Source organism: Vicia villosa, unplaced genomic scaffold (genome assembly GCF_029867415.1).
Source record: "Vicia villosa cultivar HV-30 ecotype Madison, WI unplaced genomic scaffold, Vvil1.0 ctg.000910F_1_1, whole genome shotgun sequence".
NCBI classification, from domain to species: domain Eukaryota; kingdom Viridiplantae; phylum Streptophyta; class Magnoliopsida; order Fabales; family Fabaceae; genus Vicia; species Vicia villosa.
Window position 1 is genome coordinate 645,415 of NW_026705408.1, and position 64,651 is coordinate 710,065.

Sequence of the window (64,651 nt, forward strand, 5' to 3'; positions counted from 1 at the left end):
TTTCATACTTCTAGCATACCAAACTTTATTTCACTTCAAAACCAATACAGTTAAGCATTTTTAAACCAGACAACAACATACTTAACCATCAAGTCAACAAACGGTTTGAGTTGTATTATCTTCCTTCCTCAAACAAAGATCATGATTATGGTAGTGTTTGCTTACCTTACCATCAAGTCAATGTATGGGGTGACAATGATGCATCAGCTGAGACAAGGTCTGGAAAATAGTAAGAATGACTCTGTGATAGCACTAAATTTATTGGTTCTAAAGGTATGTGATACCTTCTTTAAACAAATGACTAATAAAAAATGAATTAAACATGATAGGATAAACATTTCAAAATCTTAATTTGATTTAGATTGAACTAACTAAATTATGAAGAAGAAACTCTAACTAACATGCAGCAAAGTTACAGTAAAGTCCAGTAAAAACATACAGAGTGGTTTATTAAACGTGCTATATTTCCCGTGTGTGTTGCATCGATGACTACGTCCTCATTGATCTTGAACAACTACATAATTTATGTTCGTTAGTGATACACTATGAATAGCTGATATATAAAGACATATATACCAGTTAAAATGCTTGATGTTAAGACATACATACTAATAAAAATGCACATTAGGGAACTTAAGAGAGGCAAAATGAGAAACACAGGAAGCACCTGAATCAAAGCTCATGCATTTAATCCGCCAGACTCATTATCAGCAGCAGGCTGTCTATGAGCCATCCCCGACCCTCTAAAACTAAACCCACCGAAATTAGCAGCAGGGGCCATTCCTCAAGACCTGTATCGACTCATGAAGCTATCCTACAGAGGAAACCACAAATATAAGTATCTTGTAACGTTAAACGGCAGACTAAAACCATGACTGAACAGATATTGCAAGCATAACTTTGTTGTATACAAAGAAAGACATGCCATATGCACAGTTCAATTAAGCTTATAGACATTATAAATATAATGAAAATATTTTAGAAGTTCATTAAGTGGCTTACTTGAATCGAAAAGCCATCCCAGGTTTAATAATGCGGTAGCATTCACAAAACCGCTTCCTATGTCAAATGGTTCCTGCCATTGGATCTTTTACTTTATTCATGGTTGGATTCAGCTGCAACATCAACAGAAAAAAGTTACTACTTCATCACATTTGAAACAAATAAAAAAGATAATATCAAAGGAAAAAATGTGTATACAAAGGGTTATAATATATGAGCACCCATAAGCAATAATTATTTATAGTTAAAAATCCTATAAAAATGCTTGATAGTATGTCGATCCTTATGGATAAGGAAGTCGACCCGTATGTAGATCCTTCATAATAACGGAAAAGAAATAGTGAAACTGCAACAACAAATACTCATGAGATATCAGAGTGAGCATTAAAGTACAATAATTCACCAACATGACAATAACAATATTTAAACTCAAAAGGAACTATGAATAGAAATCATAGGTTTTTTAAGGATTATCCTCAGTTTTTTGTCTGTTCTGTTATGTTTAAACTCAGAATAGAAACCATCAAGTTAACATTCCTGGTCCTTAAATATGGCTTCATGCTTGAGTATTGTTTGTTTCACAAGCTCCTGATTTCTTCTGAATCAAATGTTAATAGTTAAGATGTGAGTTTTGATTCAAAAACACTGTAAATCTTTGGGTCAATCTATAGAAACAAATGAAGTGTTTGTTTGATTTGAAAGACGAAAGACGAAAGGTGGATTTAAGTTAAAAATAGAAGAAACCTAAAACCTGCAATCGGAAATTCCTAGATGCGTCGGCGGAGATCGGAGCTGAGAGTTGGTGTCGGAGGTGTCACTCGGAGTAGGTGATTTTACGAATCCAATTTGGTGAACCTGGGAAGATGAACGGTGAACCGAATATACACGGTGATGGAGATATGGTGATAGCGGCGGCGATTTAGGGTTTTGAAAGAAAGAGAGAACAAAGATAGGGGAAAGGGTTATACGATAAAGAGGAGAAAGAGAGAGACTGAATCAATGTTCCGGGTAATAGGTTGTTCCAAATAAAAAGTGAACAGGTGTAACATTCTTTGAGGAGAGTTAAAAAGGCAGTGCTTAATTTGTTAATTACTTTTATATCCAAGTTGTAGTACAAATTTATTTTCATGAAAGGGTATTTTTGTCTCTTTGGTCAATTGTTTAGTATATGGTAGATAGTAGAGTAGATAGTAGATAGATTTTACTACCTGATTTATTCAAAACCTTAAGTAGTTGATGATAGAGTGAAGTAAAACTAAGATGCGGTGGAGCGTGCTTCTAATATGACATAACGAAGGGAATATGTGATGTTAGTACTTAATGCCCAAGTCGATGTGAGAAGTAATAAGAGTGTAATAATAAGCAGAATACATAGTTTTGGTGCGTGAAGAACTTTATATAGTGAGGGCATTTAGAACCGCTCCCACTTGATCTGGTGTCTTGTGTAAGTCACTGTCTAAGTAGATCTGGCGATGAGAAATTAATACGAGGTCGTGTGGATCTATATGCTAACATGTATGAAGTTTACAATAATTTATTTAGTTTTGATGTTGACGACACTCCTAAGAGAAGTCTTCATCAATCTTGTTGTCCAAGGCTTGTTGGTTCACATGTAGTACTACAAATAATACATTTTGTGACAACAATTTCATCTCATTTAACAAAAAACCGAGGTATAATACCTGTACGCACCATATTTTTTATTCTTTCTAAAAAAATAATCTATTCTGCTGATTTTATTATAAAACCAAGAGGTAAACTAATTCAGGTTACATGCTTTGAATCCCAACAACTACAATTTTTGTTTTTATTTCTTTAAATGCGACGTTTTTCTTTTTATTTTTCGTTTCTATTTAATTATTAAATAGTTGATCTCATCGGTATCTCTAATCACCGAGGGGTATGCCACCCAAATTTAATTATAAAAGGATTTCTTCACTAATTTTTCCTTAAACCTAACTATACAGCTGATCCATACTCATAAACATCATTATTTGGAATGAATTGCAAGACAAAAATATTATTTGGTTATGTTTTGTTCTTCAAGCACCCACCATTAACAAATCATTTTCTATTATTGCAATCTACCACACATAATGGTATTGTTTTTGTTGTTGTTGTTGGTGGTGTTTCCACCTCTTCCCAATGTTGAATGGTAAAAGAAACTATTGTTATATTTTAGAATAACTCTACAATGCTATCAATCAAAGAAAATATTTTGTAATTTTTTTTTTCGGTTAACAACATTGAAAAATTTATTCCTAATCATACTACAATTTATTTTGAATATAGTTCGTTGTTAGGTTATTGTAACACACAAGAAAATTGGTGAATGGTAAAAAACCTATAAAAAAGGAAATAATACATGTTTCTTTCATTTTTTTCATTCATCATTTTTTTTGTAATAGATGTAATCTTACTACATTGGTGGATTTAGAAACCGACGGGAAAAGTCCATATTTTAGTTGATTTTTTATTTAAAAAGAAATAATATTTGCCCCCGGAGTCGTCATTGATGAGTAAGGATCCACTCTATTTCCTAAAAAGAAATGGAGGGTCAATTACTATAGTTTTTTGTGCATAAAGTTAAAAAAATAGTAAATATATGTTACATGTCTTCGAAATACGTGTAATATATACAAAAACTATAGTAATGGAAAAGAAATGGAGTTTAAGAAATGGAGTGGATCCTTACTCGTCACTGATCCCCCTTTTGAACCAATGACTCGTCACTGGACCAAAGTGCGTACAACTATCACCGACACACATGATGTATGATATACAACAACATACATTGGTTCCTCTTCAAACCATAAACTTCGTCCTTTAAGACTACCACGATAGTTTTTATCTAACTACACTTTTCAACATATGCATATAATTACAACTAACAATATATATGTAACTACAACCCAACATCATATATGCTTAAGAATACTCGTCAATAGAGTAATACATATTATTACTCATGTAAGTCCACAAACAAGATAAGGAAATTATTATACATGCTAAATATTACTCATTAACAAGGCAAACATGTTATTACTCAACAAATATACTCACCAACATGATAACAATATTATTCTACAACTCATATTTTACTCATGTAAGCCCATCAACAAGGTAACCATAATATTCTACAACTCTCACATTCAACAAGGTCAAGTCATAACCAATTTTGATTTGTTGATTTTAATGAACTTGATTGGTTTCTCTTTCTATGTTGATTTAAAATAAATATTAAGGATCATAAAAAGAGAAACTAATTCAATTCATTAAAATCAACAAATCAAAATTTGATGGTCGTGATTTATTGTTCTCATTTCTCGTAATAACCAAGTGTTCTCACTTGAGTCATCCCTTAATATCTTAGTATCTTAGTGTACCATAAAAAAATTATTTAAATAAAAACCCTTTTATTTGTGTAAAAAAAACACTAACTTTTTTATCACGGTTGTTGAAAACCATTTCATTTAATTAAATAAATAATCATTAAAAAAAAGATAACTCTTGCTCATAAAAAATGAAGGGGATAGATAGGGTGTGGATATTATCTTCAAACATTACATACATTTTCTGTTCATACGATAAACCAAAGAGCAGAGGAGAAAACGGAAACAAAATGCTGAGCCTCTCCGTTACTTCACCATCTTCTTCAACACTTTCCTTTCTTCCCAAACCCTTACAATTCAAAACCTCCTTCAATGGCACTCGACTACTCCAACCTAGCACTTGCACAATTCCAGCGACGAAACGCACCGCTTTGGTCCCAGTGAGGATGGCAAAGAGAGAGGAGCAATTGAAGGAAATTAGAACTAAAACTATTGAAGAAATCAACGAAGAGGTTGTTACCCTTCAAGGCGAGTTAGTCATGCTTACTCTCGAGAAAGCTGTTCGCAATGAGTTTAAATCCAGTGATTTTCGGAAAATGCGCAAGACGGTATATTTTCTCTCTTTAGATTGTTGATTTAGAGTGAATTGTGTTATGGTTGTTTTATATTTGCTTTATTTTTAGGATTAAGTTGCGCTTTGTTTTTTAATTTTAAGTTCTGTACAGTTTTTTTTTATTACGAATGAGTTTAAACACAAATTAGGTCAATTTAAGTACAGCTTTAGGGAATGAGAGTCTGTGAAAATGACTAAACGAAGTTCTAAAAGTAAACAAACATAACAAAATCACGCATATGCGTCTGCCTCATCTCCACTTCTAAATTCCATCACATTAATATCATCATGCTCATCACTTGATTCAATCTTTGCTTCTTCTTCCACCTTTGAGTCCTCGTCTCCATTAGGCACTAATGTAGCAAGTCTAGGTGATGTTTAGTAACTCTTGCTATTGGAAGTTTGTGTCACACTTGCGGAAGATGATGTCGTGGTTGCTAATAAAAGGGAAACAGGCAACACGGCAAAACAGAGGAGAAATCAGTTGTGAATGGATGAGAAAGGTGAAGAAATAAATAAATAGGTGAAGAACGGTGATGATTTTGGAAGAACAATAGATGACTTGCTGATTTGTGAAGAAGAATGTCGAAGAAGTTGTGTGAGGAAGTTTTGCGAAGAAGATGGCTTTCTGAAACGCAAACACTTGAGTGTAGAAACGGCGATTGCGCCACCATGACGCCACAAATAGCAGCCGCTATTCCCGCTATCGCGTGTAGCGCTTAGCAAACCAAAAGTGTAGCGGTGAGGTTTGGTTCCGCTATGCTACGCCACTATAGCGCACTATTGACAATCTAGGTATGTACTTATCATAGTTGGCAATCACGTATTGCAGCGCGGAGCTGCTGATCCCAAAAACACCATGCCTGACCATTATAAGATTGGGGACCCTTGGAAGAGAAATCTTGAAATCCTTCTCGGCTTCTCCTTAGTGGTGTTCAATTTCATTCAACCAATACAAATCACCATTTATTTTACTCTGATCCTTTTTAAAAAAATCTCATCTTTTTTAGCCATTACCTTTTCCTTCTTTTTCATGCTCTAGCATATGTTTATTCTCTTAAAATCTTTTCGTCTTTTATGGATTAATATCTCCCATTCCATGCATTATGTATGATGGCTTGAAAAACTGATTGGTTGTCTTAATTGTTTTACTGCTGTATATAACTTATACCATAAAGAATTAGGATTAATATTTATAAGATGGCTTGAGGATTCTTGTTTCCTAGGTTCAAACCGATTAAATCTATTTCAAGATTTTAGGTCTTTGAGGAGAGAGCTTACTTCAAAACCAATTGTTGCTAAGGGCTCATAGCTAACGTAGCTTGGGCTTTGGGAGATATCTAATCCAATGTAAAACTGCAGTAACCGAAAATAAATAATCCAAAAACAGAAGAAAGTAAAAACCCTGGAAAAAAAATCTCAAAAAACTCGTTTTTAATGAATCAGACCGGATTTTGGTTCCCATTGTGCAAACCGATCCAATCCAAACTGAAAATTATGTACTTATACAATTGCCGCTGTCCATTGCTGACTACTTGACTGTTTGTCCTTATTTCCTTCCTTAGTCAGACCTCATTAATGTGGATAGCTCCTGTTTTAGTCAAAGATTGTAATATATAAAAAACAATATAAAGCAAAAGATTGTAGACAATCAAATCAACAATAATCCAAACCAAAAAATCAATCCATTTGAAATAAAAATAAATTGGATGGGATTTATTTTTAAATCAAACTGATTGGATGATCAACCAACATGGGACTAGTGGCCCACTCACTTCAAAAATATTATTCTAGCACCTAGGCTATGAACAGTACTATAGTGGGAAATTGATATACATGCATACTGAGAAATTTAGCTTTTAGGAATTACTTGAACTAGTTTTCTCATTTGTATGATCAGTTGATCCTTTTGTAACTACTGCAAGGTTTAAACTTTAGCTAGATGCACTGCAGTTTAGCATTCTTAATTTTTCTTTGTAAATTAGCTGCAACATCTTTTCAGTTTTGTTGCCTGGACATAATGTCAGGTCACTCTGCTCCCAGGTTTGTCTTTGCAAGTTGCAGCATCTTCTTATAATCGGTTGTGTTATAATTAAGCTGCAGCATATTAATATGTCTACCTTTTCTTTTGTTTTAGCCCTTGTAATGATATTGCTTTTCTAACTATTAAAATCACTATTAACATTCACCTGTTGTGGTTTTTTGAGCTATCATCTTTTAAGTCATTAACCTTATCAATTCATGCAACTGAGATTTTGTGATAAGACCTGAAATAAAAACTGTCAGGAACTAGGTTTGACTTTAGAGATCATAAGAAAAATTCAAAGAAAATGTAACCAGAATTGTAGGGATAATATACACAGAAACTGTTAAGAAATAAGGAAAACATATCTGCCCTGTGGTAGTAGCAACCCCACAATTCCTCAAGTGATCTCCTATCCCTCCATATATTCATTCTTTCCCACATATTAACATTCAGCTCCATCGATTCCCGCATCTCCCATTGCCCTCCCATACTACCTTGTATTCCTTTTGTTAGCATCCAGCATAATAGAATCCTCTTCACTAGTAGTAACTGACTTCCGCTCATGGCTTCTACCTCGTTTTCTTTGCCACCCTTGCTCCTTTTCCCCCTTCTGCAACACACCCTCATGGGAGGCTCGTGACTCGCCTTTCATCATTTTATCAGTTCATGTCCCCAATAAACAATTGAATTAGGAAGAGTGGGCACTAGGATTCAGTTGGCAAAGAAGCAGCACAGTAGATAGGATTTAGAATGTTTAGATTCTATGGTAAAAACAAGATATGCACACAATAGAAAGAGGGGAATGAATCACAATATGGCCAAACCGGTCTGTTCTCATTTTGTTTATTTAATAATAAATTATAACTTCAGATGATCTTAGTGTGCTTTAGTAACGCGTAATACCCTTCTTTGGAGTCTGAATAAATGCTACACATTACCTGTCTGTTATTATTTGGATGAATGATTACTGTTAATATCAATGCAGATTGCTCGCTTGCTTACTGTAAAGCGGGAAAGAGAGATTGAGGAGGGCATCGGTAGGAGGTTGTCCAGAAAGCTAGATAAAAAGTGGAAGAAAAGCATTGTTGTAAAACCACCTCCATCTTTATTGAGGTATCGGGAGGAGGAAGCAGCTGCAGAAGCCGCGGAAGCTGAGTAGGCTGCATGAACAGATTAAATATGCAAGTTATAGAGTTAATTGGTTAAAAGCGTTGTTAATCTTTTGTTTTTATGGTTTTGCTGGAGGTTGTCATCTCATTGTGTAGTGTAATAGTATCTTATTTGCAGTAACCTACATTTCTTCCTGCCCTAATGTTTTATGCTTGTATTTTGTAAGAAAAGAGACAAGATTATGAAAATCATGGTTCACTGATCGCATCATATTCCTGCACTCATTGAAACAATTTATATGCAACAGAGTTCTAGACTTAAATGAATGTCTTTCCTAACAGCTTCTGTTCTCATTGTGTTAAATCAACACCTTTACATTCAATAAGTATTGTAATGAAGAATGTAGTAGTTCTGACTCAGAATAACTAGCTTCTTGCAAGTGACTCAAACACTTAAAACTGTTCCACCCCAAACTATATACCAGGATTCTACGTGGATAGTGGAGACCAGCACGTGGTCTTCATCTTGGGTCAATGATAAGATTAGGTTCTGCTGCTACTTCCCTATTAGGGTTTCACCATTGATCACACATGAAACTAACGCTAAAACTAAGAAAAAGAAGATAAAATTCTGATTTCATATCTTTCACCAAAGTCACGTACAGCTTAAATACTAGGTCTAAACCAAAGCTAGACTAATGGGCCTAAGCCACTTTAAGGAAAAGGAAACTAATGGGCCTAAGCCACTTGAAAATAAAACATGAATAAAACTCATAAAATATAATAATTTAAGCTGCATAGTCTTTCAGCCAAAAGGACTTCTTCAAAGTCCGTTTGGGCCTTCTAACACTACTTTCCGGCCCAGCAAAAACCTTGTCCACAAGGTTGTGTTCATTGAAAGGTCCATTAGACACCAACCGAGCAGGGTTTGATGGGAAATGGGAATTGGCAACTTGAGTGGTGGGGCCAGGCGGTATTGGAAAACCGTGGGCTGGTAATATAGATGGGTTACAGCTAGCGGATGATGTGTCATTTGGAGGAGGTTTCAAAAGTATCCGTTGAGGATCCAACGGTATGGAGGGATTAGCTTTCTGCATGTACTTGTCTTGAGCCGTGTGCGACAGCTTTTCCAAAGTACACTCTTTCTCACTTAACAAGGCAGAAGTGGGATTAGGTTTCATAAGTGCTTCACTTGGAGTCACACTTCCATTTTGCTGAGAACTCTTTTCCTCTCTCCTTCTAAATGCTTCCACCGTTCCTTTTTTCTCTTGCTGAAAAATGTCTTTGTTCATACTCCCACCAGCAACAGCTAGGTTGGTTCGGTGAGTGTCATTTTCGTTTGAAATTGATGAAACATTTTGTGCCTGTTCGATACTGGTGTTGAATGCAGTATAGGGCAAGCAACAAACAAGATTTGGAAATATTGATCCAGGAATTATCGTCCACAGAGATGGAGAGATGCCATTCAACAGTTTCTACGGTTTCGAGCTTGGGTTTGAATGAGCAAAAAGTAAACAAAGATATAGACAGGAAAGAATAACAAACACATTCTTAGAAGAGAAAGAACTTATCAGGAATGTAAATATATTCACTCTTCACAAACATACACTTACCAACCCATTATATTCAACCTACGATACTCGTCTATGTCATCACGTATCTCTCACATAAGCGTCCATCTCTGGAGCACAAACGAGATCATCTCACAACTAAGGTTATCTCTAACGCGAAGTCGCGAGAACATCCGTATTCTCGCGTCGGCGATCTCTCGCGCGCCGCTCAAACACGAAAGCATTACGTACAGATACAAACGGTGAATGATAGCTCTAAATCTATCTCTAGAGTTCAGAACCAACAGATTATCATCCTAGATAAGGATTCAAGAAGTTTATCTCTAAAGCACCCCAAATCCCCAGCATAGAGCAAAAATCCAGGATAACATCAACACAGATTTGTAAAGCAAGTTAAATATAACATTATAATCGGTAAATATACATAAGATTCAAGTAAATATACAAACAAAACCAACCAAAGAGAAATACACAAAGAATAAGAGAAATGAACCGAAGATCTCCCGGTTTGTCAGCTCCGTTCGACGCTCAATCCATCCCCGATCATCCTTATGCAACCTCCGAAGTTGTTTTCTAAGCTAATTTTGATCTAAGAATGAAGTTGATGGTGTTGGGACTCAAAAATACCCAACCCATGACCTAAAAATGTGATTTTGGCCCCTTTTAACGAGCTGCTATCTTAGCAGGTCCGCTTAGCGGACTCAAAATTGCTTCCAGACGCTGATTTGCTCCGCTGGAGCTCCGCTCAGCGGACCCCCTCCGCTTAGCGGAGTCTGCTAAAAATCAGATTTTGTTTTCGCCATAACTCGAGAACCGTAACTCCGAATTACGCCCGGTTCGAAGCGTTGGAAAGCTTATTCAATGCTCTATCCACTAATGAATGAATGGAAACCAAAATGATGATTTTGGTCATCCTTATTTTGAGTCTTTGGAAGTCCGCTTAACGGTGGCTAAGCGGGCTTTCACCAAAATTGCGAAATCGAAGCCGTGCCTTTGACACTTTATTCCTCAAGGCTCCAATAAGCATGAATACCTATAAAAACAAAGGGAAAACTATTAAATGATACATAAAATGAATCAAAACTCAATTATGCTAATATTTACATAAAAGTGGGGAATTTATTACAAAAATGGAATGAATAGAATCGATAAGTGCCACAATTATATACTCAAAATGTCGACATTTTGGCACTTATCAAACTCTCCCCAACTTGAAACTTTGTTTGTCCTCAAACAATGTCAAATAAATCAAAGAATCAAAAGTAATAAACCAAAGAATTGTGAATCAACAAGTTTTGAAAACCAAAAACAAATGTATGGCTCAATACAAAAATGTATAAACAAAGTAAATACTTACCACTATCCTACAACAACAACATGTAAATGAAACGAATCCTAAGTACAAAAATCATACAAAACATTCTAACACAATACATGTTATCTCATGAATCACACCTAGCAAAATTTCATCAATGGATGAAGAACACACAAAGGTGAGGGACTTTTAACACTCATCCAACAATCTTGCAAACAAAAGATTAAATTATGCATTCATCCAAAAATCACATTGAAGATACAAAAGCAAGAATCACAAGGACTTTTCAAGGTTGTAATGTGGCTTGGTTAACAAACAAGGGATATGTCCTAAGGCTAATCGAAACAAAAACTTGCCTAAACCTAAGGGAGTGATCAATCCACCAAAGATTCAAACAACAAAACCTCGATTAAACTTCTTCCACAACCACAAGTTTCTCAAACCAATCACAATACTTATTAGCACAATTATTCACTTCTCTTTTCTTTTTCTTTTTTCAAAACTTTTTCACTTTTTTTTCTTTCTTTTTCTTTTCTTTTCTTTTCACATTTTTTTTTCTTTTCTCTTTCTTTCTTTTCAACCTCATAGCAACAACCAAACAAGTAGAAACCATTTTCTCCCCAACTTGAATTCAACCACATCATCAAGTGAATACTCCCTACTTTCTAAGGCAAGGTAAAAATTCATACCAAAAATCATGGTTGAGGGTTCAAGAAAACAAAGAATCAATCATCCATGCAAAAATGAGAACTAAACACTCAAAGATAAGCATTTAGCAAAAACAACATGGATATTGACAAAAAGCTCAAAAGGGTTAACAAATAATCACACACTCACAAGGTGAATTAACTATTTGGTTATGGTGGTTGTGCTCAAAATGAAACAAAATGCCTTGATCCTTTTCATGCTTTCATAAAATCAACATAAAAAAAAAGATTAAGCATAATAAAATCTAGTTAAAACAAAGATTATGGCCTCCAGCATATATGAACAATGGAAAGCTTCCTCACATTTATGGTTTGGGAACTAAAGTGATTCAATCAATAAGCAAGTAATGCAAAAGAATGAATTGTATGGTGATTGTACAAATGAAAAGTTTCCTAAACATGTTATGCTATAGAAAGCGATAAATGAGTACCTTGAATGATACAACTTCAAAAACAATATCCTACCATACATCCGCAAGTTGAAACACTCAAGCTTTGGAAAATCACCTCAAAAATCTTCGAATCACCGAACAAAATTTGAGTACAAACAACCAATAAAAGAATTAGAAAAATAAAACTAGTATCTACTACTAAATAGCCTTGGTGAAAGTGGGAAAAAAAGAGTGAAACAAGTGGGATGGGAACCCCACTGGTACAGAGCAGAAAAACAAAATTCTGCTATGCTCGCTTAGCGAGCTCTGCTCCGCTTAGCGAGCTCTGCTCCGCTTAGCGAGCTCTGCTCCGCTTAGCGGACATAGCAGAAACTAGAAAAATCAGAACAGCATCTGTTGTTCCAATCACTCACCACTTCACCTAAATTCCTCTTAAACATAAAAATAAACAAAACTTTACAACCGTTGGGGTGCCTCCCAACAAGCGCTTGTTTTACGTCGTTAGCTCGACGCCTTTATTGTTTCGTTGTTTGGAAAGTAGCTTCCTCTCGTCACGTCATGGTGACGTCTCACCGTACAAGCCTAAAGAAAGTGTCCTAACCAACCACTAAACAAACGTTACGGGTACAAATATATACAATGATTAAACGAACATAAAGGAAAACACAAGTATACAAATATGTACATGAACAAACACATATATACAAACATGAAACACATTTAACTATTAACATACACAAAGAGAAAAGTTAGTGAATGTTGGATTCACAAGTTGAAAAGTGAAGATTTGCTATTAAAGAGCTCATCCGAGATCAACATGTTTCACCAACATTCACCAATAAAAGTATACTTATATGTAACATATACAAGAAACTATATGGTGAACATAAACAAGTAAACATGTACAAGTAAATATATACACTTGAAACTATACAATATATACGTTATATACAAAGCTCAAAACCACGAAAACTATTGCGATGCAATTCACAACCATCCCCGGCAACGGCGCCATTTTGTTGAATGCAGTATAGGGCAAGCAACAAACAAGATTTGGAAATATTGATCCAGGAATTATCGTCCACAGAGATGGAGAGATGCCATTCAACAGTTTCTACGGTTTCGAGCTTGGGTTTGAATGAGCAAAAAGTAAACAAAGATATAGACAGGAAAGAATAACAAACACATTCTTAGAAGAGAAAGAACTTATCAGGAATGTAAATATATTCACTCTTCACAAACATACACTTACCAACCCATTATATTCAACCTACGATACTCGTCTATGTCATCACGTATCTCTCACATAAGCGTCCATCTCTGGAGCACAAACGAGATCATCTCACAACTAAGGTTATCTCTAACGCGAAGTCGCGAGAACATCCGTATTCTCGCGTCGGCGATCTCTCGCGCGCCGCTCAAACACGAAAGCATTACGTACAGATACAAACGGTGAATGATAGCTCTAAATCTATCTCTAGAGTTCAGAACCAACAGATTATCATCCTAGATAAGGATTCAAGAAGTTTATCTCTAAAGCACCCCAAATCCCCAGCATAGAGCGAAAATCCAGGATAACATCAATACAGATTTGTAAAGCAAGTTAAATATAACATTATAATCGGTAAATATACATAAGATTCAAGTAAATATACAAACAAAACCAACCAAAGAGAAATACACAAAGAATAAGAGAAATGAACCGAAGATCTCCCGGTTTGTCAGCTCCGTTCGACGCTCAATCCACCCCCGATCATCCTTATGCAACCTCCGAAGTTGTTTTCTAAGCTAATTTTGATCTAAGAATGAAGTTGATGGTGTTGGGACTCAAAAATACCCAACCCATGACCTAAAAATGTGATTTTGGCCCCTTTTAACGAGCTGCTATCTTAGCAGGTCCGCTTAGCAGACTCAAAATTGCTTCTAGACGCTGATTTGCTCCGCTGGAGCTCCGCTCAGCGGACCCCCTCCGCTTAGCGGAGTCTGCTAAAAATCAGATTTTGTTTTCGCCATAACTCGAGAACCGTAACTCCGAATTGCGCCCGGTTCGAAGCGTTGGAAAGCTTATTCAATGCTCTATCCAATAATGAATGAAGGGAAACCAAAATGATGATTTTGGTCATCCTTATTTTGAGTCTTTGGAAGTCCGCTTGACGGTGGCTAAGCGGGCTTTCACCAAAATTGCGAAATCGAAGCCGTGCCTTTGACACTTTATTCCTTAAGGCTCCAATAAGCATGAATACCTATAAAAACAAAGGTAAAACTATTAAATGATACATAAAATGAATCAAAACTCAATTATGCTAATATTTACATAAAAGTGGGGAATTTATTACAAAAATGGAATGAATAGAATCGATAAGTGCCACAATTATATACTCAAAATATCGACATTTTGGCACTTATCAACTGGAAGCTTGATCTGTTTTATTTGTTTCATCTGTTTCAGGATCCGATTCCGGTGGTGTCATACCCCAATTTTTGACCTAAGATACCACTTCATATCATAACATATGCATCATTTGCATCTCTAACAAATTGCATAGCTTGTGTTTGTTACTTGTGGCTCAGCAGGATTTAATCAGGAAATCACTCATCAGTACAAGTAACAATCAATTAGGGTTTTGTTCTCCCTTCATCTCAAAAGAACTATCTTCATCAACAATCAACATTTGGTCCTCAGAGATTCATTTCAACAAGCTCAACAGCTTTGAATCGACTGAATTAGGGTTTTGACTGAAGATAGCATACTCCTGACTTTTGCTCAGAATTTGACCTAATGACTTGGGACATGACCTCAAGACCCCAAGTGCATCATTTTGACCTAATCCATTGGCTCAGAACATCTCCTATACAAAGATTGATCAGACAAATCCTCAGATCAGGGTTTTTGAACTATCAGGGACTAAAATCAGGGATCACATTTGGGAAACCCTAAAAATCCCCAGGAAGTCAATAAAAGGTTTCAATCATCCTCAAATAATCCCTATGACAATATACAATGGAAATTGTATCTCAATTCAAGACCTACAGTCATCAATTTCATCTGGTCGACAATTAGGGTTTTTGACCTAATTCATTGAATAACTGGCTTTTTAATCAGGACATGGTGTCATAACTCAAACTATGATTCAATATCCTCTAATACCTCAATATGATCCATTCATACTATTCATTTGATGAGGATAGCCTGTTTCATTTGAAATCTCCAGAAACGCGATTCGTCTGAAAAAGTCAACTGTACAAGATCATCATTGACTTTTGGGGAATTTTGGTCAACCATGACTTTTGAAGTTTTGAATCATCAATATATGATATGAGAAGTCATTTGATCAAGAAAAATCAAGAAAATCAATCAAGAATCAAAAGTCAAAAGTTTGACTTTTCATACTTAGAAAAATTTCTAAGTGTTTTTCAATGGTTTTTTCCAAACTTTGGAAGGGAATTTCTCAAAATTTCACCTACAAACTGAAAAAAACTTCCAACATGAAAGTTGTAGATTTTGATTCAATAAACAACTTTGACACATATAAATTTTTTCCATAAGATCAACCATTTAAGAGATATGGAGCTTTAAAGTTGGTATCTTTTGAAAATTTCACTTAAAACTTCATTTTCTTCAAAGTTCATGGATCTTTTTCACCCATTTCCTTAAAGGTCTTGAAGAAACTTTCAACTAGGGTTTTGATGTGTGTAACATGAGCTTTCCAAAATGTCCAAGAGCATGAAAAAATATGGAGTGTAGCCATGGTTTTGAATTTTGACATTAGTGAACTTTTCACTTGAATTTTCACCATTTTTCACTAAGTTTCAAGACTACATGACCTATAATCCAAGCAATGATGCATAGAAGCAATAATTGAGAGATATTTTCTGGTTTAAGATCAGATAGGAAAGAGATAAGAAGTTTGGCCAAAATAACCATGGTTTAGTTACTTTAACCATTTGCATTTAATGTGAAAGATTCCACTTTATCCCTTAAGCCAAATCATCACTTCTTGAAGCAAGTTGCAAAGCTCTTCATTCAGACTCTTTGGCCTATAAATAGAGGTCATTTCCACTCTTCAAATCACACCAAAATCTCACAAATTATAGGTTTTCTCTTTCTTTCTTAGAATGCAAGTTTCTTAAGTTTCAAGGAGGTAGAAATTCCAACCTCCAAATCCTTGAAGTTCTGGCCAAAGTGATGATTCCAACAACTTCTAAACATCAATTAGGAAGTGTTTGAACCACTCACACACCTCAAATTACCCCAAAACTCAGAATTGCATTTCAACCTCCATATGAACACATAATGAGCCTTATCATGCCAATTTTCATTCTAGCTCATTTCTGTCCAAGTTAAACATCCAAACACATTCCATATACCATATATGAACTATCCCAACCATCACCAACAATCTGAAACACCTCCATCATCAAATTCGATCCTCACTTGAACCATACTGCAGATCGAGTACCATGGATTGATCAAAAGGTTTTCAAATTGTTCCAGGCATCCAAACATGTTCCATAAGGTCCACTGAAGGTGTTCAGATCAAGAAACAACATCTGGAATCCCTCATTTGCAGAATTCGATTTCCAGTTTTGCCATTTTTAAGGTAAGCTCTCTTGAACTTCAAACTCATACATACATGCATCATAAATGAAAAATTGAGTTGCTATCTTGTTTCTGCACTATCACTGATCAAAAGCCCTCAATCAATTTCACAATTCATCAATTATACACGATTTCAGAATGAATCATAGAATTAGGGTTCTTCGTGTTCATCAGAAAATCAATGGCCTTAGAGTGAAAATAAATGAAATTAAAGACCACCATCATGTTCGTCGTGAAAAACCAAGTGGAATAGACCCTTTACCTGATCAAAACAACACAAATTTGAAGAAATTCAAAATTCAGTTAGGGTTGTGTTCTTGGCGCGTTTTTTGGTTTGGAAATTTCAAATATTTGTTTGAAAATATAATTGAATGGAAGCGTATCATAAACAAGCTGCACGCGCAGCTCAGTTGGTTGTTGTTTTGAGTAGTGAACCTCAGGGCGTGGGTTCAAGCCCTTGTGTAGACAAAACCCAATTTTTTATCACTATTTTTCTCTATTTTCTTTACAACTTTAACCCATTAATTAACCAATCAAATCAACTTATTTTTTCTTCATTTTTTACACACCTCTTATTTAATATACATATTTTGACAATATCAAAAAAAATCACAAAAAAAGATTTATTTAATATGCTTTTAATTAGGTTTAAAATGATACATTTTTAAGTGTTTTTAAATACTTTAAATATTTGTTTTTCATTTAATTTTCAAACCTAATCACTTGTAAATATTTTTTTGATCAAACCCTAAATCATTTAGGTCTTAATTGAGTATTAAAACTTGTTTTTAACTTAATTAAGTTGACTTTTGTCAAATTCAAATCGTTTTAAAACAAGCGATCGCATTTCTTTTCAAAGACGATAAACCATTTCTTTTTGAAACTATTGATTAAATCTCTTTGATTGATCAATTGATTTTCAAAACGAAGTGGGGCCTCTCGAATATTAGAGAGTGTAAGTCCCATTTCTTTTCCTTTTGTACAGTTTTTTAAACAATAAAACTTCTTCAAAATAACAAACTTTCAAACAGTTTTTTTTTTAAAACGACGCGTCTGTAAATAAACAATCAACCATGTTTTGTAAATAAAACACGGGCCTCCACGTAGGTATAAGTCCCAAGCCCCTTTTGTACATACCCATTCCTGTACATGAAATTAGGTATTTCATTGTACACACACCGTTTTGTACATATCTCGATCAATTTGATTTTTAACTTTGAATAACAAACCAAAAATGAAGGTTTTCTTTAAATCTTCCCAAAAATATACCATGGGCCTCCATGTAGGTATAAGTCCCAAGCCCTTTTGTGAATACCTGTTTACATAGCTTTGAATAAACTCAAGCGGACCTCTCCCCGAGTGTGAGTCCCGAGCCCCCGTGTATACAAATGGATCATGCTTACAGGTATATTTCCTTCATAAACTCCATTATATACACACACTTTGTCATATATATAATTGTTCATACCTGTTCATGTTTGTTCATACTTGTTCATGTTTGTTCATATGTGTGATATGTGTGCTTGTTCAACTTAGTACAATACTAGGTTCCCCATAGCCTCCTATTGGGCTTCGTGCAAAGAATCTCCACTAGTTTAGGTTAGGACATAGAGTATGGTTTCCCGGTGAAATCGCTCTAAGAGCTCAGACCAACTATACCATGCCTCCCCTTGGGCTTTGTACAAACGAGTGACCCTCCCATAGCCTCCTCTTGGGCTTACAATGCAAGGACCCTGGATTGTCCCTCCCATAGCCTCCTCTTGGGCTTACAATGCAAGGACCCTCGGATAGCTTCCTCTTGGGCTTCGTACAAGGACCCACGGGCTTCTTATAAGCATCCCCAATATCCAAATCAAATACCCTAGGAGATTAGACATTTATCATCTCTATGATAGGAGTATCTCTTCTATATCATCACAAACAATCAATCAATCAAACTTTTTTGCCACGAGGCTGGCTAATCAATCAAACTTTTTTTGCCACAAGGCTGGCTAATCAATCAAACCGTTTTGCCACCATACTGGCTGATTAATCAAAGTTTTTGTCACAAGGCTGACTTCATTGAAACTTTTGCCACGAGGCTGGCTGATTAATCAAAACTTTTTGTCACAAGGCTGACTTCATTGAAAGTTTTTGCCACAAGGCTGGTTAAACAACAAAAACATCTTTATCATTCTAAGCACCCTAAGTGGCATGGCCCCGGGCTTATAATGAAAAGATTTTCAAACAAAAACAAACAGATGTATGTGATGATATAGATTAGATACATCGAACATTTAGATGACATTTGTCTCTTATCCTTTGCTTCCACTAGCATAAGTGGGAACTACGATTGCTCTGACTTTCTCAACATCCCTTTGAGAATACGTAGGCACAAGGTCGATCCTTGGCGAGCAAAATAAAACTTCTCCCTCAAACCATTCAAACCTTAGCACCCGTAGACCCCGAGCTACAGATGCTCTGATTCCCTCTAGGGGATATGTATGCAGAGGATCGCGATGATCTTTGCGAGCATAATCAAACAAACACCTTAGGTCCCACCTCTTTTTCACAAGAACCTCTCAATAACATGGAATGAAAAACAAAGCAAAGAAACCTATAGAGTACTATAGATACGTTGGGTGCTAACACCTTCCCTTCGTATAACCAACCCTCTTACCCAAAGATCTCTCCCCCACTTTTAAGGTTATTGCAACTTTTTCCCTTTTCCTCTTTTGGAAACAATAAAAAGTTTGGTCCGTACGAAAGAAAAATCATTTTTTTGAGCACTCGAGCCCAAAGAAGGCATCAGGTGTCTCATCCCGAAAAAAGACAACGATTTTTCCGCGCGACAGAAAAATGGCGACTTCACTGGGGACCATCTTTTTATTGTTTCCAAAGAAAGGGTTATTTCTATTTGTTTTGTTTTTATTTTGTTCTTGTTTGGTTCTTTGGTTCTGTTACTTGTGTGGTTCTGTTACAAGTGATACATTATGGACAAATCCTAACCCGGATTAAGTACACATAAGAATTAGGTGGAGGGTATAGTCATGTGCAGGCGCACGTGAGAATCCTTCCGCTCAGTGGAGGTTCCTTGTTTGTAATATATGTTTAGCGAGTTAATTGCGAAGACATTATTGCTTTCATTGAACTGTAGAAGCTGAGTTGGCTGTAGAACCCCAACCCATCCTGGCCTTATTAGGTTGTGGTGCAGAAACTATTCAGGTGAAGACTTGGATTAGTTGTCATGCGGAGAACCACACTCAGACGAGTTTTTCTTGAGAATATTGCTGGCTCATGAGTTTAATTGTGGAAAGCCGGTAATATCCGAAAGAAAAATGTAGACTCTGACGTATCAGTAGAACATGTTTTGCAGGTGATTAACTAGAACTATCCCATATTTGGTTCTCTGACCTCATGCTCGTGACGCTGGACCTTTGAACCTGTGTGTACCATATTTGTGTTGCCATGTCTGTGTTACCATGTATGTGTTACCATGTTTGAACTACCATGTTTGCCTTACCATGTTTGAATATGTGGCATCCATGCATCCATGCATTCATACATCCATAAAAAAAAGCAAAAAAAAAAATCTTTTTCCATAAAAACATGATTTTTTCAAACAATTAGAGAATTTTCTTTGCAAACATTATAGGATTAGGTTATGGAGTGGGTAAAAAGGCATACCAAGAGGTACGGTTTCAAAGAACCTAATGTGGAAAGACTGAAAGAGTTAGCGTCTTTTGTACAAGATCCTTCTGATTTTAGGAAAAGCCATGGAAAGCTTTTGCCTATCCGGAACACTCATGTTGATGAAGGACTTCTCAAAACTCTGGTTCAGTTTTATGATCCCGTCTACCGGTGTTTCACCTTTCCAGACTATCAGTTGGTACCAACCTTGGAAGAATATGCCAATCTTTTGGGTATTCCTGTGTCTGACAAAATACCTTTCAATGGTTTGGAAGCCATTCCTAAGTCACCGGTCATTGCAACAGGTACCCACCTGAAGAAATCTGAAGTAGAGAGTAATTGGACTACCAAAGGAAACCTTCCAGGTTTGCCTTCACAGTTTCTAATAAAGAAAGCCTTTGACTTCATCGAAACTGGTAGCATGATAGCTTTTGAAGCTGTACTAGCCTTGCTCATCTATGGGTTGGTTCTGTTTCCCAATATCGACGACTTTGTTGATATCAATGCCATAAAGGTCTTTTTGAATGGAAATCCCGTTCCGACTCTGCTTGGTGACATGTATTTCTCTGTCCATCATAGGAATCACCAAGGTGGTGGAATTATTGTATGTTGTGCACCTTTGTTGTTTAAATGGATTGTTTCACACTTACCTAAGTCTCCCATTTTCACGGAAAACCGGGAAGGTTTACGTTGGTCTCAAAGACTTATGTCTCTTACTAATAATGATATTCAGTGGTATACCTTGGCTCGCTGCGGTACAGAAACCATTGAAAGTTGTGGAGAATTCGCCAACGTACCCCTCATTGGTACACAAGGAGGAGTTAACTACACTCCGGTCCTAGCCCGATGACAACTTGGGTATGCAAATTCAACTAAACCCATTGGCCCTACAGTGGAAAGTTACTTCTATCAGGAAGGAAATGATCCTCAAGGGTTGAAAACAAAAATGGTGAAAGCCTGGTACGACATCCGATGGAAAGAAAAAGGTGAGACAAAGAACTGTATCGCTACGAACGCCTACATCTGTTGGGTAAAGAAAAGAGCAAGGGAGTTTCAAATGCCTTATGATTATGAAAAACCCATGTTCCCTGTGGTGCCTCAACGACCCAACATTCCCGCTATGGAGGAATACCAAGACACTTTGACCAAGATGAGGATAGAAAAAGACGCTTGGAAAGAAAAGTTTCAAAGAACTGATGTGGAAAATAGAAAGTTGAAGAAACAAGTGAAAGAACATGAAGAAACTCTCTATTATCAGGATGGATGGCTCATGAACAAAGATGAGAAGATCCGTCGGAAAGATGCCGCAATCAAGAGGTATATCAAAGAAAGCAAGAAAAATCTTGAAGGCTCGACAAGCAACGCTCCGACTTCTGATGATTGGAAGAATATTGTTGACAAGCTGAGAGCTGAAAAGGCCGAATTGAAAGCTCACTATGGGAAAGAAATCATGAAGCTCAAGCTGCACAATGCATTTGGTTCTTCGTCTGATGAAGATGCTTAGGATTTGTTTAGCTTTTTTATTTATCATTTGCTTTTGTAAGGAGCTACGCTCCAATGTTGTAACATTTCCCATTATTGTAATAAAAAAAATGATGAATAAAAGATTTGTTTGTGTTCAAATGTTTGCAAAGAAAATAATCTTTAAAATGTTTGGAAAAATCATAAATTTCTTTTTGCATACATCATTCTGCATATCGAGTCCGTTGTATAGAGTCTCATCTTTTGGATCTTTCTCCAATAGATCGTCAAGCTGTCGCGTCTCAAAGTTTCTCGACCGCGCTCGCAATCAGATCACAGATACAATACTCGTTCGAATAGAAGAAGAGTAATGGAACACTCTGAACAAGAGAATATTGAGCTCCGTGGTACAGTGACCACCCTTCAGGAAAAGTTGGAAAGTCTCACTACTCTGGTTGACTCCTTAATGGCCGCACAGAATCAGCCGCCGCCACCCAACAGCCAAGCGACGGTAACATCTGAAGTCACTACTCCAGTTTCTACAGTTGCGTTCGGTATTCCATCTTTCTCCATGCCAGAAGGTTGGGGCACGCCTTTCAGCTTTGGTACAGGATTTCGCCATAATTTCTCTGGGGTTCAAACAGCTACAACTGAAGCGCCTGCTACGCAAGGTTCAGCATTTATTCCACATTCAGGGGTAACCTTTTCCTAAATCACTATGGCACTTTCTCAACCCACTATGACAGTTCCGACTCCTATGGTTCACACTATTCCTTACGGAGACAATGAGATTTATCATGATCAGGGTGATAGCACAAATCAGCGTAATCTTGTAGGAGATCTCCAAGAACAGTTCAACAAGATTCAGCTGGAAGTCAAAGCTATTCGGGGAAAAGATTTGTTTGGAAAGAACGCCCAGGAGCTATGTTTGGTTCCTAGTGTACAAATACCAGCTAAATTCAAGGTCCCAGACTTTGAGAAATACAAAGGAAGTTCTTGTCCACAAAGCCATCTTGTGATGTATGCCAGAAAGATGTCTACTTATGCAGATAATCATCAGTTGCTTATTGTAGCAACCTGCCTAAAAATTATAACTTAGAGTGTCGCCACCTATTCTGAAGGGCGAATAGGAAACCCTACGCAGTATAGAGATCGGGGTAAGATACTATATTCAGGTCGAGGGAAGGTGTTAGGCACCCTCAACCCTTTCCTAAAGGCTAACATTCAAAGATAAAGGTTTATGGCAAGGTTTATAAAGAAAGGTGACAGACAGCTAATAGAGTTAAAAGGCTAATTATATTGAACATGATTAGAGTTTGGAAGAGGGGGACTCGCCTTGTTGCCAAGTGCCTACGTACCTCCTTATGGAGGATCAGAGTCAACGTAGTTCGGGGAAGGGTTGCACGCCTTAGGATTAGAATTGAAGGTGTTTGAAATTGTTTGTGCTTTGAAAAGCGTTTTTGAATTGTCTAATTGATGAGGATGAAGATCCATAGTTGAATATTGTGGTTTTGAAAGGTTTGAGAAGTGTTTTAGGACGTGGGCGTACAACCCTGATTTGATTTAGCACTATTAACCGCAACGATCAATAGATTCAATCGCCATAGTTAACAGATTTGAAGTTGTATCGTTACCAATTTTAATCAATTGATTTGATTATCACTAATAACGAATTATGGTATTTTTTATAATTTTATGAATTGATTTGCATTATTACCCCTCGTAATCGATTGATTCGATTAAAAAGAATAACAAATTTGAAGTTAGAAAAAAAGAAAGGATTAATCATCACAACTAATAAGATAGTTGCAACCATTTAATGAAATAGAAATTAATTGCATTTTAATAACATTAAAATTATTATTGCCCATAGCGATTAATCGATTTAATCGGCACGAACAATAAATTGAAATTTTAACATTTTATAATATATATTAACCTATTTATAAAAATAAATTATTATTGTTATATAAACAAATGTTTTTAAAATGATTTAAATAGATCAAATAAATTAATTAAAATTAATTTAGTTATTAGGGTTAGGATTTGGTGTGGTTGTTATTAGGGTACATGGTATAGGTGCTAATTCTGAGGCGTTAGATCTAAAGGGTTTGAAGATCCAGTGGCTAGATCTGAAGGATTATGATGGACCTTAGGGTTAGAGGCACATGGGATCACTAACAGAATTTGTTGTAAAAATAACATGGGAGCGAGGGATCGAACCCTCGTCCCTTCGCTTACTCAAATTCGCCCAAACCAGTTCAACCAAGCACGCGTTTTGTTTACTACACGCGTCCAAATTATTAATTAAAATCATTAAAAATAAATAAAAATCACGCGCGCGAAATTCAAACTGGCAAACCAGACGCTGCCAGCTCATCGTCTTCTCCACTAGCCCTGTAAAACTTCTGCAGATTAGCTACGAATCTGCTAGGGATTCTTTCGTAGCAAAAAAACACCTGGATAATAGCGATTTGCACATACACGTATATAAATTTGGCGCACCTATCCCATTCTCCTCTTTTTGATCACGCGAATCTGGTCATGCTATTGATTTAACCTAATTTTACCTTCAACAAAAACCCCCAATTCAAACCCTAAAAACCCAACTCGGCTATCAATGGTGAAACACGTTTAAGGCATGCAAATTTCAATCAAATCATTCAGGAACGATCACAACACATATACAAAACACAATATGCAACCAAATTGCAGTGAAGATGCGTAAATTATTGGAATCGAGTTCACTTTATCAACGACTTACTTGGGCTTATATGGAGGAATTATGGGAGTGTTGATGCTATGCTAATATCCCCTCACCTTCAGAATGCCACGAGCGAGCTATTGCAATATTTGAATCTTGTTAAAACACCCTAATTACTTAAAACCGAATTCAAGTTTTGTGAAGTTTTTTTTTGTTCTTGCACTCTTGCCTCTGGTCCGAATTTTTCCTCCCCTAGTCCACTGTTCTGACTTGTATACTTATAGGAGAATCAAATTAGGTTAAAAAGATAGCCCAAACCTCAATGAATCCAATTTTGCCATATTTGAGAAATTTGATTCTTTCTTGAATCCCAAGCTACTATTTTGGTCCAAATATTGTGTCAATCTTTTTCATACATCTTTGTCACGAAAATAGATTATATTTAGGTATTAATGCTGATTGGAAATCAACCAAATATAATTTTTGACAAAATATTTGATTTTTAATCTTTATTAAATCATTAAAATGAAATAAAAATCATATTAATTCAAATATAAATGCTAATTTCCGTGGCAAATGACTTTGGGCATGCTAATGGCTTGTGGACCAAGCTTGCATAAGAAAACCATAGGCCCATTTGCAAAATTTCTCACTTTGAACCTTCTCTTTTCACATTTAGTCCTCCAAAATCACCCAACTTTGATCAATCATATCTCACTCAATTTTTAAGCTATGAGGGAGTTCTAAGACTTTTTGGAAACCTCAAGAGGTCCTCTGCAAGCCACTTTGGAATATATTTTTCATTTGGAGCTTTTATCTTGATCATATCCTCTTTGGGAAAAAACTGCTTTTGGAGGATGCCTGAAAATGACCTGTAATCTTTTGCGTTGTATCTCTCAAATGAATCATTTCTAGCCCTGGCTTGTGAGAGACAAAGTTGTAGGGAACACAATTTCCTTCAAAATAGGCTTTGAGTGGGGCATTTTTGATGTTCCATGTGAAAGTTATGCCCAGTCAAAGTTGGGTTGACTTTCTCCTAAGAAACCCTAATTTGAACCTTTTTGTATTCGTTCATCTCTGAGTTTCTATTAATGGAATCATGATCAATCTTTGATCAAATGATGGTTATGCTTCATATACTTGATGTTGACCAAAATTGGGAGGCTTTGACTATGCTCTGATTATGATTGACTTTTAGGTCAAACCAGTTGACTATGGACCATCTGGACTTTTGAGTAAGTGATCCTTGGAACTGAACCTTGAACTTTGCATCATTGTAAATGGAAATATGAAAGGCAAATTTTGGGGTATGACAGCTGCCCCTGTTCAATCTTCTTGAACCTGAAGAGGTAGAAGATGATTGGACACTGAAATGCCCTAAAATTTGCTTGCGTATAGAAGGGGCTCTGTGGGAGATGGGCTTATAGATGCCACCCATTTGATTGTATCTGAAGATATATAAAGTAATGTCTTACATAATATTACCTGAAGAGGTTTCTGGAATGGATACGGAAATTTGTCTTGAGGAAGACTACCTGAGGAGGCTGTAAATGTTTTGCAAAGACTACCTAAAGAGGTTCTTGGAGAGGACAACGAATGTCTTAGAAAAGATCACCCAGAAAGGTTCGTAGAATGTCTTAAAGAAGACTAAAAAGGATGCCAAATTGTTTTTTTTTTACAGAGACTACCTGAAAAGGTACTTAGGACAAGAATGTCTCGAAGAAAATTACCTGAAAAGGTGCTTAGAAGAAGAATGTCTTGCAGAAGACTACCTGAAGAGGGTTTTTTTAGAGAGGATTCGAAAACGTTTCGAACAAGATTACCTATACAGGTTACAACATGTCTTAAACAAGATTGCCTAGAAAGGTACGATACATCTTAAACAAGACTGACCTATAAAAGTATTTGGAAAGGGTGTGATACGTCTTAGACAAGACTGACCTGGAGAGGCTCTTAGACAGGATATGATACGTTTTAAACAAAACTCACCTAAACAGATTCCTATAAAGGACATGAAACGTTTTAAACAAAACTACCTATAGAGGTTCCTACAAAGGATATGATACGTTTTAAACAAAACTCACCTAAACAGATTCCTATAAAGGATACGACACGTTTTAAACAAAACTCACCTAAACAGATTCCTATAAAGGACATGAAACGTTTTAAATAAAACTACCTATAAAGGTTCATACAAAGAGAATGATATGTTTTAAACAAAACTACCTATAAAGGTTCCTATAAAGGACATGATATATATTAAACAAAGCTATCTAAAAAGATTCCTATAAAGGATATGAAACGTTTTAAACAAAACTATCTAAAAAGATTCCTATAGAGGGCATGAAACGTTTTAAACAAAACTACCTACAAAGATTCCTATAAAGGTCGTGAGACGTTTTAAACAAAACTACCTAGAAAGGTTCCTATAAAGGTATGAACGTCTTAGACAAGATTACCTAGATAGGCTTCTAAAAAGATATGAAACATCTTAAACAAGATTGACCTGGAAAGGCTCTTAGACGGGAGATGATATGTCTTAAACAAGACAGCTTGGAAAGATTGAGATAATTGTCTTGGACAAGACTACCTGGAGAGGTAAGAAATTCTTTGGTTGCTTCTGTATTATCTTTGAAGAAAGACTTGGAATGAGGTATTAGAATTGTATCTGTTAAGACTGAATCGTTGATACGATCGTATTTGCACTGTAATTGGATGATAACATCTTTTTGACTATGAAGAGACCTGAAAAGGCAGCGTTAGTTGTATGCAATGTCATGATGCATGTGTCATGTAATGAGATTCTCAATGAGAATTATGCATGTACGCCTATCCCACACTACGGGATGTGAATAGTACAGGCGTGAGAAGATCAAATATGCAACAATGCTCTTTGTATGATGCTAGTGTGATTTCCTGAATTATCAGAAATTTTGAGAGACGTGCCCCTTAATCTGAAGGAGGGACCTTTCGAGGGAACTCGAATTTCACCATGTTTTGCCTGATATGCATTGCCCCAGTGTTTGAATTCTTGGAAAAGAATGCCCCTAGTCAATAGGATTCTTGATTGTAAGTGTTGGATGTGAAGCAGAAGCTTTTCAGAGTGAGTCACGCGTTTCGGTAGCGCCTGACGGATAGTGATTTGCTGAGTACTCAGAATGAGATGATGTCCTTTATAAGATTTCCTGAAGAGGTCCTTGGAAAGAATGGGAAATTGTCTTAAACAAGACTGCGCTTTAAACAAAGCTCGAAGGGATATGTTTGTGCAGATGGTCAAAAATGATTCCTATAGAGGATAAAGACTGTTTGTGGGGTTTTAAACAAAACTTAGGAAAAGACATCTTGAAGAAGATCATCCCCAGAAAGGATGGTGAATTGTCTTAGAAAAGACTCTATACTTTAAACAAAGTTTGATAAGTTTTTGGAAATCATAAGAAAAGTTTGAATATGTCTTAAAAGACTAATTGAAAGAAGTTAAGAGATGTCTTACAGAAGACTACCTAGAAAAGGTTCGTAGAAAAGAATATGTCTTAGAGAAGACTGTCTGAAAGGGTTTGAAAATAGACAGGATAAGAAGATGGGTCCTTAAAAGACTGTCTGAAAAAGGGCTCCTAAAAAGGGTAAAAAGTATTTGAACACGTCTTAAAGAAGACTATATGAACAGATTGAGAAATATCCTATAAAGGTTCCTGGAAAGGGTGTGAGAGTGGTGTTGATACCATCTGATAATGATTGACCTTCGCAACGTGCCCCCAGGTAATGGGCTTGCCCCATGGGCTACTCAGCGTCCTTGAGAGATTCCAATGGATCTTGATGAGATTGCCCCATGTAAATGGGGAAATGACGGGTTATGCCCTGTGTGCACCTCAGCTATCTCAGTCATGTGTAAGAGATGCGTCTTCTTTCGACAAGCTTTTAAAAGCTACTTCGTCAGCCAATAGGATTTTTAGACATTAGCCATGCCCCATGCAACTTCTCCCTGATGTTTAAACATCTGAATCCACATAGACAAGTGTACTTTGTAATGAAATTCATAAGATGCGAATGCATATGTTTGTCTTGAAAGTTTAAAAACATGTTTTGAATAAAACGAAGTTTTTTTTTGTAAGAAAGTGACATCAACTCAAGAATTATAGTGGACCTTAAGGAGTCGGGATACCTTTGGCAACGGTATGCTTTCGAACTAACCATGCTTCAGTTAGGACTTTTAAGGGTTATAACGTGGCCTGGTTCACGGTTTAAAGAAACAAAAGATAGAGGCTCAAAGTTTATTTGTACCCATCCCCATCTTCGCGATGTTCTCCAGTCCTATGCTCAGTTGACTATGTGTTTAATCTCCAAAAGAATTTGGGAATTATGACGTTGACATTTATGATGGTTCAAAAAACAGAAGTTTATTTTGCAAAGGCATTCATCCTCCTTTCTTTTCTTTTGTGAGGGTATTTAATGACCTCTTTTTGACTTTGTTGTCCCTAATTTTTGCCTGAACTGTTTGTTTTAAAACTACAGTCAGCGGGATGTCCCAATTTTGCCTAAGTCTCCTTAATAGGTTTTGACTTAGCAGGTCTTTGCATTGTTTTCTTTTCCTTTGCGGATATTGACTGCCGGATTTAATGATGATGGGGAACCATCGATGATTATGTTCAAAAGAACGATTTGGAATAATTAAGTTAACTGAGCAGCTACCCTACCCCAGGTTATATATTAAGGGTTTTATTTTATGTGAAGGAAAACTCCTACTTCTTTAGGCTCAAAGGGGTTAACAAGGGATTAACATCCTTATATCTCCATTATTTGGGAATCGAAACAATGCCTGTACATCGTCAACACGGTCTGTTCGAAAGCATAATGTATGAAATTGTGGTATCGTTTTCGTCATTCTCCCTCAAAAGGTGTACGACTTTAATCAAGAGTTGAATATCACAAGGTGAGAAAACCGAGTAAAAACACAGTTTTAAATATAGTGAGAACACTAGGAATGAATCAAGACAAACGTAAGCAATGCATTAATGATTTTTGAAAAAGTACATAGCATATGTCATAAGACTAATGTTTAAACAAACAAAAAGAAATTGCAAATGGAAACAAAACTAATGAGCTAAGAAATCCTCCTTCTAGCCACCTATGGTGTTAGACTTGCTAGGATATTCGAACTCAATGAGCCCTTCTTCAATCAAATCTTGGATCTTGTGCTTCAATGGACCACAATCCTCTGTATCATGACCAGGACTATCTGAATGATAAGCGCACCTAGCATGATGCTTGTACCCGGGAGCGGGGTTAGCTGGAGCTGAGTATGGAGGCAGCAGTGTTACCAGGTTCTGACTGAGCAGATGTTGCAAAGCTTGAGACAGCGGCATGTGCAATGGGGTAAACAATCGTTTTGGCTTGGACCTCCAGGGGCGTTGGCCACCCTGTTGTTTTTGCTGATCCTTCTGTTGTAGTGTTGGTGTCTGATTAACCAGGATCGCTCCAATAGTATTGGGTTCCTTTTTTCCGTCATATGACTTCTTTGGATGATAGGAACCTGAGGGTGCCCCTTGTATCTTTCCATTTTTGATCCCATCTTCAATTCTCTCACCAATGACTACCAAGTCCGAGAACCCTGAAGATATGCTTCCGACCATCTTGTCGTAGTACGGTCCTTGCAAAGTGCTCATAAATATGTCCACCAGCTCTTTGTCCATTAGGGGAGGTTGGACTCGAGAAGCCATTTCCCTCCACCTTTGGGCATACTCCTTGAATGATTCATCCTTCTTCTGTGACATGTTTTGTAATTGCATCCGATTGGGTGCCATGTCCAAGTTGTATTTGTAATGCTTTAAGAAGGTGTTGGCTAGATCATTCCAGCTTCTGATATAGGATTTCTCCAGTTGCATGTACCAGTCAACCGATGCTCCACTCAGGCTATCTTGGAAAAAATGCATCATCAACTTTTGATCTTGAGCATAAGCAGCCATCTTTCGCACATACATGCGTAAGTGATTCCTCGGACAAGAGAGTCCCTTGTACTTTTCAAAGTCGGGTATCTTGAATTTATGAGGAATAGTCAAATCCGGCACCAAGCTCATTTCATAGGTATCCACATCGAAGACATCATATCCTTCCATTGCTTTCATCCTTTCTTCCAGCGCCTTGATTTGTCCATTCTCCTTGGAATTCTCCCCAGAATCAGCAGAGGTCATCTTTGGTTGAGGGACTTGATCTGTGTCATTAGTGTCCCCATACTGTAGATCCAAGTAGTCCTCATCCCTAAGCGGATTGTTGATTGGAATGCGAACTGTGCGAGACGTCCCTTCTTTCTGAGTAGTAGGGATAAATCCTTCTTGAGAGGCCTCCCCCTCTTCATGAGTTGTAATAACCCTTTTTGAGGAGTGAGCTTTTGCCTTGTGAGGGTCATGACCCTTAACATATCCTAACAATGGGTTGCCATCCTTAGGTATCTCTTCATACTGATCATGAACTTCCTTAGCTTTGTCTTGCTTATCTTTGAGGTCTTTCATGAAGCTCAGCACTTGGGCCATTCCTCCCTGGAGGTCTTCAACAATACCCTTTAGTTGGGTCATTTCCTCACGAAGGGCGGCCTGATTCTGTTCCAACTGATCCATTGATTTCTCCTGCTGAAATCTTGTTTGATAGTATGGTCGGGATGTTAGGTTATCCTTCCCAATGGTCCCTTGCTCTGGAGATAGAAGAGGAATCTTCTCTTAATGTCATGAAAATGATGTGTATGCCATGCATGATATGTATGATATCCTTTTTTCTTTTTTTTTTTGAATAGAATATGATGCAAGAATGCACATGATGTATGATGAATGGAAAAAGAAATAATAGAAAAACTAATGATCAACACATATATATATACATATAGCACCTAATCACATAAGTTCATAGGTTCGACGTAGCGGCTCTTGGGAGCCAACCTTTTTATAGGGGGGTTCTAGAAGGTCTCATGGGGTCGTTCGTAGCCTCCGAGACTTTTTGTCTCTTTGGATTTTAGAACAACTCATTTTATCCATGAGGTTCGAATTTTTGGGGTAGGTTCCCGGAGAGATCAGCCAAATATCCAGTCCTGCCCTCAACAAAGTCAAGCCTCGTTTTGGACATTTCCAAATACTCAACCCACTCCGAGTGGAGTTATCAATGAGACTCGTAGGCGATTCATACTCCCCTATTGATCTCAAAGTTAACTCCCACACTTAGGGTTTAACACAACATAGAAAATACCAGCAATGCATATAAAAATATGACAATTAGGAAATTAAATATAAATATATTAACATAAACAATTAAATATAAACATATTATAAACAATTAAATATTTTTTAGATAAAAAACAAATAATTTTTTTAAAAAAAAATAATAAAAAAATAATAATTGCAAACCCTAAAAAAGGCGAATTAGCCAAACCCTAAAAAGTTGTCAAACCTAAACCCTGCCAAAACCTAAAACCTATAGGAGCATAGTATTCACCATTTAAGTTATCCCCAGCAGAGTCGCCAGCTGTAGCAACCTGCCTAAAAGTTATAACTTAGAGAGTCGCCACCTATTCTGAAGGGCGAATAGGAAACCCTACGCAGTATAGAGATCGGGGTAAGATACTATATTCAGGTCGAGGGAAGGTGTTAGGCACCCTCAACCCTTTCCTAAAGGCTAACATTCAAAGATAAAGGTTTATGGCAAGGTTTATAAAGAAAGGTGACAGACAGCTAATAGAGTTAAAAGGCTAATTATATTGAACATGATTAGAGTTTGGAAGAGGGGGACTCGCCTTGTTGCCAAGTGCCTACGTACCTCCTTATGGAGGATCAGAGTCAACGTAGTTCGGGGAAGGGTTGCACGCCTTAGGATTAGAATTGAAGGTGTTTGAAATTGTTTGTGCTTTGAAAAGCGTTTTTGAATTGTCTAATTGATGAGGATGAAGATCCATAGTTGAATATTGCGGTTTTGAAAGGTTTGAGAAGTGTTTTAGGACGTGGGCGTACAACCCTGATTTGATTTAGCACTATTAACCGCAACGATCAATAGATTCAATCGCCATAGTTAACAGATTTGAAGTTGTATCGTTACCAATTTTAATCAATTGATTTGATTATCACTAATAACGAATTATGGTATTTTTTATAATTTTATGAATTGATTTGCATTATTACCCCTCGTAATCGATTGATTCGATTAAAAAGAATAACAAATTTGAAGTTAGAAAAAAAGAAAGGATTAATCATCACAACTAATAAGATAGTTGCAACCATTTAATGAAATAGAAATTAATTGCATTTTAATAACATTAAAATTATTATTGCCCATAGCGATTAATCGATTTAATCGGCACGAACAATAAATTGAAATTTTAACATTTTATAATATATATTAACCTATTTATAAAAATAAATTATTATTATTATTATATAAACAAATGTTTTTAAAATGATTTAAATAGATCAAATAAATTAATTAAAATTAATTTAGTTATTAGGGTTAGGATTTGGTGTGGTTGTTATTAGGGTACATGGTATAGGTGCTAATTCTGAGGCGTTAGATCTAAAGGGTTTGAAGATCCAGTGGCTAGATCTGAAGGATTATGATGGACCTTAGGGTTAGAGGCACATGGGATCACTAACAGAATTTGTTGTAAAAATAACATGGGAGCGAGGGATCGAACCCTCGTCCCTTCGCTTACTCAAATTCGCCCAAACCAGTTCAACCAAGCACGCGTTTTGTTTACTACACGCGTCCAAATTATTAATTAAAATCATTAAAACTAAATAAAAATCACGCGCGCGAAATTCAAACTGGCAAACCAGACGCTGCCAGCTCATCGTCTTCTCCACTAGCCCTGTAAAACTTCTGCAGATTAGCTACGAATCTGCTAGGGATTCTTTCGTAGCAAAAAAACACCTGGATAATAGCGATTTGCACATACACGTATATAAATTTGGCGCACCTATCCCATTCTCCTCTTTTTGATCACGCGAATCTGGTCATGCTATTGATTTAACCTAATTTTACCTTCAACAAAAACCCCCAATTCAAACCCTAAAAACCCAACTCGGCTATCAATGGTGAAACACGTTTAAGGCATGCAAATTTCAATCAAATCATTCAGGAACAATCACAACACATATACAAAACACAATATGCAACCAAATTGCAGTGAAGATGCGTAAATTATTGGAATCGAGTTCACTTTATCAACGACTTACTTGGGCTTATATGGAGGAATTCTGGGAGTGTTGATGCTATGCTAATATCCCCTCACCTTCAGAATGCCACGAGCGAGCTATTGCAATATTTGAATCTTGTTAAAACACCCTAATTACTTGAAACCGAATTCAAGTTTTGTGAAGTTTTTTTTTGTTCTTGCACTCTTGCCTCTGGTCCGAATTTTTCCTCCCCTAGTCCACTGTTCTGACTTGTATACTTATAGGAGAATCAAATTAGGTTAAAAAGATAGCCCAAACCTCAATGAATCCAATTTTGCCATATTTGAGAAATTTGATTCTTTCTTGAATCCCAAGCTACTATTTTGGTCCAAATATTGTGTCAATCTTTTTCATACCACTTTGTCACGAAAATAGATTATATTTAGGTATTAATGCTGATTGGAAATCAACCAAATATAATTTTTGACAAAATATTTGATTTTTAATCTTTATTAAATCATTAAAATGAAATAAAAATCATATTAATTCAAATATAAATGCTAATTTCCGTGGCAAATGACTCTGGGCATGCTAATGGCTTGTGGACCAAGCTTGCATAAGAAAACCATAGGCCCATTTGCAAAATTTCTCACTTTGAACCTTCTCTTTTCACATTTAGTCCTCCAAAATCACCCAACTTTGATCAATCATATCTCACTCAATTTTTAAGCTATGAGGGAGTTCTAAGACTTTTTGGAAACCTCAAGAGGTCCTCTGCAAGCCACTTTGGAATATATTTTTCATTTGGAGCTTTTATCTTGATCATATCCTCTTTGGGAAAAAACTGCTTTTGGAGGATGCCTGAAAATGACCTGTAATCTTTTGCGTTGTATCTCTCAAATGAATCATTTCTAGCCCTGGCTTGTGAGAGACAAAGTTGTAGGGAACACAATTTCCTTCAAAATAGGCTTTGAGTGGGGCATTTTTGATGTTCCATGTGAAAGTTATGCCCAGTCAAAGTTGGGTTGACTTTCTCCTAAGAAACCCTAATTTGAACCTTTTTGTATTCGTTCATCTCTGAGTTTCTATTAATGGAATCATGATCAATCTTTGATCAAATGATGGTTATGCTTCATATACTTGATGTTGACCAAAATTGGGAGGCTTTGACTATGCTCTGATTATGATTGACTTTTAGGTCAAACCAGTTGACTATGGACCATCTAGACTTTTGAGTAAGTGATCCTTGGAACTGAACCTTGAACTTTGCATCATTGTAAATGGAAATATGAAAGGCAAATTTTGGGGTATGACAGCTGCCCCTGTTCAATCTTCTTGAACCTGAAGAGGTAGAAGATGATTGGACACTGAAATGCCCTAAAATTTGCTTGCGTATAGAAGGGGCTCTGTGGGAGATGGGCTTATAGATGCCACCCATTTGATTGTATCTGAAGAGATATAAAGTAATGTCTTACATAATATTACCTGAAGAGGTTTCTGGAATGGATACGGAAATTTGTCTTGAGGAAGACTACCTGAGGAGGCTGTAAATGTTTTGCAAAGACTACCTAAAGAGGTTCTTGGAGAGGACAACGAATGTCTTAGAAAAGATCACCCAGAAAGGTTCGTAGAATGTCTTAAAGAAGACTAAAAAGGATGCCAAATTGTTTTTTTTTTACAGAGACTACCTGAAAAGGTACTTAGGACAAGAATGTCTCGAAGAAAATTACCTGAAAAGGTGCTTAGAAGAAGAATGTCTTGCAGAAGACTACCTGAAGAGGGTTTTTTTAGAGAGGATTCGAAAACGTTTCGAACAAGATTACCTATACAGGTTACAACATGTCTTAAACAAGATTGCCTAGAAAGGTACGATACATCTTAAACAAGACTGACCTATAAAAGTATTTGGAAAGGGTGTGATACGTCTTAGACAAGACTGACCTGGAGAGGCTCTTAGACAGGATATGATACGTTTTAAACAAAACTCACCTAAACAGATTCCTATAAAGGACATGAAACGTTTTAAACAAAACTACCTATAGAGGTTCCTACAAAGGATATGATACGTTTTAAACAAAACTCACCTAAACAGATTCCTATAAAGGATACGACACGTTTTAAACAAAACTCACCTAAACAGATTCCTATAAAGGACATGAAACGTTTTAAATAAAACTACCTATAAAGGTTCATACAAAGAGAATGATATGTTTTAAACAAAACTACCTATAAAGGTTCCTATAAAGGACATGATATATATTAAACAAAGCTATCTAAAAAGATTCCTATAAAGGATATGAAACGTTTTAAACAAAACTATCTAAAAAGATTCCTATAGAGGGCATGAAACGTTTTAAACAAAACTACCTACAAAGATTCCTATAAAGGTCGTGAGACGTTTTAAACAAAACTACCTAGAAAGGTTCCTATAAAGGTATGAACGTCTTAGACAAGATTACCTAGATAGGCTTCTAAAAAGATATGAAACATCTTAAACAAGATTGACCTGGAAAGGCTCTTAGACGGGAGATGATATGTCTTAAACAAGACAGCTTGGAAAGATTGAGATAATTGTCTTGGACAAGACTACCTGGAGAGGTAAGAAATTCTTTGGTTGCTTCTGTATTATCTTTGAAGAAAGACTTGGAATGAGGTATTAGAATTGTATCTGTTAAGACTGAATCGTTGATACGATCGTATTTGCACTGTAATTGGATGATAACATCTTTTTGACTATGAAGAGACCTGAAAAGGCAGCGTTAGTTGTATGCAATGTCATGATGCATGTGTCATGTAATGAGATTCTCAATGAGAATTATGCATGTACGCCTATCCCACACTACGGGATGTGAATAGTACAGGCGTGAGAAGATCAAATATGCAACAATGCTCTTTGTATGATGCTAGTGTGATTTCCTGAATTATCAGAAATTTTGAGAGACGTGCCCCTTAATCTGAAGGAGGGACCTTTCGAGGGAACTCGAATTTCACCATGTTTTGCCTGATATGCATTGCCCCAGTGTTTGAATTCTTGGAAAAGAATGCCCCTAGTCAATAGGATTCTTGATTGTAAGTGTTGGATGTGAAGCAGAAGCTTTTCAGAGTGAGTCACGCGTTTCGGTAGCGCCTGACGGATAGTGATTTGCTGAGTACTCAGAATGAGATGATGTCCTTTATAAGATTTCCTGAAGAGGTCCTTGGAAAGAATGGGAAATTGTCTTAAACAAGACTGCGCTTTAAACAAAGCTCGAAGGGATATGTTTGTGCAGATGGTCAAAAATGATTCCTATAGAGGATAAAGACTGTTTGTGGGGTTTTAAACAAAACTTAGGAAAAGACATCTTGAAGAAGATCATCCCCAGAAAGGATGGTGAATTGTCTTAGAAAAGACTCTATACTTTAAACAAAGTTTGATAAGTTTTTGGAAATCATAAGAAAAGTTTGAATATGTCTTAAAAGACTAATTGAAAGAAGTTAAGAGATGTCTTACAGAAGACTACCTAGAAAAGGTTCGTAGAAAAGAATATGTCTTAGAGAAGACTGTCTGAAAGGGTTTGAAAATAGACAGGATAAGAAGATGGGTCCTTAAAAGACTGTCTGAAAAAGGGCTCCTAAAAAGGGTAAAAAGTATTTGAACACGTCTTAAAGAAGACTATATGAACAGATTGAGAAATATCCTATAAAGGTTCCTGGAAAGGGTGTGAGAGTGGTGTTGATACCATCTGATAATGATTGACCTTCGCAACGTGCCCCCAGGTAATGGGCTTGCCCCATGGGCTACTCAGCGTCCTTGAGAGATTCCAATGGATCTTGATGAGATTGCCCCATGTAAATGGGGAAATGACGGGTTATGCCCTGTGTGCACCTCAGCTATCTCAGTCATGTGTAAGAGATGCGTCTTCTTTCGACAAGCTTTTAAAAGCTACTTCGTCAGCCAATAGGATTTTTAGACATTAGCCATGCCCCATGCAACTTCTCCCTGATGTTTAAACATCTGAATCCACATAGACAAGTGTACTTTGTAATGAAATTCATAAGATGCGAATGCATATGTTTGTCTTGAAAGTTTAAAAACATGTTTTGAATAAAACGAAGTTTTTTTTTGTAAGAAAGTGACATCAACTCAAGAATTATAGTGGACCTTAAGGAGTCGGGATACCTTTGGCAACGGTATGCTTTCGAACTAACCATGCTTCAGTTAGGACTTTTAAGGGTTATAACGTGGCCTGGTTCACGGTTTAAAGAAACAAAAGATAGAGGCTCAAAGTTTATTTGTACCCATCCCCATCTTCGTGATGTTCTCCAGTCCTATGCTCAGTTGACTATGTGTTTAGTCTCCAAAAGAATTTGGGAATTATGACGTTGACATTTATGATGGTTCAAAAAACAGAAGTTTATTTTGCAAAGGCATTCATCCTCCTTTCTTTTCTTTTGTGAGGGTATTTAATGACCTCTTTTTGACTTTGTTGTCCCTAATTTTTGCCTGAACTGTTCGTTTTAAAACTACAGTCAACGGGATGTCCCAATTTTGCCTAAGTCTCCTTAATAGGTTTTGACTTAGCAGGTCTTTGCATTGCTTTCTTTTCCTTTGCGGATATTGACTGCCGGATTTAATGATGATGGGGAACCATCGATGATTATGTTCAAAAGAACGATTTGGAATAATTAAGTTAACTGAGCAGCTACCCTACCCCAGGTTATATATTAAGGGTTTTATTTTATGTGAAGGAAAACTCCTACTTCTTTAGGCTCAAAGGGGTTAACAAGGGATTAACATCCTTATATCTCCATTATTTGGGAATCGAAACAATGCCTGTACATCGTCAACACGGTCTGTTCGAAAGCATAATGTATGAAATTGTGGTATCGTTTTCGTCATTCTCCCTCAAAAGGTGTACGACTTTAATCGAGAGTTGAATATCACAAGGTGAGAAAACCGAGTAAAAACACAGTTTTAAATATAGTGAGAACACTAGGAATGAATCAAGACAAACGTAAGCAATGCATTAATGATTTTTGAAAAAGTACATAGCATATGTCATAAGACTAATGTTTAAACAAACAAAAAGAAATTGCAAATGGAAACAAAACTAATGAGCTAAGAAATCCTCCTTCTAGCCACCTATGGTGTTAGACTTGCTAGGATATTCGAACTCAATGAGCCCTTCTTCAATCAAATCTTGGATCTTGTGCTTCAATGGACCACAATCCTCTGTATCATGACCAGGACTATCTGAATGATAAGCGCACCTAGCATGATGCTTGTACCCGGGAGCGGGGTTAGCTGGAGCTGAGTATGGAGGCAGCAGTGTTACCAGGTTCTGACTGAGCAGATGTTGCAAAGCTTGAGACAGCGACATGTGCAATGGGGTAAACAATCGTTTTGGCTTGGACCTCCAGGGGCGTTGGCCACCCTGTTGTTTTTGCTGATCCTTCTGTTGTAGTGTTGGTGTCTGATTAACCAGGATCGCTCCAATAGTATTGGGTTCCTTTTTTCCGTCATATGACTTCTTTGGATGATAGGAACCTGAGGGTGCCCCTTGTATCTTTCCATTTTTGATCCCATCTTCAATTCTCTCACCAATGACTACCAAGTCCGAGAACCCTGAAGATATGCTTCCGACCATCTTGTCGTAGTACGGTCCTTACAAAGTGCTCATAAATATGTCCACCAGCTCTTTGTCCATTAGGGGAGGTTGGACTCGAGAAGCCATTTCCCTCCACCTTTGGGCATACTCCTTGAATGATTCATCCTTCTTCTGTGACATGTTTTGTAATTGCATCCGATTGGGTGCCATGTCCAAGTTGTATTTGTAATGCTTTAAGAAGGTGTTGGCTAGATCATTCCAGCTTCTGATATAGGATTTCTCCAGTTGCATGTACCAGTCAACCGATGCTCCACTCAGGCTATCTTGGAAAAAATGCATCATCAACTTTTGATCTTGAACATAAGCAGCCATCTTTCGCACATACATGCGTAAGTGATTCCTCGGACAAGAGAGTCCCTTGTACTTTTCAAAGTCGGGTATCTTGAATTTATGAGGAATAGTCAAATCCGGCACCAAGCTCATTTCATAGGTATCCACATCGAAGACATCATATCCTTCCATTGCTTTCATCCTTTCTTCCAGCGCCTTGATTTGTCCATTCTCCTTGGAATTCTCCCCAGAATCAGCAGAGGTCATCTTTGGTTGAGGGACTTGATCTGTGTCATTAGTGTCCCCATACTGTAGATCCAAGTAGTCCTCATCCCTAAGCGGATTGTTGATTGGAATGCGAACTGTGCGAGACGTCCCTTCTTTCTGAGTAGTAGGGATAAATCCTTCTTGAGAGGCCTCCCCCTCTTCATGAGTTGTAATAACCCTTTTTGAGGAGTGAGCTTTTGCCTTGTGAGGGTCATGACCCTTAACATATCCTAACAATGGGTTGCCATCCTTAGGTATCTCTTCATACTGATCATGAACTTCCTTAGCTTTGTCTTGCTTATCTTTGAGGTCTTTCATGAAGCTCAGCACTTGGGCCATTCCTCCCTGGAGGTCTTCAACAGTACCCTTTAGTTGGGTCATTTCCTCACGAAGGGCGGCCTGATTCTGTTCCAACTGATCCATTGATTTCTCCTGCTGAAATCTTGTTTGATAGTATGGTCGGGATGTTAGGTTATCCTTCCCAATGGTCCCTTGCTCTGGAGATAGAAGAGGAATCTTCTCTTAATGTCATGAAAATGATGTGTATGCCATGCATGATATGTATGATATCCTTTTTTCTTTTTTTTTTGAATAGAATATGATGCAAGAATGCACATGATGTATGATGAATGGAAAAAGAAATAATAGAAAAACTAATGATCAACACATATATATATACATATAGCACCTAATCACATAAGTTCATAGGTTCGACGTAGCGGCTCTTGGGAGCCAACCTTTTTATAGGGGGGTTCTAGAAGGTCTCATGGGGTCGTTCGTAGCCTCCGAGACTTTTTGTCTCTTTGGATTTTAGAACAACTCATTTTATCCATGAGGTTCGAATTTTTGGGGTAGGTTCCCGGAGAGATCAGCCAAATATCCAGTCCTGCCCTCAACAAAGTCAAGCCTCGTTTTGGACATTTCCGAATACTCAACCCACTCCGAGTGGAGTTATCAATGAGACTCGTAGGCGATTCATACTCCCCTATTGATCTCAAAGTTAACTCCCACACTTAGGGTTTAACACAACATAGAAAATACCAGCAATGCATATAAAAATATGACAATTAGGAAATTAAATATAAATATATTAACATAAACAATTAAATATAAACATATTATAAACAATTAAATATTTTTTAGATAAAAAACAAATAATTTTTTTTTTTAAAAAATAATAATTGCAAACCCTAAAAAAGGCGAATTAGCCAAACCCTAAAAAGTTGTCAAACCTAAACCCTGCCAAAACCTAAAACCTATAGGAGCATAGTATTCACCATTTAAGTTATCCCCAGCAGAGTCGCCAGCTGTAGCAACCTGCCTAAAAGTTATAACTTAGAGAGTCGCCACCTATTCTGAAGGGCGAATAGGAAACCCTACGCAGTATAGAGATCGGGGTAAGATACTATATTCAGGTCGAGGGAAGGTGTTAGGCACCCTCAACCCTTTCCTAAAGGCTAACATTCAAAGATAAAGGTTTATGGCAAGGTTTATAAAGAAAGGTGACAGACAGCTAATAGAGTTAAAAGGCTAATTATATTGAACATGATTAGAGTTTGGAAGAGGGGGACTCGCCTTGTTGCCAAGTGCCTACGTACCTCCTTATGGAGGATCAGAGTCAACGTAGTTCGGGGAAGGGTTGCACGCCTTAGGATTAGAATTGAAGGTGTTTGAAATTGTTTGTGCTTTGAAAAGCGTTTTTGAATTGTCTAATTGATGAGGATGAAGATCCATAGTTGAATATTGTGGTTTTGAAAGGTTTGAGAAGTGTTTTAGGACGTGGGCGTACAACCCTGATTTGATTTAGCACTATTAACCGCAACGATCAATAGATTCAATCGCCATAGTTAACAGATTTGAAGTTGTATCGTTACCAATTTTAATCAATTGATTTGATTATCACTAATAACGAATTATGGTATTTTTTATAATTTTATGAATTGATTTGCATTATTACCCCTCGTAATCGATTGATTCGATTAAAAAGAATAACAAATTTGAAGTTAGAAAAAAAGAAAGGATTAATCATCACAACTAATAAGATAGTTGCAACCATTTAATCAAATAGAAATTAATTGCATTTTAATAACATTAAAATTATTATTGCCCATAGCGATTAATCGATTTAATCGGCACGAACAATAAATTGAAATTTTAACATTTTATAATATATATTAACCTATTTATAAAAATAAATTATTATTATTATTATATAAACAAATGTTTTTAAAATGATTTAAATAGATCAAATAAATTAATTAAAATTAATTTAGTTATTAGGGTTAGGATTTGGTGTGGTTGTTATTAGGGTACATGGTATAGGTGCTAATTCTGAGGCGTTAGATCTAAAGGGTTTGAAGATCCAGTGGCTAGATCTGAAGGATTATGATGGACCTTAGGGTTAGAGGCACATGGGATCACTAACAGAATTTGTTGTAAAAATAACATGGGAGCGAGGGATCGAACCCTCGTCCCTTCGCTTACTCAAATTCGCCCAAACCAGTTCAACCAAGCACGCGTTTTGTTTACTACACGCGTCCAAATTATTAATTAAAATCATTAAAACTAAATAAAAATCACGCGCGCGAAATTCAAACTGGCAAACCAGACGCTGCCAGCTCATCGTCTTCTCCACTAGCCCTGTAAAACTTCTGCAGATTAGCTACGAATCTGCTAGGGATTCTTTCGTAGCAAAAAAACACCTGGATAATAGCGATTTGCACATACACGTATATAAATTTGGCGCACCTATCCCATTCTCCTCTTTTTGATCACGCGAATCTGGTCATGCTATTGATTTAACCTAATTTTACCTTCAACAAAAACCCCCAATTCAAACCCTAAAAACCCAACTCGGCTATCAATGGTGAAACACGTTTAAGGCATGCAAATTTCAATCAAATCATTCAGGAACGATCACAACACATATACAAAACACAATATGCAACCAAATTGCAGTGAAGATGCGTAAATTATTGGAATCGAGTTCACTTTATCAACGACTTACTTGGGCTTATATGGAGGAATTCTGGGAGTGTTGATGCTATGCTAATATCCCCTCACCTTCAGAATGCCACGAGCGAGCTATTGCAATATTTGAATCTTGTTAAAACACCCTAATTACTTGAAACCGAATTCAAGTTTTGTGAAGTTTTTTTTTGTTCTTGCACTCTTGCCTCTGGTCCGAATTTTTCCTCCCCTAGTCCACTGTTCTGACTTGTATACTTATAGGAGAATCAAATTAGGTTAAAAAGATAGCCCAAACCTCAATGAATCCAATTTTGCCATATTTGAGAAATTTGATTCTTTCTTGAATCCCAAGCTACTATTTTGGTCCAAATATTGTGTCAATCTTTTTCATACCACTTTGTCACGAAAATAGATTATATTTAGGTATTAATGCTGATTGGAAATCAACCAAATATAATTTTTGACAAAATATTTGATTTTTAATCTTTATTAAATCATTAAAATGAAATAAAAATCATATTAATTCAAATATAAATGCTAATTTCCGTGGCAAATGACTTTGGGCATGCTAATGGCTTGTGGACCAAGCTTGCATAAGAAAACCATAGGCCCATTTGCAAAATTTCTCACTTTGAACCTTCTCTTTTCACATTTAGTCCTCCAAAATCACCCAACTTTGATCAATCATATCTCACTCAATTTTTAAGCTATGAGGGAGTTCTAAGACTTTTTGGAAACCTCAAGAGGTCCTCTGCAAGCCACTTTGGAATATATTTTTCATTTGGAGCTTTTATCTTGATCATATCCTCTTTGGGAAAAAACTGCTTTTGGAGGATGCCTGAAAATGACCTGTAATCTTTTGCGTTGTATCTCTCAAATGAATCATTTCTAGCCCTGGCTTGTGAGAGACAAAGTTGTAGGGAACACAATTTCCTTCAAAATAGGCTTTGAGTGGGGCATTTTTGATGTTCCATGTGAAAGTTATGCCCAGTCAAAGTTGGGTTGACTTTCTCCTAAGAAACCCTAATTTGAACCTTTTTGTATTCATTCATCTCTGAGTTTCTATTAATGGAATCATGATCAATCTTTGATCAAATGATGGTTATGCTTCATATACTTGATGTTGACCAAAATTGGGAGGCTTTGACTATGCTCTGATTATGATTGACTTTTAGGTCAAACCAGTTGACTATGGACCATCTAGACTTTTGAGTAAGTGATCCTTGGAACTGAACCTTGAACTTTGCATCATTGTAAATGGAAATATGAAAGGAAAATTTTGGGGTATGACACTTATCCATTACTTTCAAGACAGTTTGACTGGCGCCGCACTGAAGTGGTACACAGGCTTGGATAGCACTAATATTCGAACATTCAATGACCTAGGTGAGGCCTTTGTCCGACAATACAAGTATAACTCGGATATGGCTCCGGACAGAGATCAGCTTCGATCCATGGCTCAGAAAGACCATGAAGCTTTCAAAGAATATGCCCAACGATGGAGAGAAACTGCTGCTCAGATTAATCCACCGTTAAAAGAGAAAGAGATGACAAAGATCTTCTTGAATACTCTCAGTCCGTTTTATTATGAACGCATGATTGCTAGTGCTCCAAGTGATTTCACCGAAATGATAAACATGGGGATGCGTCTAGAAGAAGGAGTCCGAACCGGACGTCTAACTAAAGAAGGTGGATCTTCAAGCGGAACCAAAAAGTTCGGAAGTGGTTTCCCAAAGAAGAAGGAACAAAGTGTTGACATGGTATCCCAAGGAAAGCGAAGAGGAAATGTCAATCGTCAACGACAGGTAGCTGCTATCGCACCAGTCGTTAATACAACACCGAATCCGGGTTTTACTCCGCAGTTTCAACAACAACAGCCTCGACAACAGGCTCAGCAGTTTAACAATAATCAGAATCGTGTACAAAGAGCTCCACAGTTTGATCCGATTCCAATGACCTACACAGAATTGTACCCTGCTTTGATTGAAAGAGGTCTTGTTCAAACTAAAGCACCACCACCAGTACCTGAGAAACTCCCATGGTGGTACAAAGCTGAGGTCTCATGCCCTTATCATCAAGGAGCACCTGGCCATGATCTCGAGCATTGCATAGCTTTGAAACATGAAGTTCAGAGGTTGGTAAGATCTAATCTCCTCTCTTTCAGAAATTTGAATCCAAATGTGCAAGCAAATCCGCTGCCCAATCATGGAGGGCATGTTGTAAACATGGTGTATGGATGTCCTGGTCCATATCGAGTCTATAATATCAATTTCTCAAGAGCCGATTTGGTACAAATGCACGCCACTCTCTGTCGAGGGCAGAATTTTCGCCAGCATCACTATGGTTCCTGTAGCATATGTTGTGTAGATTCTCATGGATGTTCGATTGTGAGAAGAGATCTTCAAGTTCTGTTGGACAATGGTACTATTCAGATCTACAGAAATAGGAATGAAAATGAAGTTAACATGATAGGATGTTATCCGCATGAGCTTTTAGTCTCAGATATCAACTCGGAAATGCCTACAGTTAACGTCATCGTTCCTCATTTCAACATGCCTGAGCGCATGGAAGTTACTTACAACAAGCCGAAGGTTCCTATTGCTCCTTTGATCATTTGTCTACCTGGACCTGTTCCTTATGACTCTGACAAGGAAGTTCCATACAACTACAATGCTACCATGATAAAGAATGGACAAGAAGTTCCTTTACCTACTCTTTCATCTGTCGTGAACATCGCTGATGTGAGTCGAGTAACAAGAAGTGGACGTGTGTATACTCCACTACCTTCAAAGCAACCTGTTGCTCCTGCAACCGGACAAAATCCTGTCAATGTTCCAGTGGGAAATCCTGTGGAAACTCCTGTCAGTAATACAAACACTAATGTTGGTCAGTCCAGTGGAACCAATGTCAATCCTGACTTTGATGAAATTTTGAAGCTTATCAAAAGAAGTGAATACAAGATTGTGGATCAGCTTATGCAGACTCCTTCAAAAAATCTCAATACTTTCATTGCTGTTGAATTCAGAAGCCCACAGGGAAGCCCTGATGAGAGTTTTGGATCAAGCTTTTGTAGACCATGATGTGACTGTTGACCACTTTGATGGGATAATAGCCAACATAACAGCTTGCAACAATTTAAGCTTCTGTGATGAAGAACTCCCCGAGGAGGGTAGAAATCACAATCTTGCTTTGCACATTTCTATGGACTGTCAGTCAGACTCTTTGTCCAATGTGTTGGTAGACACCGGATCTTCCTTGAATGTGATGCCAAAGACGACTCTTGCTCGTTTGTCTTACCAAGGAATGCCTATGAAGTTCAGTGGTGTAGTTGTCAAAGCATTTGATGGATCGCGAAAATCTGTTATCGGCGAAGTCAACCTTCCCATGACAATTGGTCCACATACATTTCAAATCACCTTCCAGGTCATGGACATTCAAGCTGCTTATAGCTGTCTGTTAGGACGACCATGGATCCATGAAGCAGGGGCAGTAACTTCTACGCTCCATCAAAAGTTAAAATTTGTAACAAATGGAAAATTGGTAACAATAAGTGGAGAGCAAGCCTTGATGGTGAATCATTTATCCAATTTCTCTTTTATCAGTGCTGATGATGTGGAAGGAACTCAGTTCCAAGGTCTCTCTTTAGAAGACGAATCTTCCAAGAAGAAAGCATCAATCTCTTCTTACAAAGAGGCAGTGAAAGTAGTGAAAGATGGAACTACCACTGGCTGGGGGCAAGTTGTGATCCCTACCAAGAATGAAACTAGAGCAGGTCTCGGATGTTCACCAACATTCTCAAGCTGCACTAAGAAGGATGAAACCCTTCGTCCGATCAAAGAAACATTCATTAGTGGAGGATTCCTTAATCCAATTCCTCAAGAGGTTAACGTCCTTATCGAAGAATGTATCGAAGAAGGTCTACCTGATCCTGAAGAAGAATGGAAATGTTATCTCAATGACTCGGGATACATATCTCCGGAAGAACCATATCCTCCTTCAGAAGAATCCAAAGGCAAAGAAACTGAGCCTGTTCCTGCAGAGATCTGGGACACCTTGGGACAACCAAGTGGAAAATTTGATTATATGGTGAAATACACTGCACCTGAAAGTTCAAAGATTGCGATTGAGGACATCCAACCAACTGGATGGGGAGATCCCTTTGAATATAATAGTCAACCAGAAGAGGCTTATCAGCCCTGTCAATTTTCTCAGCAGCCTGAAGTTACTGAAGATTTCGGCTTCAACGCATCTGCCAAGGTCCATAATCCTGAAGATGGTTATTATCACATAAATGCCATTTTTGAAGATGAAGGGGAAGATGGTCCCGCAACTGACTCAGAAAGTGTCGCTGACAATGAGTCTCTTCATCCTGAAGATTGGGAAATACATCCTGAAAATTCTGAAGATTGTGACTCGTCTTATGCTCTTCAAGAAGTAGAAGAAGACCGTTTCAACTCTACAAAGAACAAGGGTGACGAACCAGGACCTTCAAATCCTGCTCGACCAGCAGACGATGTCAATACTGAAGATAATTCTGGGGAGAATTTTCCTGAATACATAATACACAGAGGAGTTCGTTGCTACTGGAAAGCTGTCGACGTTCCGAATGTTATTCGCCGCTCAAAGTAATCACCTCGCTGTTATTTTGAACTCCTGCCTTGCCCAAAGCAGAGAGATGTTTTATAGGGCTTTGCTTTTAAATGTTCCGCCCAAATAACTTTGTGTATAGGGCTTTGTTTTAAAAGTTTCCCTCTTTGTCCAGCCCAAGACAAATGAGTTTGTGTTTAGGGCTTTGTTTCAAAAATGAATCATAAATAAAGTGTCATTTTGAATTCCCTACATTATATGTTTTATTTTTGCTTTTTCTGGAAATGGTAATCCTAAAAAACCGAAATAAAATAAAGGAAAAAACTTTTCAAAAAAATCTGCATACACTCTTGCATTCATAAATTTTCTGAAATAAATATAAATCATATGTGCAGATTAACTATTGATAAACCCATTGAATGCAATAACCCTATGCCCTCTCCCAACTTTGAGTTTCCTGTGTTCGAAGCCGAAGAAGAGGAAGAAGAGGAGATCCCGGACGAGATCTCTCGATTACTTAAGCACGAGGAAAGAGCCATTCTGCCTCACAAAGAGCCTTTAGAAAAGATCAACTTGGGTTCTGAAGAAGACAAAAAAGAAGTGACCATTGGATCGCTGCTTGATGCTGATATTAAGAGTAAGTTGACAGACCTTCTCAAAGAATATGTTGACGTGTTTGCCTGGTCCTACCAAGACATGCCTGGGTTGGATACCAATATTGTTCAGCATTACTTGCCATTGAAGCCAGAATGTCCGCCAGTTAAGCAGAAATTGCGAAGGACTCACCCTGATATGGCTAACAAGATCAAAGTGGAAGTTCAAAAGCAACTCGACGCAGGTTTTCTTGTCACCTCTGAGTATCCTCAATGGTTAGCCAACATAGTGCCAGTTCCAAAGAAAGATGGCAAAGTCAGAATGTGTGTTGACTACCGTGACTTGAACAAGGCCAGTCCAAAAGATGACTTTCCATTACCGCATATCGACATGCTGGTTGATAACACCGCTAAGTTCAACGTCTTTTCCTTCATGGACGGGTTCTCTGGTTATAATCAGATCAAGATGGCTCCCGAAGACATGGAGAAGACATCTTTCATCACCCCATGGGGTACCTTTTGCTACAAAGTGATGCCATTTGGATTGAAGAATGCAGGCGCAACTTACCAAAGGGCAATGACTACTCTCTTTCATGACATGATGCATAAAGAAATAGAAGTTTATGTGGACGACATGATAGCCAAGTCCAGCACAGAAGAAGAACATATTGAATACCTTTTGAAGTTGTTTCAACGATTAAGGAAATATCAGCTTCGCTTGAATCCTAACAAATGTACTTTTGGGGTTAGATCTGGAAAACTCTTAGGTTTCATTGTCAGCCAAAGAGGTATTGAAGTAGATCCCGACAAAGTCAGAGCTATTCAAGAGATGCCTGTACCAAAAACTGAAAAGCAAGTAAGAGGATTTCTCGGACGATTGAACTACATCTCCAGATTTATCTCTCAAATGACTGCTACATGTGGGCCAATTTTCAAGCTTCTCCGCAAAGATCAAGGGGTTGTATGGACTGAAGATTGCCAGAAAGCGTTCGACAGTATCAAGGAATACCTGTTAGAACCACCAATATTGATTCCTCCGGTTGAAGGAAGACCATTAATCATGTACCTTACCGTGTTGGAAGAATCCATGGGTTGTATGCTTGGACAACAAGATGAAACCGGTAAGAAGGAGCATGCCATCTATTACTTGAGTAAGAAATTCACAGACTGTGAGTCTCGTTACTCCATGCTCGAAAAAACGTGTTGTGCTTTGGCTTGGGCTTCAAAACGTCTCCGCCAATACATGATCAATAATACTACTTGGTTAATCTCCAAAATGGATCCGATCAAGTATGTCTTTGAAAAGCCTGCCTTAACAGGAAAGATTGCCCGATGGCAAATGCTGTTATCTGAGTATGACATTGAATACCGTGCTCAAAAAGCGGTCAAAGGAAGCATTCTCGCCGATCACTTGGCGCATCAACCAATTAATGAATATCAATCTCTCAAGTTGGACTTTCCTGATGAAGATGTCTTATACTTGAAGATGAAAGATTGTGATGAACCGTTACCTGAAGAAGGTCCTGAACTTGGATCAAGATGGGGTCTAATTTTCGATGGAGCAGTAAACGCTTTTGGCAATGGAATTGGAGCAATCATCATCACTCCCAAGGGTACTCATATCCCGTTCTCCGCCAGATTGCTATTTGAGTGCACCAACAACATCGCAGAATATGAAGCTTGTATCATGGGTGTCATACCCCAATTTTTGACCTAAGATACCACCTCATATCATCTGCATATGCATCATTTGCATCTCTAACAAATTGCATAGCTTGTGTTTGCTACTTGTGACTCAGCAGGATTTAATCAGGAAATCACTCATCAATACAAGTAACAATCAATTAGGGTTTTGTTCTCCCTTCATTTCAAATGAATCATCTTCATCAACAATTAACATATTGGTCCTCAGAGATTCATTTCAACAAGCTCAAAGACTTTGAATCGACTGAATTAGGGTTTTGACTGAAGACAGCATACTCTTGACTTTTGCTCAGAATTTGACCTAATGGCTTGGGACATGATATCAAGACCTCAAGTGCATCATTTTGACCTAATCCATTGGCTCATAACATCTCCTACACAAAGATTGATCAGACAAATCCTCAGATCAGGGTTTTAAACTATCAGGGACTGAAATCAGGGATCACATTTGGGAAACCATAAAAACCCCCAGGAAGTCAATCAAAGGTTTCAATCATCCTCAAATAATCCCTATGACAACATCCAATGGAAATTACATCTCAATTCAAGATCCACAGTCATCAATTTCATCAGGTCGACAATTAGGGTTTTTGACCTAATTCACTGAGCAACTGACTTTTTAATCAGGACATGGTGTCACAACTCAAACCATGGCTCAATATCCTCTAATGCTTCAATATGATCCATTCATACCATTCATATGGTGAGGATAGCCTGTTTCATTTGAAATCTCCAGAAACGCGATTCGTCTGAAAAAGTCAACTCAACAAGATCACCATTGACTTTTGGGGAATTTTGGTCAACCATGACTTTTGAAGTTTTGAATCATCAATATATGATATATGAAGTCATTTGATCAAGAAAAATCAAGAAAATCAATCAAGAATCAAAAAGTCAAAGTTTGACTTTTCATACTTAGAAATTTTTCTAAGTGTTTTTCATGGTTTTTTCCAAACTTTGAAAGGGAATTTCTCAAAATTTCACCTACAAACTGAAAAAAACTTCCAACATGAAAGTTGTAGATTTTGATCCAATAAACAACTTTGACACATATAAATTTTTTCCATAAGATCAACCATTTAAGAGATATGGTGCTTCAAAGTTGGTACTTTTTGAAAGTTTCACTTGAAATCTCATTTTCTTCAAAATTCATGGATCTTTTTCACCCACTTCCTTAAGGATCTTGAAGAAACTTTCAACTAAGCTTTTGAAGTGTGTAACATGAGCTTTCCAAAATGTCCAAGAGCATGAAAAAATATGGAGTGTAGCTATGGTTTTGAATTATGCATTTAGTGATCATTTTCACTTGAATTTTCACCATTTTTCACTAAGTTTCAAGACTACATGACCTATAATTCAAGCAATGATGCAAAGAAGCAATGATTGAGAGATATTTTCTGGTTTAAGATCAGATAGGAAAGAGATAAGAAGCTTGGCCAAAATAACCATGGTTTAGTTACTTTAACCATTTGCATTTAATGTGAAAGATTCCATTTTATCTCTTAAGCCAAATCATCATTCTTGAAGCCACTTGCAAGAGCTCTTCATTCAGAATCCTTGGCCTATAAATAGAGGTTCAAATCATCTTCAAATTCACACCAAAACCTCACAATTATAGGTTTTCTCCCTTCTTTCTTAAGTTGCAAGTTTCAAGTTTCAAAGTGAGGTAGAAATCCCAACCTCCAAACCTTTGAATTTCTGGCCAAAGTGATGGTTCTAACAACTCATAAACATCATATGGGATGTGTTTGAACCACTCACACACCCCAAAAACACCCAAAACTCAGATTCACTTTTCAACCTCCATATGAACATCAAATGAGCCTTATCATGCCAAAATCCACACAAGCTCATTTCTGTCCAAACTAATGCTTCTAACATCATCCATATATCACATATGAACTATCCAATCCATCACATATAGCCAATAACCTCAGAATCATCAGATTCGATTCTCACTCCAAGCTTATGCAGGTCGGGTACCATAGCCATGCCCAGATGAATTCAGATGATTCCAAGCATCCAGACACCTTCCATAAGGTCCATTGAAGCTATCCAGATCATCAAACAACTTCTGTAACACCTCTATTGCAGAATTCGATTCTCAGTTGGCCGTTTTTGAAGGTAAGCTCTCTTGAACTTCAAACTCATACATACATGCATCATAAATGAAAAATTGAGTTGCTATCTTGTTTCTGCACTATCACTGATCAATAGCCCTCAATCAATTTCACAATTCATCAATTATACACGATTTCAGATTGAAACTCAGAATTAGGGTTCTTAGTGTTCATCACAAAATTGATCACCTTAGAGCAAAAATAAATGAAATTGAAGGTCATCATCATGATCCTCGTCCAAAACCTAGTGAGATAGACCCTTTGATCAATCAAAACAACACAGTTTTGAAGATTTTTGAATTTCAGTTAGGGTGTGTTCTTGGCGCCAGATTTTCGTTCAAAGAATTCAAATAATTGTTTTAAAATATAATGTGTTGAACGCGTATCATAAACAAGCTGCACGCGCAGCTCAGTTGGTTGTTGTTTTGGTTAGTGAGCAAGGGTGCGTGGGTTCAAGCCCTATTGGAGACAAAACCATTTTTTTTGCAACCTATTTTCTTTCATTTTTTTAACAAACTTTAACCACTCATTTAACCAATCAAAATTCATTATTTTCACTTCATTTTTTTTACACTCTTTATTTAATATACATATTTTGACAATATCAAAAAAAAATCACAAAAAAATATTTATTTGATACATTTTTAATTGGTTTTAAAATGACTTGTTTTTAAGTAATTTTAATACTTTTAAATATTATTTTTCATTTGATTTTCAAATTTAATCACTTGTAAATATTTTTTGAAGCAAACCCTAATCATCTAAATGTTATTTGAAGACAATCTTCTTGTTTATCTCGATTAAATTGATCACGATTCGTTTCAAAAACGGTAAACCATTTCTTTTTGATTTTCAAAGGAAACTATTGATTAAATCCTTTTAATTGATCAATTGATTTTCAAAACGATGTGGGGCCTCTCGAATATTAGAGAATATAAGTCCCTTTCGTCTTTCTTTGTACAGTTTTTTGTTTTAACAGAAAACTTTTTCCAAACAATACTTTTCCAAACAGTTTTTTTAACAAACAAATCTTTCAACTCTTTTTTAAACCATCCACCATGTTTTATGAAAATAAAACATGGGCCTCTCGAATATTAGAGAGTATAAGTCCCTTTCCTTTTCTTTATACAGTTTTTCTTTGTACAGAAAACTCTTTCAAAACAAATCTTCAAACCGTTTTTTCAAACAACGCGTCTGTAAATAAACAGTCAACCATGTTTTGTAAATAAAACACGGGCCTCCACGTAGGTATAAGTCCCAAGCCCCTTTCGTACATACCCACTCAAGTACATGAAATTAGGTATTTCATTGTACGCCTTTTGTACATATCTCAATCAATGTGTTTTTTAACTTTGAATAACAAACCAAAATGAAGGTTTCTTTAAATCTTCCCAAAAATATACCATGGGCCTCCATGTAGGTATAAGTCCCAAGCCCTTTTGTGAATACCTGTTTACATAGTTTTGAATAAACTCAAATGGACCTCTCCCCGAGTGTGAGTCCCGAGCCCTGTGTATACAAATGGATCATGCTTACAGGTATATTTCCTTCATAAACTCCATTATATACACACACTCTGTCATATATGTATAACTGTTCATAGTTGTTCATGTACTTGTTAATGTTTGTTCATACTTGTTCATACTTGTGATTGTGTTATATGCTTATTCAACTTAGTACAACACTAGGTTCCCCATAGCCTCCTATTGGGCTTCGTGCAAAGAATCTCCACTAGTTTAGGTTAGGACATAGAGTATGGTTTCCCGGTGAAATCGCTCTAAGAGCTCAAACCAACTATACCATGCCTCCCCTTGGGCTTTGTACAAACGAGTGACCCTCCCATAGCCTCCTCTTGGGCTTACAATGCAAGGACCCCGGATTGTCCCTCCCATAGCCTCCTCTTGGGCTTACAATGCAAGGACCCTCGGATAGCCTCCTCTTGGGCTTCGTACAAGGACCCACGGGCTTCTTATAAGCATCCCCAATATCCAAAACAAATACCCTAGGAGATTAGACATTTTTCATCTCTATGCTAGGAGTATCTCTTATATATCATCACAAACAATCAATCAATCAATCAATCAAACTTTTTTGCCACAAGGCTGGCTAATCAATCAAACTGTTTTACCACCGTACTGGATGATTAATCAAAGTTTTTGTCACAAGGCTGACTTCATTGAAACTTTTGCCACGAGGCTGGCTGATTAATTAAAACTTTTTGTCACAAGGCTGACTTCATTGAAAGTTTTTGCCACAAGGCTGGTTAAACAAACAAAAACATCTTTATCATTCTAAGCACCCTAAGTGGCATGGCCCCGGGCTTATAATGAAAAGATTTTCAAACAAAAACAAACAGATGTATGTGATGATATAGATTAGATACATCTAGCATTTAGACGACATTTGTCTATTTTTCTTTGCTTCCACTAGCATAAGTGGGAACTACGATTGCTCTGACTTTCTCAACATCCCTTTGAGAATACGTAGGCACAAGGTCGATCCTTGGCGAGCAAAACAAAACAAAAAAAACCATTCAAACCTTAGCACCCGTAGACCCCGAGCTACAGATGCTCTGACTCCCTCTAAGGGATATGTATGCAGAGGATCGCGATGATCTTTGCGAGCATAATCAAACAAACACCTTAGGTCCCACCTATTTCACAAAAACCTCCACCACAACAAGAACGGAATAAACAAAACAAAGAAACCTATAGAGTACTATAGATACGTTGGGTGCTAATACCTTCCCTTCGTATAACCAACCCTCTTACCCGGAATCTCTCCCCCCACTTTTAGGTTATTGCAGCTTTTTTCCTTTTCCTCCTTTGGAAATAATAAAAAGTTTGGTCGGTACAAAAGAAAAATCATTTTTTTGAGCACTCGAGCCCAAAGAAGGCATCAGGTGTCTCATCCACAAAAAAGAGGAACACAAAAACGATTTTTCGCCCGCGACAATGGGTCTCGAAGAAGCCATTGACTTAAGGATCAAGATCCTCTACATATATGGAGATTCAGCCCTCGTGATCAACCAAATCAAAGACAAATGGGAAACTTACCACCCTGGCTTGATTCCTTACAGAGATTATGCAAGACGTCTGTTGACTTTCTTCAACAAGGTTGAATTGCATCATATACCTCGAGATCAGAATCGAATAGCAGACGCCTTGGCTACTCTATCTTCCATGTTCAAAGTTAATCATTGGAACGATATGCCTACAGTCAGAATTACACGCCTTGAAAGGCCCGCCTATGTGTTTGCAACTGAAGCCGTCATCGATGATAAACCGTGGTTTCACGACATCAAACGCTTCCTTAAAACTCAAGAGTACCCACTTGGGGCATCAAACAAAGATAAGAAAACTCTAAGGAGACTTTCTGGCAGTTTCTTCCTGAATGGAGATGTGCTATACAAAAGAAACTTCGACATGATTTTGCTCAGATGCGTGGACAGACACGAAGCAGACATGTTAATGCATGAAGTGCATGAAGGGTCCTTTGGAACTCATTCAAATGGGCATGCAATGTCCAAGAAGATCTTAAGAGCAGGATACTATTGGTTGACAATGGAATCTGACTGTTACAAACACGTGAAGAGATGTCACAAGGGTCAGATCTACGCAGATAAGATCCATGTGCCACCGACTCTACTCAACGTTCTCTCATCTCCATGGCCTTTCTCCATGTGGGGTATCGATATGATTGGAATGATCGAACCGAAAGCTTCAAACGGTCATCGTTTCATCTTGGTAGCAATTGATTACTTCACCAAATGGGTCGAAGCAGCGTCTTACGCCAATGTTACAAGACAAGTGGTTGTGAGGTTTATCAAGAATAACATCATTTGCCGATATGGTATTCCCAGCAAGATCATTACCGACAATGGTTCAAACTTGAACAACAAAATGATGAAAGAACTGTGTGAGGAATTCAAGATTGAGCATCATAACTCTTCTCCTTACAGACCAAAAATGAACGGCGCCGTCGAAGCCGCCAACAAGAACATTAAGAAGATCGTCCAGAAAATGGTCGTCACTTACAAAGACTGGCATGAAATGCTGCCATTTGCTTTACATGGGTACCGTACTTCAGTGCGTACTTCAACAGGGGCAACTCCCTTTTCTCTAGTATACGGCATGGAAGCTGTGCTCCCCGTAGAAGTTGAAATACCATCAATGAGAGTCCTCATGGAGACTAAGTTATCAGAGGCTGAATGGTGTCAAAGCAGATACGATCAGTTGAACTTAATCGAAGAAAAACGTATGACTGCTCTATGCCATGGACAGTTATACCAAGCAAGGATGAAACAAGCTTTCAACAAAAAGGTTCGACCTCGTGAATTTCGAGAAGGCGACCTCGTGCTTAAAAAGATCTTGTCTTTTCAACCAGATTCTAGGGGCAAATGGTCTCCTAATTACGAAGGCCCGTATGTTGTCAAAAGAACATTTTCTGGCGGCGCCATGACTCTTGCAACCATGGATGGTGGTGAACTCCCACATCCTGTGAACGCTGATGTAGTCAAGAAATACTTTGTCTAAAAAAAGAATAAAAGAACAGCTCGGTAAGTTGAAAACCCGCAAAGGGCGACTTAGGCAAAAATGAGCGTCTCGGTGGACTGAAAACCCGAAAGGGCGGTCCAGGCAAAAATTAGAGACAATAAACAGAAAAATTCATCCTGGTAGATTGAAAACCCGAAAGGGCAATCTAGGCAAAAATTAGGGATTTATGACAAAGTAACTGCATCAGTCCATACTTCGTCATCTGAGGAGTCTTTTTCATCAAAGGATCTTCAAACAAATCATTGTCAATCTGAAGCGACAAGCACAGTTGGAACTCAAAGTTGTTAAGGGAATAGTGGTTATTGCTTTCTATGTAGCCTTTTCCGCATAATTACCATTTCCAACTTTTGTAAATACTCCATGGAATCACGCCTTTAGCTGATTACCATCCTATTAAATAAATTTGAGCCTTGTGCCCACTTGTTTGCAATCTCTAATTTCTTTTAGCTTGCAAAATGACGCTTTAATTGTGTTATTCACTTTTGAAAGAGAAAAAATAAGTTTTAAATGAATTTACTTCACTTTTCTTTTTCAAAATAAAAGCGAAACTTTCCTTTGAGTTGTGAACAACAGAAGGAACATCAACAGCAATCTCCATAGGATGAATCAAAGATTATGATAGGAAAAGCTCTTCTATCCCCAGTGAAGAAGCTCTTCTATCCCCAGTGACGAAGATTTTCTATCTCCAGTGAAGAAGTTCTTCCATCTCAATAAAAAAAAATGCTCATCTTCCCCAGAGAAGTTTAAAGCACGCAACACCATTCATCACCCGTGTTATCTGCACCGTGTTGAAGAACATTTGCCAAGTATCTGGTTGTATTGCGACGTCGGTCCCTCTCCAGTACATACTTCTTTGTCTGTCAGTATTGTCAGCATGCATGCTACATTCATGACATTCATCATTCATACATATTTGCATCATTTATGCATTCTTGCATTTTTCAATGTTTGATTTAAAATCACTCGTTTAGGATATATCTATCCTCCAAAAAAAAAAAAAGGGGAAACAAGTATGGGCGTGTCATCTCTCCAAGTAGGTTGTCACCCATAAGCAGAAAGAACATCTTCATTTTCCAGTTCCCCACTAAGATCATCCCTCGTGGAAGAAGGTTGCTTTAGTTTCTCCTCTCAAAACAAAGGAGGAAATCCCCAGTTGAGTTCATTCCTCATGGGTACAAAGTCTTGTTTGACTATTTCTTTCCAATTCATTCTTGGTTAGAACCTTGTCTTTACCAGAGATTCAAATTCCGATTCTTCAAACAGACCATAAGCAATAGCCTCATCGTCTGAGCAGCTTATTTCTCTTTCAAAAGCCTTTTCCTCTCAAGGAAATCAATCATGAAGATCATTTGGCGATCAGGGCCTTATTACTGTTCACAAGGCTGAATATCCAGTAATTTCCCTAGCAAAGTCTCCAGGATCATTTTATCACTTGGCTGATAATTGATCATGTCTTCAAAACCACTATCACAAAGCTGGTAGTCGGTAACCTTTTGTTCTGGTTATATTATTCAACATGTCTATCACAAGGCTGATAGTCGGTAATATTAACCGAACCTTTGAAACTCTTTTACCTTGTCAAGTCTATCACCATGCTGGTAGTCGGTAACACAGTTTCATACCTTTCACCTTCGCATTATTAAACAAGTCTATCCCTGTGTTGATAGTCGATAATGTCGATTGGTAAGTTTTTTACAAAGCTATCATTCCCCGGTGAAGCATACACTTGCTTTCCCAAAAAGAACAAAAATGGATTCTCTTCCTTAAAACAGATTGAGGCATCCTTCCCAATCTCTTTTCCCCAGTGGAGTCAGTTCTTGATATTCCCTTGGTAAAGATATCCTTGCATCATTCGCAATTTTGGTATCTTAGGTCCAAAATTCGCGTCTTCTGATATTTAAGTATCTTCCACCCTATCAAAACGAAGATTTTCAATCTTCATATCTCAGGTTGAAGAAACTTAAATAGGGGCATCTGTCATACCCCAATTTTTGACCTAAGATACCACCTCATATCATAACATATGCATCATTTGCATCTCTAACAAATTGCATAGCTTGTGTTTGTTACTTGTGGTTCAGCAGGATTTAATCAGGAAATCACTCATCAGTACAAGTAACAATCAATTAGGGTTTTGTTCTCCCTTCATCTCAAAAGAACTATGTGGACCGTCCTTTCGGGCCATACCCCTCCGTGGTGTGGGATACGTGAACTGACTCTTTTTTGTCGATCGGACGCTTTCGCGTCACTTTTGAAAAAGTTTACAGAGTCGCCACCGACCTTTTATTTTATCCAATGAAGGAAAGGTTTATAAAAGACACAGAAAAAAGACCTTTGAGAGATTCTGGGTAAGGGGGTAGGTTATACAAAGGGAAGGTGTTAGCACCCTTTGTATCCATGGTTATCCATGGGCTCTTTAGTTTGCTTAGCTCATTTGCTTTACTTTTCAATTGATTCGGAATGCTTTACCTGTGTTTTTGAAATACCTTTGCAAATAGAATTTGTAATGATCCTTGTGCGGATATATACAAATGCTTGTTTATCTTTCGAAAGATGTTTTGAAAAGATCGTTAATTTTGTAATGATCCGTGTTTGGATGTATACAAAATATTGTCTTTTGGAAAATTTGTTTTGAAAAACAACAGTGTATGAAAATTTTGTTTGTTTTGATTTGAGCAAGCAAACTAGGAGGTCTACCCTGAGTTGTAAGGTCTTTATCCTTGTTCCCTTTAAAAATCTATCCATTCGTCGGATATAAACAAAAGGTTCGATTTTGTACTCGAAACAGTAGAAATGTAACTTTGATTTTGAAAAGAGTGAAAAGGGGTTACCCTAGGAGGTGCAAATGTGATTGTGATTGAATTCAGATATTTATCTTTGAAGTTAGCGATCTGACGGTTCAGTTTTATCTTTGACATACACGCAGTTTATATGGGTGCTGGAAATTAAAATGCGGAAATGTAAAGTGCGGAAAGTAAATCTACGCTATTACATCGATTGTGCGGGAAATGTAAACTAGCCTATTTACATGAATTTGACATCCTATACATTGATCTAGGAATTTAAATTGCAAGAAATAAAAGGCATATTTTTGTATTTTTTGTGATTTATTTTAAATATAATTAATGCATTATTAATTAATTTAAAATAAAGAAAAGATGGAAATATGATTAAACCTAGCAAATAAGTTTAGAATATGTACAAAACATTTGTCAATTGATTTTAGAACAAAACTAATTTTTTTGGAATTTTTGAAATTTGTTTTTGGATTTTTTAAGTTAATTAAAACATAATTATATAAATAATTACACAAATAATTAAAACTTAATGATAAAATTATCCTAAATATGTACAAAATTAGTTTATGATATATAAACAATATTTAACACAAAGAACAATTTTTTTATGATTTTTTGACTAATTAAAATAATTAATAAGCAAATATATAAATACATACTAATTAATTATGAAAAATATTGAAATTTTGAAGAAAATTAAAATATTTTTATTTCAGAAAATAATATATATTTTTAGAAGTTTAAAATATTTTTTTTGTGGAATTTTTGGAATTTTTTAAGTATTTTTAATTATTTTTGCAATAAAAATAAAATAAAAATAGAAAATATAAAAAGGATATGATCTGGTGTGGCATGATTGAAAGTCCATGGTGTGGATTGCTGGATCAGGCGCGTTGGATGAAGAACTGATGGAGATCAAAGGCCCAGATGCGTGGATACATGATGCACATGGTTTGAGGTTCAACATGTGATCATGCTGAAGTCAAGGGTTCAACGTGGGGTCCACGTTTTTTGACCAGCGAATGGGATGATTAGAAATTGCCACGCAAGCGGTCAAAATTTCAGCGCCACTATTCATCATCTTCTTCCTTGGTACCTGCGAAATTAGCTGCGGATTTACTTATGGAATTTCCTGCGGATTTTCCTTCAGATTTCCATGCTTTTTGAACACCTACAAAAACAGCCATGAACGAAAAAGAAAAGGACCCAGACTGACTTAAAATTGTCTCCTGAACACGATGGTGGTGTTAGTTTTTCAATTCAAGCCTTGTAACTATGGATTCGAAAGGATTCAAGTATGAACACTCATGTTCAATGGTTAATGGTATAGGCTAATTTTCACGTGGGAGTTGGCATGTTAAGACCCAGATCATCTACATGGGACCTTATGAGCATGATAGAATGGTTAGTTTACATTGATATTAATTGTATATATGAAAACGAAAATTAAAGGCATATGTACATGAAGAACTTTGAATGTCTTATACGACTCTCATGTGCTTGTATTAAGAGTTTAATCTTACTCTATGATGTTGGAGAAGATGATTAAAAAGCTTGATTTGTATTAATATTGATTGGAGAATGAAATTTGAATTTTACAAAGTTATGGAATTTTGAGAGAATTTTGATGAGTTTCTTGACTATGCCTTGATATATTTCGTGTCTCCTCTTGTTGTGGATGTATGCTACTCCTTTTATAGCCCAAAGGCTGCTTGGAAGTGAAGCAAGAAGCTTTGTTGTCTTTGTTGAAAGTTTGGTTTTTTAAAATATTAAAAAACCTTGAATTTTTGACCAAGCCTTGACTCCATTCAATGCTCTTGCCTTGCTCTTCAATTCTTGCAGAAAAATCAAAGATTCTTGGTGGTGAGTCATGCTTGGAGATCAAGCTACCATTATCCATGCATTTTCCTTTTAATTTTAATCTTAAAATAAGATAAAATCATGCAAAAAATGGACAATAAATGTATGGGCTTAATCTTGGTCGTGGGAGGCCCATAGTAACATGGCAAAGATGTTTGGACCATAAAAACTTGGCATCTTTTGGAAAAAAAACATTTTTGAGCAATGTTGATTTCATGCATTTTCCCAAAATTTAGCCAACTTCAACAAGGTGTAAATCCTTCAATTTTTGTCATATGAAGGAGATCTTGCACTTTTTAGAAACCTCAAAGAGTCCTCTAACCAATGTCTTTGGTCTCATGTCAAAATGATTTTTGAAGCTCCTTGTGTGTCCTTTTGAAAAAAGTGTCTTTTTGTTGACTTTGAAAATGACCTGTAATGTCTTTGGTCATATTTTTCAAATGGTGAATCCAATGACCATGGGATCAATGGCATTTGAAAGATAATTGAATTTCCTTCAAAACAAGCTTTGGTTTGAATTTTTTGGATGAAGGATGAGAGAGTTATGATCAGTCAAAGTTGAGTTGACTTTTCAGGCAAAAACCCTAATTTTGAATCTTAGGGTTTTGTTGATTTTTGATCTTTCCTTGATGAATTATGATCATCCAATGATCAAATGTTGAATCCTTTGACAAAATATGGACTTTGACAAAAAATTTCATTTTTGACTGTCAGTTGACTTTTTTGGTCAAACGGGTCGTCTGTTGACTGTTTGAGCTGCTGACGGTGCGTCTGAGTGAATTGAAGTTTGAAAATTTGTATGATGGTACTTTGAGATGTATGGATGTATATGAAATCCATTTGAGCTCTCAAAAACTTGTTGCTCCTGTTAAAACAAGAAAAACCCTGATTAGGGACTGTCTGTATAGGAGGCAGTTAAGCGTACCTGATTTTTGTGCAGTGCTGAGTTTCTGCTAATCATGTGATATTCAGAAGACTTCTAACACAAAAATCTTGGAAATTTGAATTGTGAATGATTGATTTGATTGATTGTACAAATCACTGTGAATTGTACTGTCTGCAGTTTGTCTGTCAACTGACTGTTCGTGTACTGAAGCAGCAGTTAAAGTGAAAAAAAATCAACTGTCAAAGTTAATTTTCTTTTTTTGTTGTTATTTTTGTTTTTGTTATATGTGAAGCATGAAAAATTTATTTACATGACTTGTTAGAAAACAGAAACATAATAACAGATATTTACAGTATGCGGGTAAAATTACCGATAATAACCTGAAAATTGTTTACTGCACAGAAATAGAAATATTTGACTGGCAGAAAACACACAAGTTAAGATTTGATTTTTGAAAAAGAGATTTGAAAAGATTTTGAAAATAATGGAATATAGTACAAAAGTTAGTGGGAAACCAAAAACAATTGTTACCAGTATAATGTGAGTTTCCTGCTTCTGCGCCTGCAAAAAGATTTAACTCTGCATGAACTGTGTTAGTACTATTTATCTGTAAAATAAATAAATAGCATGTGTGAAGTAATAAACAGTATTTGGTGTTTGCGTAAGAATAAATTCAACTGCAAGCCAAATTACTGTATAAGAAAGATTCTAAAAACTAAGTATTTCATATGTCAGGATTTTTGTTGAAATAAAAATCCATGATTATATGAGACCCTTAATTTTCAGATTGGAGTTTTCTTGAAAAATATGTGGGCAAATTTTGGGGTATAACAGTTGCCCCTATTCAATCTTCTTAAACCTGAAGAGATTGTCTGAAATCTGAGGGTAGAAGATGATTGAATAAATAGATGCCCTGAAAATTTGCACTTACCTTGATCAGCAGAGATGTTGGAAGTTGCATTTGAATGTTGTCTGTGAAATGTTGTTGGCAGATTGAAACATTACCTGAGATGGGCTTTCGGATGCCACCTGGACAATGTGTTGATGGTTTGTTCATCAGAATGAATCTGTTGATTATATCTTGATGAAGGATTTGAAAGTTGATCATTGTGGAACCGTTTGAGGTATCACTTTAGATCTGCAAGATTAGATCGTTCTGGAACCGTCAGAGGTATCGCCTTAGATCTGCAATGTTAGATCGTTCTGGAACCGTCGGAGGTATCGCCTTAGATCTGCAATGTTAGATCGTTCTGGAACCGTTTGAGGTATCGCCTTAGATCTGTAATGCTAGATCGTTCTGGAACCGTTTGAGGTATCGCCTTAGATCTGCAATGTTAGATCGTTCTGGAACCGTTTGAGGTATCGCCTTAGATCTGCAATGTTAGATCGTTCTGGAACCGTCTGAGGTATCGCCTTAGATCTGTAATGCTAGATCGTTCTGGAACCGTTTGAGGTATCGCCTTAGATCTGTAATGCTAGATCGTTCTGGAACCGTCTGAGGTATCGCCTTAGACTAGCAATGTTAGATGATAAATGAGTTGAGAATGAGAGTTCTTCAGAGTGAATCTTTGGTTTGATTGTATCTGAAAGGACTGCTTGTCTGAATAAGATTCAGGATGAACACTGCATGTGAGTGAGAACATCTTTGCTGAAGACATCTGTCTACCTGAAAAATCAAGTTAATAATATGCGATGTCTATGATGCATGTATGATATGAGATCCTCGAGCTAGAGGAGAAATATGCAAGTTATGTTGTGTATGAATATGCGTATGATGCATGATGTATGATGTATGAATATGATGTATGAATGTATGAATGTATGAATGTAAATGCGTGTCAAGCTTCTAGTTGGAAAAATAAATTCCCACTAGTCAGCTGGACTGTGATCGCTGATGATCTTTTGTCTTGCTTGAGTACCCTCGTCTGGGGAAATTCTTTGAGAACCAGGATATTCTATTGAAGGATCTTTGACTACTGCTTGGGGAACCAAAGGTAACTGGAAGCTCTGATGCCCTTTCAAATGGGAATGAGGAAGATGCATAATCCTCCGATGCACTATCTGACCAAGTTTGGGTGCGGGGATCACACCTTCTGAAGATAGTAATCTGGAACAACCCTGCTGAGGAATAAGACTTCTTTCGAAAGAAAAATCTTTTTGAGGGATTTGTTGAGGAATGTGTCTCCATTGGGGAAACTTCCTTCTGATGCTGGTTTAGGATAATGTCCAAATAATTGGGACATGTCCGGAATGCTATTCCTGTTTTTCCTGGTAAACATCAATCATATTCAAATGCATATGTTCATTCAAAATATCATTGGGATGCTCGCGTATTCAAAACAGAAAAAAAGAAAATGTTAGTTATAAGCTGCATTGATTTTTGAAAAGGTGCCGTGATAGGCGGATTAGTATAGGGAGACAACAATCCTAGAAGTAGGAAATTGTCAGAAAGTTTTGAAAAGTATTTATGAAAAGAAATAGCTATGTGAGAACGATCCAGTCAAGTTTCAATTCTGCTATTGCCAATCTGTCTTCGAGCATCTCATCCCTCACTTGTTGGAAGAAATTGATTGGACTGATCGGTGTCTTTGAGGTGTTGAACCTTGTCGGTGAGTAGGCAGCTGAGCGGGACATAGTTGTATGCTTTATTCCCTAATTTTTGCCTAGGCTGCCCTTTCAGGTTTTCAGCCTACCGGGATTGTATTTGTTTTGTCTCTAATTTTTGCCTGGATCGCCCTTTCGGGTTTT

At 37.0% G+C, this 64,651-nt stretch overlaps 1 protein-coding gene across 1 annotated transcript; it reads left to right on the forward strand.

Annotated features, from left to right (window-relative positions):
* Nucleotides 1–4,525: 4,525 nt before the first annotated feature.
* Nucleotides 4,526–8,405, forward strand: LOC131632120 (large ribosomal subunit protein uL29c-like). Its single transcript, XM_058902891.1, has 2 exons — nt 4,526–4,942; nt 7,959–8,405. Exons 1-2 carry the CDS (start codon nt 4,526–4,528, stop codon nt 8,130–8,132), a joined length of 591 nt encoding a protein of 196 aa, XP_058758874.1. The 3' UTR covers nt 8,133–8,405.
* Nucleotides 8,406–64,651: the final 56,246 nt, after the last annotated feature.

What these genes read in the sequence shown, in the direction of transcription:
- LOC131632120 (XM_058902891.1), top strand. Translation starts at nt 4,526, where the DNA reads ATGAAGGGGATAGATAGGGTGTGGATATTATCTTCAAACATTACATAC. An exon ending in TTCGGAAAATGCGCAAGACG is followed by an intron (nt 4,943 to 7,958) that starts GTATATTTTCTC and finishes ATATCAATGCAG; the next exon opens with ATTGCTCGCTTGCTTACTGT.